This window comes from Acanthochromis polyacanthus, chromosome 14 (assembly GCF_021347895.1).
Source record: "Acanthochromis polyacanthus isolate Apoly-LR-REF ecotype Palm Island chromosome 14, KAUST_Apoly_ChrSc, whole genome shotgun sequence".
In the NCBI taxonomy this organism is placed as follows: domain Eukaryota; kingdom Metazoa; phylum Chordata; class Actinopteri; family Pomacentridae; genus Acanthochromis; species Acanthochromis polyacanthus.
Window position 1 is genome coordinate 11188738 of NC_067126.1, and position 72089 is coordinate 11260826.

Here is a 72089-nt window from a genome sequence, read left to right on the forward strand (position 1 = left end):
TGTGAAATTGTGTTAAGAGCCATGAAATGCTGAATTTAGTACAACAGATAAGGAGCAGTTTTTACTGTACAGTTAACACCAGTTCCATTTTATTGGTATTTCTTTGTAAATAATACTTTGTCAGTAAGATACAGAGATAAATGTCAGAGAAACTCTTAATATGTTCGTTTATAGAGAACATAGTGAAATGTAAAGGGCCTCTTGTGCAATCTCACAGCAGCCTGCATGCTGCCACTGCAAACTTATTGCCTATTAAACTCTTCTTTCTTCTCACCATGAGACCAGGTTTCCTTAACAATCTCAGTTTTTCCCTCAGGAAACATCACAGGTGTTGAGGGTCACTGCAGTCGTGTCCCAAAGCAAACAAGCTGAACAGACACCTCTGACTTCTCATCACAAGCGGTCATGAGACACTCAGACACCTCGGCTGCACTCCCATGACTCTTGTATAACAATTAATTAACATCAATTTTGTAACAGCTCACCTTTGCCTCATAGCTGTGATCAAGCAGGGAAGTCTGGAGGAGGGGAAGCTGGAAAAAGCTACTGAGGCTCCATAAAACCAAATTATATGCGCATGAAGATTTACACACGTGGACAAAATTGTTGGTACCCCTCAGTTAAAGAAGGAAAAACCCACAATTCTCATTGAAATCACTTGAAACTCACAAAAGTAACAATAAATAAAAATTTATTGAAAATTAAATAATCAAAAACAGCCATTACTTTTGAATTGTTGATTAACATAATTATTTAAAAAAACAAACTAATGAAACAGGCCTGGACAAAAATGATGGTACCTCTATAAAAGATTGAAAACTATTTGACCAGAGTGACATGATTAACTCAGGTGTGTCATTTAATTGACATCACAGGTGTTTCCAAACTCATAATCAGTCAGTCTGCCTATTTAAAGGGAGACAAGTAGTCACCCTGCTGTTTGGTGAAAAGGTGTGTACCACACTGAACATGGACAACAGAAAGCGAAGGAGAGAATTGTCCCAGGACATCCGAAAAAAAATTATAGACAAACATCTTAAAGGTAAAGGCTATAAGACCATCTCTAAACAGCTTGAAGTTCCTGTGACAACAGTGGCTCATATTATTCAGAAGTTCAAGACCCACGGGACAGTAGCCAATCTCCCTGGATGTGGCCGCAAGAGGAAAATTGATGACAAATTGAAGAGACGGATCGTTGGAATTGTATCCAAAGAGCCCAGAGCAACCTCCAAAGAAATTAAAGGTGAACTCCAAGGCCAAGGTACATCAGTGTCAGATCGCACCATTCGTCGTTGTTTGAGCCAAAGTGGACTTCATGGGAGACGACCAAGGAGGACACCACTGCTGAAAAAAACTCATAAAAAAGCCAGACTGGAATTTGCAAAAATGCATGTTGACAAGCCACAAAGCTTCTGGGAGAATGTCCTTTGGACAGATGAGACCAAACTGGAGCTTTTTGGTAAGGCACATCAACTCTATGTTCATAGACTCAAAAACCAAGCATACGAAGAAAAGAACACTGTCCCTACGGTGAAACATGGAGGAGGCTCAGTAATGTTTTGGGGCTGCTTTGCTGCATCTGGCACAGGGTGTCTTGAAAGTGTGCAAGGTACGATGAAATCTGAAGACTATCAAGGCATTCTGGAGAGAAATGTGCTGCCTAGTGTCAGAAAGCTTGGTCTCAGTCGCAGGTCATGGGTCTTCCAACAGGACAACGATCCAAAACACACAGCCAAAAACACCCAAGAATGGCTGAGAGAAAAGCGTTGGACTATTCTAAAGTGGCCTTCTATGAGCCCAGATCTGAATCCCATTGAACATATGTGGAAGGAGCTGAAACATGCCATTTGGAGAAGACACCCATCAAACCTGAGACAACTGGAGCGGTTTGCTCATGAGGAGTGGGCCAAAATACCTGTTGACAGCTGCAGAACGCTCATTGACAAATACAGAAATCGTTTAATGGCAGTGATTGCCTCAAAAGGTTGTGCAACAAAATATTAAGTTATGGGTACCATCATTTTTGTCCAGCCCTATTTCATTAGTTTGTTTTTTTAAATAATTATGTTAATCAACAATCCAAAAGTGATGGCTGATTTTGATTATTTAATTTTCAATAAATTTTTATTTATTGTTACTTTTGTGAGTTTCAAGTGATTTCAGTGAGAATTGTGGGTTTTTCCTTCTTTAACTGAGGGGTACCAACAATTTTGTCCACGTGTGTACATGCCTCCCTTTCCGCTCATTTGCACTCTCATCTTGCTAAAGGTCTTTTAAACAATTCTAAGTGCTTATTTTAGGAGTGAAAAACATTTTGCAGCAGTACATACTGCCTCTTTATCCCTCTCTCTTTCTTTTTTGCTTCCTTTCTCTCTTTGTCTGTTCAGCTTGTTAAAAATGTCAGTTCACAGTAACCAACGTCGACATGACTCGATACTTTTCCCCTCGAGCCAGAGTCTCCGCTGCTTGTTTTTTGTCTTCACAGGCGCGCCCAGCTTCATGGGCACATTCGAGTTCATATGGAAGCCGCTGGATGTCAGATGTAATCAAGTCAAAGTTTTTACTGTCAGACATCCACATATAGAACGGAGAAAAGGTGCAACAGTAAAAACAAGAACCAAAACAACACAAAGGATTGCAGAAGGTGCACAATCTGCAGCAACACAAAAGAAATGTGGAGCAACCTAATACAATCAGCATAGTACTGCAAAAATAAATCTAATTATGTGGCATGCTGTTGAAATAACTGTCATTTTATGGTGTGACTCTTTTCTTATTGTTATACTTTTTTCATTTTTGGGACACACAAAAAAAATCAATAAAATGATGAAAATAGGCATTGAATTTATGATGTAAAATTAATAAACACTTGGAACAGAATAAGCATAAATTTTCCATTAAAACAATTAGATGAATACGTTTGCACATTTCACAATTTTAAAATAAAATCAGTTTCAATTAGTGACAATTAACAGAAAAAATGTATTTGTTTTGAATTTTTTTACACAATTTCATTTGTTAAATGAGAGATGATGTAATAATTATAACAATAATAATAATAGTAATAATAATAATTATTATATAATTATTATATAATATATAATATGTTTACACACATTAAGTTCACTCATCTCCCAGTTGGAGATAAAATCATCACAAAGTCTTCACATGACAAAACATTAAGTCACAGAATTGAATTTTGGTTCGACTTAAGGTGAGATTAGTCCTCCAGGGAATCATTGTAAGTATGTGTACGTGGGTTACTGTGTGATGAAACGCGTGTTGACAACATTTAAACTCAGTAACCCTGCAGTGTGTGTTTGCTCTAACGTGTGTTATCAGCACACACGTGGAGGCACAGACACACAGACAGAAGCTGCTGCAGGGGAAGTGTGGCTGCATACAGTAACATTTCTTTATTAAACCCATATCACAAAGCGTCAGCGAGCATCAGTTCAGTTTTATCTGCATTTATTGTTTTGTGATCTTACTACTCCCCTGTAAAAGGAGTGAACTGACATTAGAAATTGAGATTATGTCCAGTGGAAGCTGTATTGATGCTGTGACTATGTGCTGTAGCTGACTAGAAGGAAATATTTGATTGACCTATATTAGACTTTGTTCTTATTGCAAAAGTTGAATTGGATTTGAATTCTTTGATTTTATATCTGTCTGATTTTTCACTAGAAGACGAGTGGGAAATGCTCAAGTCAACTGGAAGAAGGTTTTTTGCCCTGATGAGACCAAAATTGAACTATTTTGGCCATCAGATTAGACACTGTATTTGGCGAACACTAAACACATCACAAACAAACCCACTGTAAAGCATGGCGGTGGCAACATCATGATGTAGGGATGCTATCTGGAGGGTCCAGTCACTAGTAAATCAGAACTCCTGGATATAACTACATCATGAACACAAACAAAGACTTCAAACAACTCTGTCTCTGAAAGGTGTCTAAACATCCCATGAAGTCCAGTTAAATTCATCACTAGGAAGTGGCAGAAATATGGCACCTGTGTAAATCTGCCTAGAACAAATTTTTGTCCTTTAAATGAGTGACCGAACAAGACAAAAACTAGTGAGGAAGGCCACCAAGACACTTATGACTCCTCTGGAGGAGTTACAATACTTTTAATAGACACTGTAACTGTAGTCTTTGGAGTTTCATGACAGTCCCCAGTTTGAAAGATGCTCATACTATAGGAAATTTAGCTGCAGTGAGCACAGATATGGTTTGAATGCACACAGACATGAACACACAACCTATTTCTTGGTTGTGCATCCACTCCTCTTCTTTCGTCACTGCTTTACCTGCAAACCCGTCCACCCTAATTCCTCTGTTGTCCTAGATCTTCATTACTTCCTCCTCCTACTGCTTTCCTGTGACTTACTTTTTGTCTCTTTATCTTTCTGGTACACGTCTTTTCACACCTTTACAAAGTGTCTAGCAGCATAATAACAGACTAGACGAGTGATTACGCATATCTGTCTTCAAAAAGCCTCATGTGCTTCTCCTTACTGTAACACACACCTCCTAAAAGCTTGATTCGGTCAGATTTGACACGAAGACTGGCGGGTAGCAAATAAAGTTTTTTTCTCTTGGTTTAACTGACACATTTGAAGTTAATTACAAGGATACACTTCACATAAAGTACACCGTGGGGCTACATTTCATGTTTTAACCCAAATGTTGTGGGTAATTACAAGTGTACATTTCACAGTTTAACCTAAATACTTCAGTTAATTACAGGGATACATTTCATAATTTGCTTTAACAAGCAAAACTTACTGTCAGTGGTCCTCAGACGACCTAATGTTACAGCTGTTAGAGAAGAGGGAAAAGGCCGCAACTGTTTCACTGGAAATCCCTGGAGGCGAGAAATAGATAGAACTTTTCAAAGACTTAGAAAGTGAGAAAAATGCCAAGGGGAAAAGCTATATTACAATCCCAGCTTAGGTGACAGCTTAGAACTGTAGTTTGCACTGACATCTCACAACAAGCAGGACATTTTTGGTATGTTTTTGTTGGTTTTCTGTGACTGATAAATCCTCGTACCACAGTTCAAAGACATGCAAGATGCCCTAATTTGTAAATGTGAGGTGTTTTCTGTCTGTGTCTCTAAGGGAAAAGCAGGTGAATGAGTAAATAAAAGACTGTCAGTTCCTTGTGGTTGAGGTTCTGGTTCAGTGACCTCCCTTCATAAGATTATCCGATTTAGTCTGATGTATTTTTATGTTGTATTTCTGTATTGAAAACAGTTCTTCTAATTAATTTGACCAAAAATCATAAAACTTGCTGTTTTTGTTTTGCCTTGTTTTAAAGCTCCTTGAAACCTGGTTTAAAATGTCAAGTATTTCCTTAAAACATTAAATATTTACAACTAACCAGAAGCAAAGGCAACAACATTTGTAAAAATCTAAGTTAAAGAATCATTCAATTAGAGTTAAACGATGATTAGAAATGTCCCTTTTAACTAGCATGCGTACATAACCCTGTAACCATTACAAGATTCTAATGCAGCTAAAACATTTTTCTGTCACCAGTTTCAAAACATGTGAGAGAAACTCAGACAAAAAAAAAGAAATAGAAATATTTTAAAGATTAGACTACCAAAAGAACCAAAAACCAAGTGAACATCTGATTGAGAACCTATATTTCAACACGGTCTCACGGGGATTCGTGAAACTGTTACGTAAATTTTTTGTTTCTTTTTCGTGCGCACCAACACGATTTCGTCATGTTTTTCGTGCCGCTCACCACGAAATGTTTTTCGTGTTGCTCACAACGAAACCTGCTGTGGTAATCACATCTGAAAGTGGATTATACCGGCGGATTCATGACGATCTAAGCTGTCCATCGGCGTATACTGCTTGTGTGATCGCGTTTGCGGCCGCCGGCCGCCGGACATTCTTTAAATTCCTATGCAAATTGGTAAGTGTACCACCGGGTTATGGTTAGGTTATGGTTAGGGTTATGGTTAGGGTTATGGTTAGGGACGATGTCATGCAAAATATAGCGTTGGATTCGCCATGGTTTTACATTAAAAATATAATACACACATTCGTTTGAAATACGTTCTGGGTGGCACGAAAAGTCCGCCGTTTAAAATACATTGGTGTGCATTTCGTGGTGAGCGGCACGAAAAACATGACGAAATCGTGATGGTGCGCACGAAACCGAAACAAAAATTTACGTAACAGTTTCACGAATCCTCGTGAGATCGGGCTGTATATTTACAGGGTCTTTAGGTTTGATCGAGTCTTGAAATTGGACGTGACAACCAAGAAATACGCTTTTTTGACAAGTTTCTTTCCATCTTGAGCTTTACTGAGTTGAAATATCTACTAAAAGACTTTTTAACATGCTGAACAAGATAATGCAACTGCAATAAATTCACATTTTGAAAAATTCTTTATCGTTTTCTGAGCATGTTTTTGCTGTTTTTTTCAGCTATTACTGTGCTGTCCCCATTTTTCTTTCTGTGCATAGATTTTTCCCAGCCAGTCTGAGGACTCCAGGGGCTGCTGCTGAAACCTCTTGGACCACTGTTTCCAAATTGGGCATGAGGGTTCCCAGGGGTTGTTCATGGTAGAGAATCATATCAGTTTACTGTAAAACACTAAAAATAAAACAAAATAATAACACAAGGCAATGTAAAACAACATCTAAAAAAGTCTAATTTCCTGAATTAGTGCAGCTTTATGCATAAAAGAAACGGACACAATTTCATACCTAAATTTACTGTACACTCTTTGACCAACATTTTGAAAATGTTTGGGAATCTGTGCTGTATGAGCCCCGCATTATCACTGAATGGATACATGCATGAAGTTGGCAGCTCAGTGGCCTAGTGGCTTAGTGCTCCAGTAACAGATGGACTTTAGTGTGTTGGCTGCTCAGCCAGAAGAGCTTTTTGGCTGTCATCTCCAATACACTCCTCTCATGTGTTGGCACCTAGAAGTAGCTCCGGCTTTGCCAAAACAAATTTCAAGCCACGGCAAAGGAGCTTGGTAATATTTCTACAACCACAACTGAATCAGGGACAACCTCAGCTCTTCACAACGATGGACTGTGACTTTTGAAATAGAGTTTGATGAAATTATTCTGTGACATATTTAAGAAGCAGTGACTGTTAGAAGAAAATGACATTTTGTAGGAGATAGAATTTCTTTGGGTAACCATGAATCCATTGCAACTCATAAGTCCAAGCTGTTGCCTGTTGCTCTGAAAGGACAATTCAGAGATTCTGATGCTATGTAAGTGTCTCTGTGCAGTCACATTGGCCCTCATATTGAGCACAGAAAACTACATAGGACTCTTGTAAGTGTGTTGAGTAGAGTTGGCAGAGATAGCAAAAGATTTCCAAAGAATTTGAAACTTGCTACAGTGTTTGGGCACCATTGATGGAAAACGTGTACAAATCCAAGCACCTCCAAAGTCCAGCACTGACAGTTTCAATTACTATTTTTTCAATGATGAAATACATGGGTGGGGATGATGGAGAATCTCTTTAAATTCCTTTAAACAAACACATTCTTTTGGATACAGATCAGGAGTGTCAAGCTTATTTTAGTTCGGGGGCCACATGCAGCCGAATTTGATCTCAAGTGGGCCGGACCAGTAAAATCACCGCATAATAACCTGTAAAATTACCACAACTCACAAAGTCTCTCTTTGTTTTAGTGCAAAAAAGTACATTCTGAAGATCTACACATTTAGAAAACATCACAAACCTCAATCTTCTTTAGAGAAACACATGCAATTCTAACACTATCAGGCCTCAGTTTATCATTTACACATGTGCATTACAACTTACAGATTTTAGTGCATCTAGGCACAAATCATTGTATGTAGAACTGAGCAATATAATATTACAGCTGAGGCTAGAATATCTGGTAGCAGATTTACTGAGTGTCAGTCTGTGGTAATTTGAACTTTACTTATCAATACAGAACAAGCAATGCAATGACATTTGAATTTAAATAGCATAAAGATCCTAAAACTAAACTCTATAGGACTGTGCTACAAAATTAGCTAATAATGCTAGGGCCTTCTTAGTTGCAGCTGCACTTCATCCATCCATTCATTCTCTATACACCGCTTTATCCTCACTAGGGTCACGGGGGGTGCTGGAGCCTATCTCAGCTGACTCGGGCGAAGGCAGGGGACACCCTGGACAGGTCACCAGTCTGTCACAGGGCTACATATACAGACAAACAATCACACTCATTCACACCCACGGGCAATTTAGAGTATTCAATTAACCTCAGCATATTTTTGGACTGTGGGACGAAGCCGGAGTGCCCGGAGAAAACCCACGCATGCACAGGGAGAACATGCAAACTCCATGCAGAAAGATCCCAGGCCCAGGCCGGGATTTGAACCGGTGATCTTCTTGCTGCAAGGAAAAAGTGCTAACCACTACCTCACTGAGCTGCACTTCAGTGGTCCTAATTTCTAGATACAGAGACTGGATACGGTATCAAACTCTACGGACATGTGGTGAAGCTATGATATGTGAAGTTCTTGAATTTCTGAGTCACAGTTTTTGTCTGGTTGGTTCCTCAACTTGGCAGCTTCTTAAAGATACTTCTCAAGCCTATGTGGAATAAGTGTTTAATCATTACAAGACAGACCTTCCTTTCATTATGGCCACCCTCTGTAGCAACTTGGGGGAGGATGAAGGTGTCCATGGGATAACATAATAGAAGCAGCAGTTGTATTGTACTTTAATTCTACTTGCTCATTGTAATATTTCTGTTCTTTTGCAACAAATGTAATAAGTTTGTTTGGACTTAAAACTTCAAAAACTGAACCAGAATGGTGCTGCATGGACATCCAACCTGTTTTGTTCAAAAACATCTGAGTCCTTTGTCCAAATGTGTGTGTCTGCAGGAAGATGAAAGACGATGTGGAGCTGTGGAGCATCCTTTTCCAATGAGCTCATCCAAACACAGACTAAACTCATTCAGTAACCATAGAGGGGCTGAGAGGGTGGAGAGAGGAGGAGGGTGAAGGTTGTTTTTGGATAACAGTGCTGGAGTATCCACAAAAGGGAGGAAGGGGCTAGAAAATGGCAGCAGGTCCTGGACATGCAGCACCTGTGTGGTTTTCTTGGCTGTGCTGGTGTCCAGTGGTGGGAAGGGATTCAGGTCAGCAGCCAACCGCAGCTCAATCGGTCAAGGAGAGAAATTACAACCCGACACTTTATAACACATTTTAAAGTGATGTCTTATTTATCACCCGCTGTGAAATTCTTGTTTGCTCGACTTTCACCAGCATATGGACGTCAGATGTGAGAGCAACCTTTCCATTGATAACAACATTTGTCCTGAGTGTCAAAAAGGGAATGTCATTACTAATTTCTCACTGCTTTGATAAAACTGCAATATGGTATCGCTTAATAAGGACACTCCATGTGGCCCCTTTGCTTCACTTCCATATCATTTTAAGAATTTGTATCACATTTTCTATCATATTTCTTTCACTACAAAATCTCTTTATTGCGTTAGGACTCTCGTGTATTTATTCAAGTTCTTTCTTACCACACAAAACATGTTTTCTTAGGAAAGAACCAGCTTTTACTACTGGAGTTCAGTCCTGACAAGATCCACAAACATACTTTGACAGTGGGAGCAACAAATGACAAAGACACATTCATTTTGCTTGACAAAACATTGATGGAGGTTTCAGTTCAACATGTTAAGGCATAAATATATTAAAGAAATGAAACAGTAATGTATTGCACTCCTGTGTTTCTGACAATTTAGAGGTTCCATTCAAGTCACATAAAGCTACATAGACACAAAAGCACAGGTGACAGGCTCCGATTTCAAAATACTGTGAATTTACTAACAGATGCAACAATGCATTTCAAACACGGACATGTATGTTGTGTCCTGAATGTGCAGAAAATTTTTAATTTGAGCACAAATCCTGCTAAAGCACAGCAGCATTACTACAGTCCTGAGTTTTCCAAAATCATTTTAATCCAGTCATTCATTCACATTAATAATGTTACTTTCCCCAAATATGGGACAAAAGAGGACAGAATAGTAAACTATGTCTCTATCTGTGTGTTAAATCAACAGGGATAATGACAAATGAGTAAAGCTGGTCCACAGGAGTTAAATATTTGAAAATAATACATAAAGTTTGATGGCTACAATGGATTATATTGAATTATATTTGAATTGTCACTTGGTGCCAGAATGTTGTCCGATGATTTACACAAATAAAGACATTTCCATGATACATTGATACAGAAAATGAGCAAATGAATGCATAAAAATTCATCAGAATGCAGGAATGTAAGTGTCTGATGCTTGAGGGAGGACATTCTTTTTTGTTTTGCACCAGTTTTCAAGCAAAGTACTCATCCATGGAGAGCACTAATCACTGAAGTCTGGCCACCAGTGAAGGATGATGCAGGTTGCTTTGCTTTTTAATCAATTGCTATGATGAGAAAACAATCCACAGAAATCCATCTTCTCTACAGTGAAATCAAGGCCAACGGGACCTGCCAAGGAAAACACATTTTCAAGAAAAACTGCCTCAGCTACCAGGTGGCCACATAAGACAGCAGTCAAAAACAGATTGTCTGTTTCAAATATGTTTCTAAGTAATTAGCAAACAAATATGATAAAGAGTCAAAAATTAGCTGATCTTCCTGTTCCGTTCTTTAAGTGTTAGATAAGACTGATGCAACTTTGTGTGATGGGCGGTTAGATAAGCATTTCTATCCTGACTGTGAGTGTGTTGACAGCACACACAAGCCGTCACTGTGTTGATAAAACATGTGACTCCGTCTAAAAAGGATGTCTATAATTCGGGGAATTACCCAGCAGCAGGTGGTTTTAACCCTTTCCTAGAAAGTCAGCGCTTGACCCTTCAGGCTCAATTCCTATAAATTAACCAAATGATGTCTTCTATTCCAGAATATCCAGCTGTGTTTATATTCATTTGTAAAATTATTTCCATCGTTCATGTATTCCTACTTCAAGAGATGACACATTCTTCGTTCCCTTTTATTGAGGATGTTGATTTTTATACAAAAGTGTCTCAGAAGTATAAGTTTAAAGACATTTGAACCTTTGGTCTGTGGTATAAAGTGATCTGAACTAAGAGACCTGCACCAATTCTGTGGATATCTCACTTGATGTCTCACATGCTTCCTGTTTACGTTGCCATAGTAACAGGATTATACTGTCACAGGTGAGTGATCCAATGTTCGCCTTATTGTTATCACAATACAAAAAGACGGTTCAGTCGGTTCAACCTTGCATAGGATGAATCGTGAGCTCGTCTTCTGCACGTACTGTATTTATAGATTCAAGGCTAAAATGTTCAAAAATATAATTCTTTGTGCTTTGTGTTTGGTGAACTGTTGTACAACCTTGAGAGGAACTCAGAGTTTATATTCAATCTTTTAGTCTGACTGTCACCTAAAAGGTTCAGTAATTTGTTGTTTTCCTTTGAGACAAAATATAAAAACATAAATGTCTCCAAGTAAAAGCAGAAAAATACAGCTACACTCCAAAAAAAACCCAGCAGATAATATTCGGGTGTGATGTTAAATTTGTTTAAAATGCTTTAATAAAAAGGTTATATATCTCTAGAAGTAGTATTTACAGCCCCCTCCATAATTATTAGCACCTCTGGTTAAGATGTGTTCAAAGCCTTAAAATAAATTTAATTTTTATTGCAGAAGCATAAGCTCACACTGAAAATTGTTGAAAAACGTATTATAGGAGAAGATTAGGTACTGTTTTGTTGGCAAAAGGGGGTTGTACAAAGTATTAACGTCAGGGTTGCTGATAATTGTGGCACACATGATTTTATGTAAAAGAATTATTTCTTAATGTGTAATTTTTTTCCCCACCGAATAAATGCACTTGAATTAAAGGTTGGATTTTCCTCTTTTTTTCATTTATTTAGAAGAAAAACTGAATTTATTAGCTGCTAAAGAACACATCTTAACCAGGGGTATCAATAATTATGGAGGACGGTGCATATGCATTTGCCATAACAACTCACACGGCAAACCGCCAAGTTGCTGTGGTTTTACTGCTGTGGGAAATTATTACAAGTCATTGGAAAAACTGCTTCCGGCTGTTAGTTTTTCAGCATCCGTGGTTATGAGGCTTGTTTCTACAACAAAAGAAGTTGTTGTAAGCAAACACTGTCAGTCATCACTCTGCACATCTCTCATCAGTATTGTAAGGAAAAGGTGCTATCATAATTTTTTTCTTGCACTCTAAGTAGGTCAAATCAATGACATTTTACACCTCGAGGTACCTTCCTATCATCCTGTTTTCCCTCATAACCATGATTTCCCCGAGCCACCATCTCCCATCAGGAACATGACAGCAACAGGTATGAAACATCATTCATCATCATGGTCATTCACTCTTGACTCATTATTTAAACCTGAGGGGAAGTTTACTTTCTTTGCTCTCCTCTTCCCATGCAGCATTGCTCCTCTTCAACAGCCAGCTTCAACCAGCTGAGGACAAACGCACGTAGTTCTAAAGAGGTACAATAAAATGATCTCAAGTGCATCAATCAAAAGAAACTAAAAGGGTGAACCGTCTACAACCATGACACCATTTTCAAGATATAATCATTGATAAAGAGGAACAATGGCTTGAATCAACCATACAATTGCGTTTCGGCCATTTTAGTGTCTTTAGGCTGGTTAATTTTTTTACATTTAGCTCCTAAACCTATGTGCAGTGGTCCATACAGCTAAACGAAATGTAGCTACAGAGTGTAAGGTTTTTACTCATTTATTGTTTGTCTTGATGTCATACAAAGCATTCAGTTTGAATTAAAATAATGAATAGAACTTACAAGTGCCATGTCTGGCTCATGGATAGAAAAAGACACGAGGGGATTATATGGGGTATGTGAAATTGGAGGCAGGAAGGGGGGGAAAGAGGAAGAACAGGGTAAAGAAGAGAGACTTTGAGGGAAAAGGTGGGTTTTATTTTGGACGAGACCTGATTTGATCTCAAGTCCGTTCCAGCCAGCACCAGTCATCCCCAGTTAATCATCCTCCGTCTGGACCTTGGCACTCAGATAGGCCCGGAAGCAATCTTTGCTGGTCCGCTGATCCTTCCACCCACTTTCAGCCCCCCGAAGTCTGGGCAGCGGTACCAACCAATCCTCCGGGTTGAGTCATCCATGGCAGATTACTTTCACCTCATCCTGAGCTCCACATCGACTCACCTTAACATCAGAAAGCTCCGCTGCAGCTCTGGCACAGTGCCGTGAGTCAGCAGAATCCCCTTTCAAACTGATCTATATCTGCAGAGTTAAGCATTAATCGCAGAACCAGGTTCAGTTCAGGAATGCCCATTGTGTTCCCGTTCATCAGGTATGTCGTAAACCCCACGCTATCAACAGTCAGGCCCAGCTCTTGATGCTTCTTGTCAACAGAGCTTCAAGCCAAAGTCAACTTCTTTTGTCTGTTAAATTCCACAATGTACAGCATGTACGATTGCATCATTGCTGTACACAAGCTGGAGGAAGAAGAAGTCACGTATCATTAATTTCACTATATTTAAAGGCATGTAGAGTATGCTGGATATGCACTGGGTGAAATGTAGTTTGAGGTTTCATTGTCATCTTATTTATACTCTATCTGATGGTGGAGACGAGCCATAAGTGAAAGTCACTGGTGTAATCAAAAGAGGAGGGAAATAGAGACAATGTACGGAAATAAAAACACAAGCAACACATAAGGGAAGGTGATTTCCACAAAAAAACATGAAGTACCTGTGTTGTTTTTTTTAAACATTTTTTAAATAGTTTTTTATTGTTTGTTTATTGTGAACGCTTGTGTATCTTTTGCATAACAAGTTGCCATTCAAAGGACAAATAATAAAGTTGAAGTTGAAGTTAAAGTTAAAGAAGACAGTGAAAAAAATAAGATTGCTTACACACTTAGAACTGATTGGGGAGACAAGTGATGGTGAAAATCCTCATAAATCAACAGACAAGGGAAACAGGCAACGGAAGGAAATAAAAACACAAGCAACACACACGGGAAGGGGATTTCTAAATGTAACAGGAAGTAAACAAGAAACACCCCAAAGACCATGACAATTTGTCAACGTAGCTAATGTTAAATTTGGCCCGCAAAGAAAAAATACACATGGCTACTTGGGTCATTACATCACTGCCTCTTGACATCTTGTAAATAAAGTGCTGGTGGGTGACAAATTAAAGGTAAAACCGAAATAAAGTCTTTTAGTTGTTGTTGAGTCACCACTTCCTACCAAAACAGCTTTAGTGTGCCTTAGCATTCATTATCTACATATCTGGCCCACTGTTCGATTAATAAAAACTGTTCTTCCAAAAAATATTCCTTCATTGGGTGTTTTGACAGTGTTGGTAAAAAAAAAAAAAAAAAGGAGGCTCAAAATCTTTTATAAATGTTCACTTGGGTTAAAATCTGATGTCTGCAAATGCCATGGTATGTGATTGGTAGAGCCTGTCCTCATACAAAAAACGACCACATAGATTGTCTGTACACGCCCGTATTACGACCGAGTGTTACGTGTTGACATTAAGCGACCTCTAGCGGTTGAGTAAATATTGACACTCCGGCGTCTCAGCTGAAACATCACCATGAACAAACTTTGACCTCACACTAACCCTAACCCTAACCATAACCATAACCCTAAACCCGTGTTGCGAAAGTGAGGAAAAAGCCGTTTCACAAATTAAATCCTGTAACGCGTTCCTGTCTCCCGTAGGGGCGCTAACGCAAATACACTATCATGGGTCGTATTCAGGGGCACGTTACATACGACCTGTGTGGTCGAATGAGTTTGAGGACTTGTTGGATTGGTACTGATTTGCAGTGAAACATACCTAAACCTAATTCAAAGGCATGTAAAATGTGCTGGCTATGCACTGGGTGAAACACAGTTTGAGGTTTTATTGTCATCCTGTGGCTGAAATGCAGATTTGCTTGATTCTCCGGCTTTGAAGAATGTGGTCACACCGGCATCGAACGGGGCAAAGTGTTTGTATTACGGTCTGTTCATTCTCCCTGACCTAGATTTAACAAGGCTTTAACAAAAATGTGACATTACGTTCCACGTGCGGGATTCTCATATGGCCCCTCATTCCACACGGTAAAGCAAAGTAAAGACATACCAGGAAAAACACACACTTTGCTCAAATATTTACAGTCTGATTCAATCAGTGGCAGCCTTTACAGAGTGTTGGGAGATTTTATGATAGCAGCCACGCAGTGTTTTTCCAGAGCTATTCTTTTTTCCCCATGTAGTTGTTACTGGGTAAATATACTAATCCAGTCAAGTGATTTTGCAATGTTAGTTTGACAGGAATGAGCCTATAGAGCTTTAATATGCATTAATACCTGCGGCTCATTAAATCTTTGTCTAAACAGTTTTCCTGGCATGTACAAGGTGGTATCTGAAGCGTATCACGTTCCGACACCAGATTTTAACAGAAGACCAAGAATAGCTATCAAAGGTAGGCCGGCCAAGACAAACACAATGACTTTATTTCTAGATAATGTGCACGTGCAGAGACTGATGTCATCCAAAGCTCTGCTTGGCCCACGACTGCTTATAATCAAGTCCTGCTCCTGGTTAAATTGCGGATGTCTCCAACACCACCTGTTGCCTTAGAAACAGATTGTTTTACAGGATGATGTGGAGCGATCGGCGGGCGGTCGTGGTGTTGTGCACAGATAGAATTAGTTCCATGTGTGGATGGCTGCAGTGAGGGACAAGTCATTAGCGTCAGTGTATACAGGGAGGGTGTGGACTCCATCAGACTGGCTCATGTTTGTCCTCAGACTAATAGAAAGTGAAGGCTCTGGAACAAAATGAAGGAGAATTCATAATAATGCACGAATTCCAGCTGATTCTGCACCCCGGATTCCATTAATCCAAAAATAACACAATGCTGCTATCAAGGCTCCCTATTGTGTGCAAATTCAGCAGCTGTATTCATCAAGAATCAAGTGGGTACAAACAGAGTATGAATGAACTTTATGGCAAACGCTGTAACGTAAAAATGAAGCACAATGTCATATTTGCAAATGGTTTCTTGATTTGGTTTAAGTACACCATTAGACTTGTGTAGCATGAAAGGAGTCAGAGGTTTATACAGGAGGTGATGGAGCGCCTCATCATCAGATTATCACAAGCAATGGAAACAGCTTTGATCACCTTTAAATGATGTAGAATATGTAAAAAAAAAAAAAAAAACAGAAATCACTTCTCTGTTTCTATTGCATATCTGTTCATGCCGTTATTTATGCTGCCCTTCATTTCCATTGTTTTATTATTGCATTTTTTGCTTGTACAACCCAGCATGCAACTGTGGCCCTGTGATCAATTAAAAGTCTGATTTATACAGGGCTTTTCTTTCTTTTATTTATTTGTAAGCAAAAGATTAAGTCCATGTAATGTCTGCATCAGGGGTAAATCAGGAGAGGACCCAAATGGAGATACATGAGGCAGACAGGTGAAAGCAAGAAAGAAAACTTCAAAAAACTAACTCAAAGGAGTAAAGATTCCTGGCAGGGAAATAACAAAAGACAGCTGATAATACAGAAAAAACACAAACTAAAAGTTCAAGTAAGTAGAAGAAAGCGGTCTCAACGAAAACCTCGAAACCACAAGAATCCATAAAACACAAACCTGGTGGGCACATGGAGAACAAGGAGTAAATCAGACTGGTAACGGGTGAGATAAAGGAAACAAATATCACTGGTGGGCAGGAAACAAAGCAGATTTTCCAGACAGGAGGAGAACCTGATGCAAAACGGACAAGCTGACTAAGGTTAAGGGAAAATAATGCTATTTATACACTTAGGAGTGATTGGGGAGACAAGACAAAATTGAAAACCACTGAGCCAATCAAAAGAGGAGGAAAACAGAGACAATGGAAGGAAATAAAAACACAAGCAACACACAAAGGAAGGTGATTTCCAAATATAACAGGAAATACACAAAAAAACAAAACCCAAAGACCACAACAATCTGTCAAACTAACCAATGTTAAATTGGGCCAGTAAGTATCTCCTTTTTGCCGTCTTCAAAATAATGTACAGACAGGCGAGAAATTCAAGGTAAAACCAAAATAAAATATCTTGGTTGATGGTGGGCCACCATTTGCCACTAAAACAGCCTTAGTGCGCCTTGGCATTAATTTTCTACCTTTCTGGACCACTGTTAGGGGAATAAACACTATTCTTCCAAAAAATATTATGTCATTTGATGTTTTGATGACGTCTGTAAAAGAAGCTAATCCAAAGCTTCTCACAGGTGTTCAGCTGGTTTGAAATCTGACGGCTGCAAAGTCCAAAGTATATGATTTTTGTATTGATTTGCAGTGACCCTTCCCTCTGAAGGAGCCAGTGGACCCAAACTATGTCAGCAAAAGGCCCCCAACACCATAAAAGAGATTCCCTTACTGACCAATTCATTCAGGTTTACCTTTTAATTTGTCACCCATATGTACTTGCTTAAAGAACTGTAGAAAAGTAGATAAACTCTGAATAATAAAGTCCTCACCAATTACCTGTGTTTTGAGTATCTAATAATCATCCATTGTAGGTTATGAAACATCTTCATGGGGGACAGCAGCTACTCTCATCTGGACTGACAACAAAGTAGTAGCATAGGTGCAAATGAGAAAGAAACTCAATAACTGTGGCAAATTTCAGCTTCTTTAGCATTATTTGGTGAATATATGAGCATATTTTAAACATGCAGACAGTGTGGAAGCTGATAATGCAGGAGGACTCGTTTTATGGACATTTTGATGCATGCGTTTGGTGTTGGAAGAGTAGAATTTCAGTGTAGTATTTATTTTACAAATTGCATATTTTTCTTTTTTATATATCCCGTGAAGCAACACAGTCTCTGTATGATGTCAGTGAGCAGCTACTGGAACCTGACTACATTTCAACAGATATCAGTGTATGCTCACCCTGTCACGTATCCCAGTGTTGATCTTTTCATTAAACTAACATCCAGCTCTCTGACTCATATATACAAGTATGCCTATGCTCTGTACACGCCTGTGTGCATCAGTGTTTGCATCGGTGCAATGCAGGCAGAGCAACGCGCCTCCTCGCCTCTGAGCTTCAGCAATAATGCAGCTGATGTTAATATAAGAAACAAATGTGGAGCCCGAAGCTGGCAGTCGAAGAACACAACACTGAAATTAACAAGAGGGGACGTCTGGTGGAGTCACATTAGCCATGTTGGCGGTTCTGCCAATGCCAGTGGGTGATGCAGGGCCTTTTATGGGAGCATATGAAACGTGGCTGGCAGAGAGCCGCCCTGGGATGAAGAGACAAACAGAAGAGCAAGAAGGTCAACTGAGGGCCTGGAGATTCAAAGGCAAAGTTAAAGAATGGAGGAGGAAAGGAAAATGAACAGATGATAAGATATTTAGCCTCCTTATTTCCACCATGCAGGTTAACTTAAATAATTTTTTGCACTAGTTCTGAACACTTATTTCTGGTAGTAAGCATCCACTGGAATAACCACGTGGAAGTTTGAAATCTGATCTATGGGATTATTATTTAAATAAATGTTCCTCTGTGAGAATAGTTTTAGATTTTGAACTTGCCAAACTTGGATCTTTTGTTGTTGCGTGTCATTGCTTCTCACGTGCAGAATAAAGTAATTTGTTTAAATATAGCTTTGGTTTTAGCCTCACTTCCATCAGTCGTGATTAAATTATACTGATGAAAATAATTACAGAAATATGGGAACATAGCAGCACTGCTAAAAATAGAGGGAGAAACAGGAGGAATGAAAGAACGAGGCAGCTTTTAAACCTATGAGTTAGTTAAACTTATTTTTGGAAGAGAAAAAGCAAACAGTAAGACAGTTTCTTAACTTCCACCACAGTTTACTTTAACCAACTGTATTTCCAATATATTTTATTCTCACTGTTTTATTGTGTAGTTTGAGATAATTACAACAAAAATTAATCCATGATTTTTGTAAACGAAAAGGGGGAAAGGAAAGGTACACCTGTATTATCCAACAAGTCCTCTGACTTGAACAATTGTATTGAAAATGTATTACTGCATTGTGATAAGAACAGCAAGTCTGAACAATAATATTAATGTCTTTTGCAGTATTTACTTTTTGTCTGTAATATAATATTTCAGTTAATTGTACAATATTTATCATTTACATTCAATATATCAATGTAATGTGCAGTACTATATTTTTTAGTGCCATATTTCAATTTCCTATGCAATATTTTAACTTTGTGTGCCATATTTCATTATTATGTGCAATGTTTAGACTTCATGTGCAGTATTTTTTTATGTGTAACATTTCATTCCATGTGCACTATTTCTTGTGTGTTATTAATTTACAACCTCTGAATTATTGCCAGTAACAATTCTTGCTTGTTAATCCTGATACTGAAAAACAAGTACAAAACAAACATAGTGTCCATATCAAAGACCTGTACTTTTTAACTTTAACAACTATTTTATGCTATATTTAAATCTGCAAAAAAATATAATTTACATATATTTTCAGTTATTTTCAACTTCTTTACAGTGTTTGAATGCAACAGATTTTTTAAAAAGTATTTCCTTCTTTCAGTCTTGCTAACAGATTTTGTGATATTTTTTCAGTGTAAGATCTGCATTCAGCTGCCTGCACAAACAAACTATGTGTTAATTTTTTATTAGTCTCATGCTATGCTACTAATTGACGCTTTACATGCTACACATTCCATTGTGACTCCCGGGAGTGGATCCTCTGTTCATGCATTGAAAAGACAATAAACAACCATGCAGCTTACATTGTATTAGTCACAGTCATCGCCAGGGTTTAAAAACCTCTTTGAATGCTTGTAGCTGCTGTCTGTTACAGCTCAGCCCTGCAGGAGTTTTGAGCTGACATGGCTCCAAGCATGATTTTGCAACCACAAATCTGACGTTTCAGGAAGTCTTCGTGCCACCCATTTCCTTCAGCCTCCCTCAGATTACAGGGCAATGATTGCGCTGGTGTTGTGGCGCCACACTTCCCCACCGCATTAGCCTTTCGTCACCTCTGAGACATTTGCCCAGGTGTTGAACTGCAGTCACTGTCATGGTTTATTGTAGCTCTGACTGACAGGAGGGCGGCGCTGCTCTCCGTTAGGGGTGTAATTAAGGGTTAGCAGCTTGTGACTTGTTGTCATTGTCTGCCTACAGTGACACACGGAGAGAAGGAGGCTGCCAGAGTGAAGAGGGGAGAAGAGGACAAGCCAGTAACAAAAGGATGTTTGAGATGACAGCAGCGAGCAAAGGAATTCCAGCTGTGTGTGCAGATGTTTATTCATGTGTCTGCAAATGTGTTACAGTCGCATTGTGGCGGCTTGTCTCACTTTCTGAGGACAAAAAGTCAATGAAGATTGTAAAATTTTAGGGTGAAAACCTAGATAAAGATTAGAATTATGTTCTTTAACTTCAGGCAAGTCAGAGTCCTGGCTCAGCTTATGCAAAAGGAAGTAATTGTAAGTCAATGTAACATCCTCAGGGCTCTATTTCAGACTCTTTTTTTTTTCTTAAAACACTACATGCCTGCACTGATCTCACCTCATCTTTATTCATTGTCACTGAAACCTAGAGTAAATAAAGCCAAGACACTTCACATGAGCACTGTGCCAAAACGTTCACTCTGTTTATACCCACAATGAAACAGAAACACTTTATCTGACTGAAAGGGTGGCGTGGCTCAGTGGGTAGAGTGGCCGTCTTATAACTGGAAGATTGCCAGTTCGATCCTCTGCCTGTTGAGCTCATGTCAAGGTGTCCCTGAGCAAGACACCAAACCCCTAATTGCTCCTGGTGGGTTGTGGTTAGTGCCTTGCATGGCAGCTTCTGCCATCAGTGTGTGAATGTGATGTATCATGTAAAGCGCTATATAAATACAACCATTATTATTATCTGATGACATGGAAGTTTTCTTTTTGGTGGGAATGTTTTATACCCTTCCTGCAACAAAGAGTTTCTTTCCTGATGTTTAACAAGCCTGTTTTATTCTCAGTTGGCCTTGTAAAACCAGGGGTCACTAGTCAGACTTTGATTGTGTGTCTCTGAAATCTAAATTTATCTGGTGCACAAAGCTGTTTAGCTCCTGTAAGACTAATTTGCTATGACTTAAATGAAGACTTCTTTCAGTCAAAAAATGTGTCTGACAAACACTTCAGCAGAAAAACTTATGACTCCAATTGACAGTAAACCACAAATCATGACCCATAATTCCCGCCAAGTTCACAGCAGGCGTTACCGTGGAAGCGTGCAGTATGGCTCAGTTACAAGTCAGCCTGGAGGGGGTCGCTCAGCTACCCTTTTAGGTTTAAGTCAAACTTTATTTTTGTGTGTGCTATTTTTACAGTAGACTAATCTCTGAGCAACGTCTTTGTGAAACTCAGTAGTTGCCCAATAAGGATGGTTAACTTCCTCATTCACAGTTTCACAGACAGTGCATTCATTTGCACAAACTGTCCTCCAGGCTTCAAGTTATTTTAAGGGGCATTTTGTGTCTTTATTTAGTAGCTAACCGTGAACAGATGACAGAAAAGGAGGCAATAAAGTAATCAAGAATCAAAAATAAATGCTTATTTGTTTATGACGGTCCATTCTTGAGACACGATGCAGAAACAATTTAGATATAGTGAACGCTGACTGCTTTAATATACACAAAATTATGTCTCATATAAAAGAAATGTAAAACTGTAATTAATAGAATTCGTAAATACATTTCAGTCACATATGATTTATGCATTTATGTGTACAAAAAAATTATAATAAGAGGTGACTACATTTTTACTTGGTTTGTCTTATAAAATGACAGGAAAGCCAGCAGTGAAGTAAAAATAATGGTGACGGAATTGATGAGACTCAGAAACACCCCCACAATTCAATTGCTCCTTGTATCATTTCCACCAGAAAAGTCCCGATAAGTCCTCAGCGGTGGATTAGTAGTAGAATCGCAATCATGTGATTCTCAGCAGGTAACTGATGTAGTGTTCACTGGTCGTCATAGTGGCCGTGCCGCTATCTCGTAAGAACACAGAAACCTGTCAAAAATGTACGGATCCAGACAATAAGCCACATCACTGTCAAAATGTAATCATTTGGTCCTTGTGTCATTTCTGATCTATCCTGAAAACCTCCTCCAAATCCTTTTGTCCTTTATTGAGCAATGCTGCTATCAAACAGACAAACAGACAGACAAACCAGTGCTGATCGTCACATAACTCCGCCGAGGCTCCGCCTCTTTGGCGGAGAAATAATATTAAGCATCCACATCTCCTGCATTCCAATTAATACAGATGATGCAAAAATGACAGTCACTGTAAAGTCTGTTGTTGTGCTCATGCAGGTTATTGCAGGAAACATTTGATCAAAATAGTCTCAATTTTGCCATTTTGAATTCCTGGTACAACTGAACAATGTGGTTACATCAGTTGAAAACAAGTGTAGCAGCTTTATTTTGTACAATTTGTAATGTTGTGAGGTTTGTTTTAGATGCAGGTGTTCATACTGTTAAATATCTCAACCTTCTTTTCATGTCTGCAGAAAATTACCAGAGTAAAAAAGCTGCACATTTCACAGGCAGACTTAAATCACAAAAATGAGGACATGGAACTTACGCCTAATTTGCCCAAAGCAGTCTCGCATATTCATTGCACGCTTGAGCCACAGTAGTTTGTACAATTAACACCTCATGAATCATATATGCAAAAATATATTCGAGACATCAACTCACATGATCATCTCATGTACATCACTATTATACATAAGCTTTGTAAACTGTAATAGAAGAATTTTAAATGGCATTTTTTTCATTAAGAAGTGGTTCTCATACTGACACATTGATCAGACCAGCAGTCACACTGTGATACTATGGTCCAAAACGTCTGACAGTGTTAGAAATCCAATGTGTCAGCTTGATGATAACATGCACTGTCAAAACAAAATCCTATAAATAAAACAATCTAACAAAAAAATCTAACACAGAGAAGAAAAACTGTAAAATAACTGTGAAAATAGCACCAAATATCTGCAAAATAAAGATATTTTAGGTAATTTAATTACAGTTATTTTGTTATTTTAAGGTTCCACCTAAAATAATTAATCATTAACTTTTCACTATTGTGTAAAGTTTTGGCTTGTTTTTTCCCCATTCAACATGTAGCTTCATATTTTTCTTCATATTATCTATCTTTACAAAAAATGAAAAATCTTTAATTAGTTACCGTTTTTCAGAATGAAATAAACTTAATTTTTCTTTGAAAAATAAGAAAATGTCTATAAAAATTATATACTTTTGCTGATTACAATTCTGTATATATGGTGTAATTTTATGGTTAGCCACTGTCAAAGAAGATAGAACCGTATGTGCAAAGACAGACTTTCAGATTTTGTCTGATTTATTTATTTTTTTTATCGATTATGTGTAAATTAATAGTTATCTTTCTGTGATTTCACAGGTTTTCGGGAGGAAATTCTTAAAAATACCTGTAAATTGTTCATAAGAAATAAAAATGTGTTTTTTTCTGTGTATATTTGAAGGAGAAACGTTGAAATGTGCAGTATTCAGACATACACACGTGGACAAAATTGTTGGTACCCCTCAGTTAAAGAAGGAAAAACCCACAATTCTCACTGAAATCACTTGAAACTCACAAAAGTAACAATAAATAAAAATTTATTGAAAATTAAATAATCAAAATCAGCCATCACTTTTGAATTGTTGATTAACATAATTATTTAAAAAAACAAACTAATGAAATAGGGCTGGACAAAAATGATGGTACCCATAACTTAATATTTTGTTGCACAACCTTTTGAGGCAATCACTGCAATTAAACGATTTCCGTATTTGTCAATTTGCGTTCTGCAGCTGTCAACAGGTATTTTGGCCCACTCCTCATGAGCAAACAGCTCCAGTTGTCTCAGGTTTGATGGGTGTCTTCTCCAAATGGCATGTTTCAGCTCCTTCCACATATGTTCAATGGGATTCAGATCTGGGCTCATAGAAGGCCACTTTAGAATAGTCCAACGCTTTTCTCTCAGCCATTCTTGGGTGTTTTTGGCTGTGTGTTTTGGATCGTTGTCCTGTTGGAAGACCCATGACCTGCGACTGAAACCAAGCTTTCTGACACCAGGCAGCACATTTCTCTCCAGAATGCCTTGATAGTCTTCAGATTTCATTGTACCTTGCACACTTTCAAGACACCCTGTGCCAGATGCAGCAAAGCAGCCCCAAAACATTACTGAGCCTCCTCCATGTTTCACCGTAGGGACAGTGTTCTTTTCTTCGTATGCTTGGTTTTTGAGTCTATGAACATAGAGTTGATGTGCCTTACCAAAAAGCTCCAGTTTGGTCTCATCTGTCCAAAGGACATTCTCCCAGAAGCTTTGTGGCTTGTCAACATGCATTTTTGCAAATTCCAGTCTGGCTTTTTTATGAGTTTTTTTCAGCAGTGGTGTCCTCCTTGGTCGTCTCCCATGAAGTCCACTTTGGCTCAAACAACGACGAATGGTGCCATCTGACACTGATGTACCTTGGCCTTGGAGTTCACCTTTAATTTCTTTGGAGGTTGCTCTGGGCTCTTTGGATACAATTCCAACGATCCGTCTCTTCAATTTGTCATCAATTTTCCTCTTGCGGCCACGTCCAGGGAGGTTGGCTACTGTCCCGTGGGTCTTGAACTTCTGAATAATATGAGCCACTGTTGTCACAGGAACTTCAAGCTGTTTAGAGATGGTCTTATAGCCTTTACCTTTAAGATGTTTGTCTATCATTTTTTTTCGGATGTCCTGGGACAATTCTCTCCTTCGCTTTCTGTTGTCCATGTTCAGTGTGGTACACACCTTTTCACCAGACAGCAGGGTGACTACTTGTCTCCCTTTAAATAGGCAGACTGACTGATTATGAGTTTGGAAACACCTGTGATGTCAATTAAATGACACACCTGAGTTAATCATGTCACTCTGGTCAAATAGTTTTCAATCTTTTATAGAGGTACCATCATTTTTGTCCAGGCCTGTTTCATTAGTTTGTTTTTTAAAATAATTATGTTAATCAACAATTCAAAAGTAATGGCTGTTTTTGATTATTTAATTTTCAATAAATTTTTATTTATTGTTACTTTTGTGAGTTTTAAGTGATTTCAGTGAGAATTGTGGGTTTTTCCTTCTTTAACTGAGGGGTACCAACAATTTTGTCCACGAGTGTATAAACCTCCATCTTGACTTTAACTTTTCCTTAAAAGAGTTTATTTCCCAAAAAAAGACTTGAAACTGGACAATCCCACGTGACTTACATTTAATTGTGATTAAACTTGTGTTCATTTGGTTAAGGAGGATCAGCAAAGTAAGAATTTCATTGCACCTGTCTGTTTTTCTGTGCACATGACAATAATTTACTGTACTGTACTGTACTGGACAAGAATAAAACACGTGAGACCTAATCCAGCCAGGATAATTGTTTTCAAGCTGCTGTTAAACGTGTCAAAAACAAGTCATCGCCAAGCAGCAGCAGCAGTAGGGAGTCATGATAGAAAACTCTGCAAGGCCATTAGGAAAAAGTATACTTATTAATCTATTAACATGAAGGATGGATTCAGAGAAGGCCTTTTTCTCCATTCCCTGTGCACACAATATGTTTTACGTTGCCATGGGAACCATAAAAGACACAGCATTAATTTCCCTCTTTTCGTCTTGTTGCTCATATACAAAGCCAATTTTCCTTCCATTTGTCTCCTTGGTGCTGCCTGAAAGCATGACAGTCCTGCCTCTGGTCCAGGTGCGTGTCAGCATACAGTAAGTGTGAGTCTTTACTGTAAATCTGAGGCTATTTATAGCAACGGTTTGATGCCTCACGTGTGTTCGGTTTACAGCATATAGTGACAAATAGTGGTTAAAGCAGCCACCTTCAGCCTGAACCTGTTAAGCTTTTGATATTTGCTTTGAAGGAGCTCAGCGCAGGGAAAGAAACAGCAACGGCAGCTTACTGCCAACAAACCCAGGTGTGTGGCTTCTGCCCCAGTTCTCAGGAAAAGGCAGATGCAGTTGATTCAGGAAAATGATTATTTTGACGGGATCATTCATAACTCATTTTTCTGCGGCCTCCATTTTCCACAGCTGATGGTAAATAGTAGTTTCTTGTTGGTTTCAGCAGGCAGAGGCCAAACTTTCCTGCACAAAAAGAATTTGAGGAGCTTCTTTATTTGAGATCTGACATTCTTGTCACTTTTCACCTGTTTAAAATAAATATCTGGAAGAATATTTGGGCAGTTCAAGACTAAACTTAAAATCTGTCAATTTTAAGTTCAAGTACACGCAAGAACAATATCATTTTAACATATCAATTTCCCTTCGGGGATGAATAAAGTGATTCTGATTCTGATTCTGATTTATTAAACTGAAACGCGTGTATAGGAATGAAAACATATTTCTTTGGCTTTAGGATGTTAAAAAAAATTATGATTAGTATGTTCTCATCATAACAACTAATTAAAATAACCTTAAATTAAGTTGCATTTAAGGAGAAGACATATAAGAATGTAAATAATATGATTTGCCACTAAAAACTACTGAAGAAAGCCTAATTTTAGAAAACTGAGTTTGTCAACTTAAATTTTTTTTGTTAAAAATTAAAGTAATCACACACAAAACATGGGCTGCTCAGCGGCGTAGTGGTTAGCACTTTTGCCTTGCAGCAAGAAGATCCCTGGTTCAAATCCCGGGGTGGGCCTGGGATCTTTCTGCACGGAGTTTGCATGTTCTCCCTGTGCATGCGTGGGTTTTCTCCGGGTACTCTGGCTTCCTCCCACAGTCCAAAAATATGCTGAGGTTAATTGGTTACTCTAAATTGCCCGTAGGTGTGAGTATGAGTGTTTGTCTGTATATGTAGCCCTGTGACAGACTGGTGACCTGTCCAGGGTGTCCCCTGCCTTCGCCCGAGTCAGCTGGGATAGACTCCAGCACCCCCTGCAACCCTAGTGAGGATAAAGCGGTGTATAGAGGATGGATGGACACACAAAACATGTGAAAATTCCATTTAAATGATGTGGAGAAATTTTTATTAGTAATCAACTTTAAAACTTTTGTGTATATTGCCAATACTTATATATTTAAAAGTTCCTTTAATTGAAGAGGAAATATTAAATCTTCTGACTCATTGTGGTGTGTTGGTTGAGCATACTTTCATTAGAAATTGTTGTAAGTCCAAAATTGATTCTGATACTGACTTGTAGAGTATTTGAACTTGATTTCCATCTTATTTGAGCAAATCGAGGTTGTTAACTTCAAAATTTGTGTTCAAAATTATAGCAATCTCATACAAAACCTTAAAAAAATCCCTTTAAATAATGAGGGGAAACTAGTTAGAGCAACTTAATTTTCATGAGTAGTCAAATATGACGCTGACACTTTCAATGATTTCAGTTACGTATGTAAAACAAACTCACATTTCAACAACACAGCAAATCTTTATGTGGAAGACATATACGAACACAAAGAACATGATTTGTTTTCAAAAATTACCGTTGAAATTCTAAATGGAGCAAGTCAAGCTTAACTTAAAAACTTGTATTCAAAATTATAGTAATTAAGTATGAAACATGCAAAAAAAAACTTGAAGTAACGTGGAGAAACTGTCATGAGGGAGCAACCTAAATTAAATACTCAAAACTTCCTTTGAATGAAGAGGAAATCTTAAATTTTCTGACTCATTGTGGTTTGTTAGGTGAAAATAATTTCACTAGAAGTTGTCTTAAGTCCAAAAGATTGTTGCTGATACTGACTTGCAGAGTCTTTAGACATGATTTCAGTCACGTACATAAAACAAACCCGCATTTCAACAACACAGTGAATCTCACTGACTCTTTAGCCAAAAATATTTCTACTGTGGATTCTCGTTGAGTCACCAGAGCAGCTGTTCCTGTGTCTGATTCATGCAGGAGTAATGAAGGTGGAAGAGCGGCTCCACTGTGTTGGCCAAAGACCCGATGCTGGAATGTTTCCCAGCTGAATCACGTCTTCTGACAGATGTCACCTCTTGACGAACAGCAATCTGTCAGCGGCACATTTTATCAACAGCCAGAAGGCAAAGCCTGGGTGAAGATGGATGTTCTGCTGTACACAGTGAATAGTTTATTTCTTTTGTGTGTCATAGTGGATATAATAGTTCCTGCTGTGCCCATGAGGAGCTTTTTTGGTGCTGATGACATGCATTCTTGTTGTGTTCTGGGGCTGCACAGTGACGTAGTGGTTAGCACTTTTGCCTTGCAGCAAGAAGATCCCCGGTTCAAATCCCAGGGTGGGCCTGGGATTTTTCTGCATGGAGTTTGCATGTTCTCCCTGTGCATGCATGGGTTTTCTCTGGATACCCCGGCTTCCTTCCACAGTCCAAAAATATGCTGAGGTGAATTGGTTACTCTAAATTGCCCGTAGGTGTGAATGTGATTGTTTGTATATGTAGCCCTGTGACAGACTGGCGACCTGTCCAGGGTGTCCCCTGCCTTCGCTCCTTCACTCCAGCACCCCCCGCGACCCTAGTGAGGATAAAGCGGTGTATAGAGAATGGATAGATGGATGTTGTGTTCTGGTGAAGCTACGTTACAAACATGTGGTTCAGACATGACGTCTGGATTTCTAGCAGGAATCGTGCAGGCAGTCTTTACTGTGCATAGAGGACAAATGAAGAGCATTAAATGGCTGATTTTTTATAGCATTCTGATGAAGGGTCAACTTCCAGGTGAAAAATGAAAGTGCCAAAAAAAGTATCTGAAATGGTCACTGGAGGCCAGGCCCGGACTAGCAATCGGGAGAGGCGGGACTTTTCCCGGTGGCCTGCCTCCTTATTGTCCTGCCTGGACAGGCCAGCCACGGACTGGCAGGCCAATGACAAAAAGTTGATCGGCTTTTTGGCAGACAGGCCAGAGACAGCAGCACTCGAAGCCTTACAGAGTACACGCCCACCCTCCCGTCACTCACACAAAGCAAGTGCTCTGTGCTCTAAATCAGAAGGATAGGGATTAGTCAAAGTGACATTTTTTAGAAGAAACGTGCCATGATTGGTTAGTTGCTTTATGGCCCGCCCCTTCATAGTGAGAACGGGGAAGCATGCACTGCAAAGCAGTGATATGAGAGTGAGGCCAGAGAGTGGAAGGAGCGAAGATTATGGAGCACCCTTAAGTTTACAAACGGTCGGTTCTTCCCACAAATGCATCATCAGACTTCAAAGGGCAAAATATAATAAAAAATGTCTGGCCCAAATAAGCTCCACAGGTGTCAGGTGGGTTGCAGGAAGCCTGAAAACATTTGAGACCCCCCTCTTCAGGTAGGATAGGCAGTTGACTTACAATTTTCAGTTATAAAATGAACATTGGTGTTTGCATATACTATTAGCTATGACCAGCTGACATCTAAATGATTTGCTGACAAAATATATATATATTTTTTTAATTCCACATGTTATATAAATAATAGGAAAAGGAAAACATTGGAAAAATTGGTGAGGGTAGTGAAGAGATTACAGAAAAGAAAAGTACTGGACTGTATGGAGCTGTCGTTATGGTTGTGTTTAATAGACTTACTGTCTGTTTAGTAGTGTTGTAATTGCTATAACATAACTGTAAAAGGCATATTTTTGGAAGGAAAAAAAACAAAACTTTGGTGCATTATCCCACGTGACACAATCCTTGCGGTGGCGGAAGTGGCCTGACTGATTGGAAATCTCCCGGCCTGAATTTCTTTCCCACTCCGGCCCTGCTGGAGGCTGGTTCTAAAAGTAGCTCAGTCCCCATAGACCCTGGTGTTAAAATGCTCAACTGTAAAGCTAATATGTAGTTTTTACATGACCAATGCAGACTTAGAAAGCAGACAGCAGACATGGTTCTATTTGTACTTCAGGAGGTACATATTGGTCTGCAACACAGACAGACGCATTGCCCCCCATATCAGACATGATGGACTACTGTGGATGTTTGTGAAAGGCTGTGAAGTCGCACTTTTTACAGAATGTAGCCGTTACTAACAGACAGGACTGTAAAACAGGTTAAAGTGATTATTCCTGAGGTGTCCTGACCTCAGTGGATGGACAAAGCACAGGATATCTGGAGATTTTGGAACTTTCTATTGTGTCTTTGCAGCATTGATGGAAAGCATATACAAATCCAAGCACCTCCAAATTCCAGCAATGACTACTTCAAATATGACTCTTTAAATGATGAACTATAAAGGTGTGGATGATTGAGAATCTTCTTCCACAGTTTTTCCTCTTAACAAGCATTTTCTTTAGTGTCTGCATGCTTACAGTGCAGACACTCCGTGCACTCACAAATTTTGGGCTAAACACTGATGTCTTCAGAGGGGTTTCCACTTGGGTGAACAAAGAAATTTACCTCACATGCAACCTTGTGGACAGGTGAAAAGCTTAAACTGGCCTTTACAGCAGAAATAAACATGTTTACATCCTGGTACAAAGATCTGTTTTTGTCTTTTCGACTAGTTTCTCTGTTCATGACAACAGTAGGAAGGGAGAACTTATATATAGTTACATTATGCTATTACATATATTATCATTTTCACTCATTTAATTTGTATTGAAGCTAAAAATGATCCATAATTAATGGTATGGCTGCTTTGAGAGAAAAGTGGCCTACCTCAGCTTCTCTGCTCATTTTTGAAGTGGACATGAGTTACAAGGAGTCAAGTGCAAAGATGAGGACGGCTGGAGTCACCACAATAAACTTCAGAACCTCTTGGAAACCTGTGGGTGACATCAAGAAGGGTTCTTCCATCTTATGTACAGTCTATGGTGCCAGTGAGCAAGCATCCACAGTACCAGAACCCTGGAACGAATCCAACTGAAAGTGATCTTTAATGCTACTAGCTGTATCTGTGCTTTCCCTGCTGTGACAAACCACTGCAAAAGTTTTCTTCATTCATTGATTCAATCTCAATTTACATCAATGATATTGATAGTGCATGCATCAGAATGAAAGGCAACTGCCAACGAGACAACGAAGAAAAGAACATAGTTGGAAGTAGTCACATTTAGAGTCAGTGTAGTTTGTTATTATGGATTTAAATTGATTGACTGATACAGCTGGAATAAGCCTCATTGTTTCTGTAAAATCTTCCAGCTGTGTGCAGCAGTAAACCTAAAAGCATTTTCACCGATTTCACTGTAAGCATGTGGGACTCTGAGCTTCAGCCAGTTGCTTGAACGAGTTGATTTTGGGACCAGTTTAACAAGGAAGTTTTGCATTTTGGCATTTTGCCATTCAGAACTTTATAAACAAACAGAAGCCAATTCTGTTTGGAATGACAGCTCAAGATGGCCAGCTAACTTTTTCATGCAGTAAGCAGTTCGGAGTGAAATAGTTGTCACAGGTGAAGGTGACAGGTAAACAGAATGATGGCTTTGATTATTTTCTTTTTGCAAAACACTTATTCTGACTAAAGCAAAAGCCATGGAAGGCAGCTCCTACAAGCAAATCTCCCTAATGATCAATACTAGTCTGGTGGGTTTGGAGGCAAAACATAATTGAGCATTTTGTCCTGCTTCTGAAAGAATTGGGTGCTTTGTTTTGGGGGTTTTTTTGTATTTGAATCTTGTGATGAGGTGAATCAGCCAACACTTTGCCTTTCTTTCAACCTCTTCACCTCTGCCATCGCCCACCCAGGAAGACCAAAGCTCTCACGGCCTTCGTCCTACCAGGGCAGCTGGCAGGTACAAAAAAACACACACACACCTGCACATTATCACACTTTACATGTTCTTTCTCACACACACACAGTCAGAAGTGTCTCCCTTTCACACGCACACTCCCACATAGATCAGAACCCTCTGTGCTGACTGCCGCCTCGCCCTGAGAAATGTGCCATATCAATGCTGAGAAGCAGGTCAAGCATTCTGCAAGTGCAGCAAAGTGAGATAATTGCAACATAGAGTGCTCTCGGCTTACTATTAAAACACCCTTCCCCCCCGTCGAGTCTCCTCCCCCCTTCGGACCCAACCCTTCTCGGCACATTCAAAAACAACCTGTTTCTCCGAGGGGCGGCAGCCTCTGGTGTAGAAGGCCGGGTGGCGGCAGTGGTGAGCTGATTGTTTTTAGGATGGACAGGTCACGAAATGCTCAGCGATGGACCGATTAGTGAGTCGGCCTAACGAGCTGATCTCTCGCTCTCTCCCACCCTCGCTCAATCCCTCTCCTTGATGTAGATCCATGTGATTTTCGACGGGTATTAGGTTAGGGAAGCTGTAAGGCCGCTTTTAAAAACACACCAAGTCCTTTCCAACAACTGGTACCTAGTCACGTACTGCCCACACCTCCTAAATATGCCTTTGAACTGAAGGGATGAAGGGTTGAGGGTGCAAGGAAGCATGACCAAGTGTACATGTGAATGTATGTGGAGGCCTGGCTGGATGTAAACAAGGAGTGGAGGGTGACTGAGGGTACAAAGGGTTCACTGTCAGTATCCTTGACTTTGTTTTTAATGAGGGTTTGTTGGAGCCACAGTGGCCCAGTGCACTCCTTAAGGTGGATTGCTGGCACTGCTGTGTTGTAGGATTAACAGCAAAGTGTTTGATGTTACCAGAAAAACAGAAACAATCCTGAAATAAATACTACCTCTGTCACATTTGGTTTTAAATATATCTGACAAATTGAAGAACAGTTCTTAGGTGTCTTTAAATGAACCAAGATTCTCCCAGTCCACCAGCACGCTAAAAAGTAATTCATGGGATCCGTTGCACCACTTAATTAAATGCATGTTGCAAGATAAAACTGACATTTATTGATTTCAATAAATCTTGTAAGTTACAAGTATTATTTAGACAGGCTGTGATGACAACAATGGTGCATCAACTTAACATTTTGTGTATTGCATTTAAAGTCTTATCCTTCCAACTAAACACACTTATTGTTTAAAATGTGCAAACTTTAACAAAATGTTTTAAACTTTTGTTCATGATTATGTTAGTAGAAGAACAAAACACCTAAAAGAAATATTTCAAATAACACAAACTGCTAGAGCTGCCCAGTGGTTAGCACTTTCAGCTTGCAGCTAGAAGATCTCTGGTTCACATCCCGGCCTTCCTGGGATCTTTCTGCATGAAGTTTGCATGTTCTCCTGCATATGCATGGGTTTTCTCCGGGTACGACTTCCTCCCAAAGTCCAAAAATATACCACTCAGGTCAATTGGTAACTCCGAATTGTCCGTAGGTGTGAATGTGAGTGTGATTGTTTGTCTGTGTAGCCCTGTGATAGACTGGCGACCTATCCAGAGTGTCCTCTGCCTTTGTGCTAAGTCAGCTGGGCTCCAGCTCCAGTTGGGTTAGGATAGTCTGAACTACTACATTTCTTATGCATATACCATGGGTTTGACATTTCAAAAACTACTGACGAAAATCTAATTTGAGTGAGGTCAGTTTATCAAATAAATAATTTCTAAATATAGCAACAGAGTTTGTAACACGACATTTCCTTTTAAATAACATGAAGAAACTAGTTGGAACAACCTAATTTTTCATGAGTAATAAATTTAAAGACTTCTGTCACCTACAGTGGTATGCAAAAGTTTGGGCACACCTGATAATTTTCAAGATTTTCCTTTATAAATCACTGATTGTTCGGATCAACAATTTCAGTTAAATGTATCCTATAGCAGACGAACACAGTGATATTTTAGAAGTGAAATGAAGTTCATAGGATTTACAGAAAGTGTTCAGTAATTATTTAAACAAAAGTAGGCATGTGCATAAATTTGGGCACTCTTGTTGTTTTATTGATTTGAATACCTTTAACACTATGGGAACACAAAATTTGTTTGGTAAGCTCATTGACTCTTGATCTACAGACACAGGTGAAGCCAATCATGAGAAAGGGTATTTAAGGTGGCCAATTCCAAGTTGTTCTCCTCTTTGCATCTTCTCTGAAGAGTTGCAACATGGGAGCCTCAAAACAGCTGTCAAATGACCTGAAAGCAAAGATTGTTCAACATCATGGTTTAGGGGAAGATACAAAAAGCTAGCTCAGAGATGTCAGCTGTCAGTTTCCACTGTGAGGAACATAGTGAGGAAATGGACCTACAACATGATCTTGCTACAGATGGTGTCACTGTGCATCGTTCAACTATTCAGCACACTTTGCACAAGGGGATGCTGTATGGGAGAGTGATGCGGAAGAAGCCTTTTCTGCCACAAACAGAGTCGCTTGAGGTGTGCTAAAGCACATTTGGACAAGCCAGCTTCATTTTGGAATAAGGTGCTGTGGACTGATGAAACTAAAATTGAGTTATTTGGACATAACAAGGGGTGGTATGCATGGCGGATGAAGAACACAGCATTCCAAGACAAACACTTGCCACCCACAGTAAAATTTGGTGGTGGTTCCATCATGCTGTGGGGCTCTGTGGCCAGTGCAGGTACTGGCTATCTTGTTAAAGTTGAAGGTCGCAAGGATTCCAGTCAGTTTCAGCAGATTCTTGCCAACAATGTTCAAGAATCAGTGACTAAGTTGAAGTTGCGCCGGGGCTGGATACTTCAACAAGACAACGACCCTAAACACTGCTCAAATTCTACTAAGACATTCATGCAGAGGAACAAGTACAACGTTCTGGAATGGCCATCTCAGTCCCCAGACCTGAATATTATTGAAAATCTGTGGTGAGATTTAAAGCAGGCTGTCCATGCTCGGAAACCATCTATCCTGACTGAACTGGAGATGTTTTGTAGAGAAGAATGGTCAAAAATACCTTCAAACAGAATCCAGACCCTCATTGGAAGCTATAAGAAGTGTTTAGAGGGTGTTGTTTCTGCAAAAGGAGGATCTACTAAATATTGATGTAATTTTTCTGTTGGGGTGCCCAGATTTATGCACCTGCCTACTTTTGTTTAAATAATTTTTGCACACTTTCTGTAAATCCTATAAACTTCATTTCACTTCTCAAATATCACTGTGTTTGTCTGCTATATGATATATTTAACTGAAACTGCTGATCCGAACAACCAGTAATTTATAAAGGAAAATCTTGAAAATTATCAGGGGTGCCCAAACTTTTGCATATCACTATATTAAGTAATTTTTAAAAATTTTGATAGTAAGAAAAGCTCATTCTTGTAACTCACCGTGGTTTGTTGGTGAATGATAATTTTATTAGAAGTTGTTTTAACTCAAAAAAATTCATGATTTTTTTTTCTATTTTCTCTTCGAACGCCAAAGATAATGTTTTTAGACTGCAGTTCCATAACAGAATCCTTCATTTGGTGTCTTGAAGATAGTGATAGACAGTAGCACTGAATTACTTCACTGTAATCAGATATTTCTTTTTCCCATCACCCTGTGTATATCTATGTTCCCCGAGTCTAAATACTTAAGAAAATTTAACAAAAATTCACAAGTCAAATAGAAAAACAGGGAAGCACAATTGTGTTGGCACAGGTTTCAACCCTGCTACAGTAGGTTAGACAGACCATTAAAAGGCTGCCAATAAAAAGCCCTGAAGGCTAAAAGCCTCTCGAGGCTGTCAATTGGAAATTTGTAACGTCTGGATAAAATGGCTCCATTTTGAGCATATTGTGAACAAATATGAAACATCCCCAACCCCCAATATCATCATCATTGTGTATCATGTTTATTGGTACGGTCACTTCACTTAAAAAAGAGCAGTCCTGTGTCTGTGTAGATCAGCTGACCTGGATCTAATGATAACCACCACTTCATATGTGTTAATCAAAAACAAAAACAAGTTGAATTCGGAGACATAAAGCTGGAAGAAAATAACATATATGTGTGAAATGAAACAGATTGATTGCTGTTAGCTGTTACACTGTTTTCTATTGTAGTAAAAGCTTTCTTCTTTGTTGGATGGCAGGTCTTTCCAAGAGCAGACAAAGAGGTTACAGAAGGTACAAAGCGACTGTCATTTGTGATCGCTGCTGCTCTTTTCACGCTGTGACCGACGGGCTTGTGGGGGTCAGCCACTAAAAGCCAAACTATAGCTCTCCAGTGCATTGCATGTCTGCTGGCCTTTCTTGTTGTTGGTTTTTGTTTTTTTTACTCAGACGAGGCCTAAAAACCTGAAAAGAGGAAAGAAGTTGCCAAACTTGGCTCGTAAATATAGTGACTTAGTGGGTCTTCCTCAAAGATTCAATGAATTTCTCATTCAAAAAAAATCCTTCGAGGAAAATCTAGACATTAGAGGTTTGCATGAAGGTTAGGGCACTTGTTAATGTAGCTTAAAAGGTTCGTCTGACTGCACTCTGAAGGTTTCCAGAGGACATTTGACTTCAAGAGTGCATGCTGTCAATCCAATAAATCCAATCCTCCCATCCTACACTCCTACTTAGTGACCCGCAGGAGGCAAAGAGGGGGTTGTTTTTTTAATAAGACCTTTGAGGTACACACAAATAGACGGGTACCTATAGACATCATCTCCTGTCATATGAAATGACCCACAAGAAGTGATCCAGGAAGTAGCTAGATAATAATGATGAGACATCAGGAGCGAGCTAACGAGACAATTAATTAAGAGCATCATTAATGAGTAAGTGATTTGATATGGGGGGTTAAGGGAGTGCGAGGGGGTTATTGTTTTTGCAGAAACGCGAGGGAAATCCCCTGAGGATGGGAAGTGACCCACATTTGGGAAGAGGAAACATGGGGCGCAACCCCTCATTCCCCGAGATGACACCCCCATTTCCCCCCCTGTGCTGATTGGTTCATTGCCCATCGTAAACACAGATATAACCCCCACACTGGTGTGCACACTAACAGACCCATCCCTGCCCCCTTTCAGTCTGTGTACAATCATCCTGCCCCAGTCGACCAGAGTCCAGATTCCTTCAGAGTCTCACATAGCTTTACACTTTCTCCATCTGCTGGAATTCAGAGTGCAGTAAGGAGGTTTTTCTCTTGTTTGACAGACAAGGAAGATATGGATCGATGTAAAACAAGTTTAAAGATTGATTTTCATTGATTAGATGTTTCAAGACATCAATAGGTGACATTCTCCATATGAAATAAAAATAAAATTGTGCAAAAATATATAGCTGATTCTCCTGTAAACTGAGGAGCTGCAGAGCTTCTTCTAGAACAACAGCCGATGCAACAAGAGAAGCACAAGAAAAAAGCAAAGATGGCCGCTGTTCTCCATCAAACAAATGATGAAATATAATAATAAACACATTAAAACACATTAATACACTATATACACATTAGCACACACTATAAGCACATTAAAACACACAAAAAACACATTAACACACTAAAGATAGGTTAAAGTCATCAAGTAATGAAACAATTTTATAATTAACATTTAAAATACATTGAGAACGTGGTTATGTTTTCCTATGCTCTCAGATCAACTCTGTGTGTGTGTGTGTGTGTGTGTGTGTGTGTGTGTGTGTGTGTGTGTGTGTGTGTGTGTGTGTGTGTGTGTGTGTGTGTGTGTGCGTGTGTGTGTTCATCATCATCAAAACCCATCACAGGAGAGCTATTGCATCCATGGATTTGTTGGCACTGCGTAAACATCGCAGATATGAACTGCTTGCCAGCCACTGAAAAATCACAGGCTCACTGGACGAGGAAGACAATGTTTCCAAGGCAAAACCTACCATTGGAACAAGTCAGAGCAGCAACCCAGGTAGCTGCAGGTACCTCAGTTTTTATTATTTATTTGATCTTCCACTTTTCTCTGTATAACCCAGACAAGGCTTCGAAATTATTTTTTTACCACATCCGCCACGTCGGTCCGCTTTTCATCTCCCTAAAAATATTCATATACAACCCGGTCTCACAAGGATTCGTGAAACTGTCACGTAAATTAATCTATGGTTTCGTGCGCACCAACACCATTTTCTCATGTTTTTCGTGGTGCACACAACGAAATTCAAACTGATGTATTTCAAGCGGAGGATATTTCGTGCCACTCAGAATGTATTAAAAACTACTGCAACTACGGGTTTGATTTTATTTTCATATCTGAATCTTAATCACACCTGAATAGAACGTTTAATTAATGAAATATTCCTCGTGTGTCATATTTCTCCTGGGTCAGATTTAAGCGAGTTAGGGCATTTTGAATGGGTATATTATATTTTTAATGTAAAAGCGTTGCGAATCCAACGCTATATTTTGCATTACATCGTCCCATATTTATAATGTAACGCAGGGGTCGGCAATTAGATGTGGCTTCGGGCCAAAATTTGTGTAAACAATCCAGGGGCGGATTGAACATTATGTCATTCGGTCGTTTGACCGAAGGGCCGGTCTACATGTGAGCCGGTGCGCTGGTATTTATGAAATAATTTTGTTCACTGGGTACCCGATGCCCGTATAGCTCAGCGGGTTAAGCAGGTGACTCATGTACAGGAGCTGGTCTCCGACGCAGCGGCTTGTGTTCCATTCTGGTCCGTGGCCCTTTGCTGCATGTCTTCCCCCTATTTTTCTCACCTTTTCCTGTCACTCTTCACTGCGACTATCACAATAAAAAGGCAAAAAATTTTGAAAAATTTTGTTTATTTATCCATATGTGGCCCAATGGGATAAGCGTCCAACCATTCATCAGCCCTGTACAGGGACGCAGGCACGCAGGCCCACGTGCGTGCCTGCGTTTCAAGATGCATTTCAAATGCAGGGGAGGGGGCGATACCGCGAGCAGCGGAGCTTCTACAGCTGATCGCCGCTGCTTGGGACACACGTCTCAATTCTGATCACAGATGTATTAAAAATGACTCCCGAGACACACACATGTTTTGCACACACTGTTGCTCAGTGAAATCTGACTTCTACAACCGTGTCTGACCAGTAGCGTTTTTTAAAAGATATAAAAACAATGCAGGAACTGACTGGAATATTTTTTCATATGCAGGGCAATGCAATTTCCTCATATAATAGCGGCTAACACATTCTTCTGAACAGCAACATAACAACGTGCAGCACTTCCATAAGCTCCCAATCAAAATTTCTTCATTTCATCAGCAGACTCTATTATACAGGAGATTAATTTACAAGCATAATTTCAGTCCCCATATGAGATTTTTCTACTTTGACCCTGGGGCTGATCTTTTAGTATGTTATACTAGGCTATATTTGGAGCTGAACTGTGGTGGTTTGATGTCTCTATGACCTTCCTGTGACCCCTGGCGCAGGGTCAATATGTCACATTTTTGGACATTGAAGCACCATAAATTGGTCATTTTTGCATCAAATGAGCTGAAACTTTTAGAGGTGATTCGGGTGACCTTGGTGAACAATTGACCTGAAGCACAAGTCTCTCGGTGGTTACTGGAGCTACTTCCGGTTTGGGAGGGGCTAGCAAAGCAGTTACAGTGGATTTAGATTTTAGATGTTTCAGAGGTACCAGATCCCAGCTTTCAGCTCTCTGAGTGTTACAGAAGTGAAATGAGAGCAAAAGAGGGACATTTATGAAAAAACGTGTTTTTGTTGGCCCTCATTCCTTCTTCAGGGCCCCTGGATGTCTGAAACGTGCATGAGCGTTCACATTAGCCTCTATATATAGAACCTGTGCAGTTTGGTTCAAATTGGTTAAGGAATGTGTGAGATTTGGACCTTTTTAGCCCATTTTGAAGCATTTGGACATTAAAGGGTTAATTGTGGAGTGAAAAACCGGGCCGTGCTCGGGCCCCTTTTGAGCTAACTCTCTGAAAAAAAATATGCAAGGTCAGGGGGTGGTTTAGTAGGAGTGTGTCCAATTTGGTGTCACTGGACCCAAAAATGACCGAGCAGGAATTTTTTTTACATGTTTGAAGGCCTCAGGTTTCATCACTACTAGTAGGCCTCACTGCTGAAAAAAGCGGGTTCCCATGGGGCTAGACCCTTGAAAACAGATACAGTGCTTCATGTGACTGCTCTGAATAGTCCCACACAATATCAGACTTGAATTCCACTGGGAATGACTTTTATGATACTTGATATGTTGCACAAAATGTCTCCTTCATTTGAAGTCTTCTTCCCCGAAGCTGTCAGGCTACTGAACAGGTCTCTGTAGACTCTGTTTTCATATCATCACCACCTCTCCCCCGCAAATACACATGCATGCACACATCCCCACATACACACACAAGCATACACACGTGCATACACACGCACACACACATGCTCAGACGCAAACAGGCACGCACATTCATACACACACTGCACTACTGCACTAGGCTCTTTATTCATTTACCTACTAAATATTGCACAAACTGTTGGTTCACTGCACATATATCTATGTTGCAGATTTGTATATATTAGTGTGTCTCTTTATACTTATATTGTCTTTATGAGAGTGTTTTTATATTTTTTTGATGGCTGAAGCCGGGACCAAAGTCAAATTTCGTATTGTTTCATGTGCAAATGTGGAATGATATGACAATAAAGTGAACCTTTGAACCTTTGAACCTTGATTTAGTGACCCCTGACCCCTTCAAAGGTGTTTTCACTGCAGACTTGCTCCCAGAGCACCCCATTGATTTACACCTGCATTTTGTGCTTCATGGTGCCAGGTGTGCTGTTTGCATGTTGGACATTGTTTTACACAGACACCACCGAAGAAGAAAGGTGCCGGAAGTGCTGCAGGTTTTTTTTTGTTTTTGTTTTCTTTTGGTTTTTTTTCAATTGAAACAGGAGTCCTTCGCATGAATGTCCAATGGGTTAGGGGTTGTCCATGAGTTTGATATCTTCAATCATGTTAAAAAGTTTTACAGCAGTCTGTTTTTTCATATGTTTCAGTGATGAGAAGAATAGAGACATTTCTTTATGAAACATATTAAAAATAGGTTTACATTTTAGAAATCTGCATTTGTGTATGAAAAATTTCACTAATATTACAATGACATTCCCTACCATGTCTAACAAAAAGTTATTAATTACAAATCCATAGAAAATATTTTCACATTTAAATGCAGGAATTGGTACATAGTTAGATAACCAGTGATGTAAATCATCCCAAAAGGCTTCAGAATACATACATTCATAGAATAAGTGATCTGTAGTTTCAGTGTGTTCATTACAAAAGGAGCAGTTATTATTCTCAAAACCAAATCGTTTGCTTAAAAAATCAGCTGAGGGATAAATTCTATTCATAATTTTGAAATGATTTTCTTTCATTTTGGGGGCAATAGGAAATTTGAAGACTTTAGATCTTAAAATTTGAGCATCTTTTTTGGAGAAAAAATTTAGAATTGAGTTTCTCGATGATGGATTTGGGAAAATTACTTTACTGAATATATTTCTAAGAACAAAGTTGGTAAGTTTGGAATCATTTAGCCTGTAACCATTCAGCATGAGCGATGGGAGATTTGCCTGAATTTTGTTTTTATGCAAGTCTGATGCCATTAACAAGACTGCCTGAGGTATTGCTTTAATTACGTGGTTATATTGGCGTTTGTCAGTAATATTAAATTTGGTACTGAAATGTTCAAAAGTTATCATTTTTCCAGAGCAGTCCAGTAAATGCATCACAGACCAGATTCCTTTATCAAGCCAGTTTTGTTGAAATATAGATTTGTGTTTATGTAGAACATATCTACAGTTCCAAAGTGGGGTCCAAAGATGTAAATAAAACTGAATTGAATTGAAAAGTTCTGATCCTAACAACTAAATGTTCATTTAATCTTAGGATTTCTATTAGTTAGACGTTGATGCCACTGTTGTTTTTAAACACATAAATGTGAGCATTCTCCATATGAAATAAAAATAAAATTGTGCAAAAATATAGCCGATTCTCCTGTAAACTGAGGACCTGCAGAGCTTCTTCTAGAACAGGGGTCGGCAACCTTTAACACTCAAAGAGCCATTTCGACCCGTTTCCCACAGAAAAGAAAACACCGGGAGCCGCAAAATCCTTTTGGCATTTAAAATGAAGACAACACTGCATATATCGCTTTTTTACCTCTATGCCCTTGTTAATCGGTCGTGATTAATTAATTACAAAGTCTCTAATTAGATAGATTCTTTTTTTAATTGCGTCTTTCCACTAATATTTATCTTACTTGGTTAATGTCATTTTTGCTCCTGGACCTCATATGTTACCTAATGTTAGCTGGAAATCAATACTTTGCGAATGTCTATTTAACTTGTAAAATCTATTTATCTTAAGCTAATAACTTTTCTCCGGTAAGTCGCTGCCCTATTTTCCAAGACGACACTCCTCTGACTCTCTGGCTCTACGTGACATCGAGCCGTGCTCTTGCTAGTAATGTGTATTAACTTGACATATCAAATAATAGATACTGAGCAAGACAACTGTCCGTAGTTTACCTTAGTACTCATGAGTACTTTTGACTCAAAGACAAGATGCGTCTTTCTTGGAGTGGAGCTTTAATATACAGGCTTGCCGTTTTGAGTACAAAACGATGTGAAACTACAGACGTTGCTTCTCCATCTTCTCTGCATCAACTTTGAGCTCTCACGTCCCAGGGGAAAACCGCAGCACATCCGGTGGAGTGACACGTCAAAATAAGAGCGGCAATTTCATAATAAAACTCTCTATATTAAAATGCATTGAAACGCGCCTGAAAGGCAGAACAATTTATTTTCCAAAGTTACAGGGAGCCACAACAGAGGGATGAAAGAGCCACATGCGGCTCCGGAGCCGCGGGTTGCCGACCACTGTTCTAGAAAAACAGCCGATGCAACAAGAGAAACACAAGAAGAAAGCAAAGATGACCGCTGTTCTCCGTCAAACAAATGATGAATTATAATAATAAACACATTGAAACACATTAACACAAAATGCACATTCAATGTGCATTGATGCACATTGAATGTGCATTGATGCACATTGAATGTGCACATTCAAAAAATGCACATTGAATGTGCATTTTTTGAATGTCTTTGATCTTTGTGATGTCATCACAACTGACTTCTGTTGTGAGTCCACAAGTATAACTCAATAACTCAGTAACAGAGTCAGTTCAACCCACGATTTCTCGTGACTACCTGCGATTTTTAACACTCACCGGACTTTTGCACAGAAGAACCGGAGTTTGTGTGCACTACACAAAATGCACCGCTACAACAACCTGTGCCTTGGAAATAAAAAGATTTCCAAGGCACAAAGAGATGCCACCACAACCAAGGAACCAAAGAGGAATTACTCTGATTTGTGGGTCCTGCGCAAGCAACAGAGATACCAGCTGTTGGCTCGCTACCGCAGAATCTCAGAGTCAGTGATCGATGAGGGTGTTAAACCTACGGCACATGGGTCACACAGGAGAGCTATTGCATCCATGGATTTGTTGGCACTGCGTAAACATCGCAGATATGAACTGCTTGCCAGCCACCGAAAAATCACAGGCTCACTGGACGAGGAAGACCATGTTTCCAAGGCAAAACCCACCATTGGAACAAGTCAGAGCAGCAACCCAGGTAGCTGCACCTCCAGAGACCAAGACATGAGAGGAACCAAGAGAAGAGCCATCGCCTCCATGGATTTGCAGGCACTGCGTAAATATCGCAGACATGAACTGCTTGCCAGCCTCCGAAAAATCACAGGCTCACCGGATGAGGAAGACCATGTTTCCAAGGCAAAACCTGCCACTGGAACAACTCAGAGCAGCAACCCAGGTAGCTGCACCTCCGGAGACCAAGACATGAGAGGAACCAAGAGAAGAGCCATCGCCTCCATGGATTTGCAGGCACTGCGTAAATATCGCAGACATGAACTGCTTGCCAGCCTCCGAAAAATCACAGGCTCACCGGATGAGGAAGACCGTGTTTCCAAGGCAAAACCTGCCACTGGAACAACTCAGAGCAGCAACCCAGTTAGCTGCACCTCCGGAGACCAAGACATGAGCGAAACCAACGGAAGAGCCATCGACAATGGTTCGACTGAAAGTAAAAAGCAATACCGCGCCGTTCCGTTTAACAGAAGAACGGCTGACCAAGTGTCACATCTCAGCCATGGTAGAAACTCTGACTCGGCACCCAACAGAAATTCCTCTGATAGGAAGAAGGCAAATCACAGACATGAACAGCGTGCCCAGTTTCAAAGAAGGCAGCGCCCTCCTGCTGCTGTGCAAGGATGTGGGCCTCAAGGGGTGAGCATTGCAAGACAACAACCCCATGCCAGCCGCAACACTAGGAATCGAGTTGCACGCAGGCAATGGAACAGTGGTCGTGCATGGGCTTGGCAGAGGTATCCCAGCTACCAAAGGTTGACCAATCCAAGGCCCACTTGGTACAACAGACCAGCGTACCAAGCTCATTATCATCACAGACCCTTTTACAGAAACACTTCTCGTGCAGGCTTTGCACAGAGACAGCACAGTGGCAAATGCTCTCACTGCAAAGGCCAAGTAAAAAGGGACAACCAGCAACAGCTCACACCACAGCAGAACCGCAGGGGCAAGTTCAACAATGTACACCGGAGACGCCCACCGAAGCATTGAAGTTCCAGTGGAAATTTGCTCCAGCCAAGAGACAACAGAGTCAGCAGCAACCCAAGTAGTAGTAGTGGCCCCCAGACTGGCCACCAGCTGACCACAAATGTCCAGCTATCAAGTCCTAAGGTTCCTGATGCAATGAGCACACTGACGTCGGCATTCTCCAACATGACCCTTTAATTTGGTGAAATATTTTTAGTGTCAACACCACCACCGAAACAAATAATTCAAATAACCCAGAAGATGGACAAAATGTCGAAGGCCATGTTCAAGGACCTTAAAAATATGTTTGGCTCTGCAGAAAAGCTGCTGGAGGCAGCGATGAATGTACAATATCCATCTTTTGATCAAGCTGTGGTGTTGGCTTTGAACATCCTTTCCTTTCCCTACTACTCTTTCTTTCTATTCTTTCTATTCCTCCTTTCCTTTCCTTTCCTCTCCTGTCTTGTGTCATGTCTTGTGTCCTGTCTTGTGTTCTGTCGTGTGTCCTGTCCTGCGTCTTGTCCTGCGTCCTGTGTGTTCTGTGTTCCCCTCTAAAGAATCGCCACCTTATCGCGGTGGAGGGGTTTGAGTGTCCCTGTGATCCTGGGAGCTATGTTGTCCGGGGCAAATTGGTTCTAGGTGAGGGACCAGACAAAGAGCGATTCTGAAAACCCTGATGACATTTAACAGTTTTTTTTAATTACATTTTAATCCAATACAATGTTTTCGGTATTTTTTTTAAATAGCTGTAAGAATTAGCTAATAATTTTTTTATCATGGAGCAATATATAGTGTCACCACAAGGCTTCAGCTCCCAACCTGTTGCAATTCCAGAAATATTAACCTCTCAATTTTAAGATATCAAAGAATAAAAATTAAGAATAAATCTTCAGAAAAATCAAAAATACAAATGGTCTGAATACACCTTCTTTTTAACATGTTTTACATTTTTTTCTACTTCAAAAATAAAACACTTTATATTTGTATTGTCCAAAAAACAGAAATTATAGAAGATAAGTCATGTTAATATTCTAACATATTCAAACAACCATACAAATAAAACAGCACAAGTGAAATACTGATGTGAAACCTCAGTTTTTGTTATTTATTTGATCTTCCACTTTTCTTTGTATAACCCAGACAAGGCTTCGAAATTATTTTTTTACCACATCCGCGACGTCGGTCCGCTTTTCATCTCCCTAAAATATTCATATACAACCCGGTCTCACAAGGATTCGTGAAACTGTCACGTAAATTAATCTATGGTTTCGTGCGCACCAACACCATTTTCTCATGTTTTTCGTGGTGCACACAACGAAATTCAAACCGATGTATTTCAAGCGGAGGATATTTCGTGCCACTCAGAACGTATTAAAAACTACTGCAACTACGGGTTTGATTTTATTTTCATATCTGAATCTTAATCACACCTGAATAGAACGTTTAATTAATGAAATATTCCTCGTGTGTCATATTTCTCCTGGGTCAGATTTAAGCGAGTTAGGGCATTTTGAATGGGTATACTATATTTTTAATGTGAAAGCGTTGCGAATCCAACGTTATATTTTGCATTACATCGTCCCATATTTATAATGTAATGCAGGGGTCGGCAATTAGATGTGGCTTCGGACCAAAATTTGTGTAAACAATCCAGTGGCGGATTGAACATTATGTCATTCGGTCGTTTGACCGAAGGGCCGGTCTCCATGTGGGCCGGTGCGCTGGTATTTATGAAATAATTTTGTTCACTGGGTACCTGATGCCCGTATAGCTCAGCGGGTTAAGCAGGTGACTCATGTACAGGAGCTGGTCTCCGACGCAGCGGCTTGTGTTCCATTCTGGTCCGTGGCCCTTTGCTGCATGTCTTCCCCCTATTTTTCTCACCTTTTCCTGTCACTCTTCACTGCGACTATCACAATAAAAAGGCAAAAAAATTTAAAAATTTTGTTTATTTATCCATATGTGGCCCAATGGGATAAGCGTCCAACCATTCATCAGCCCTGTACAGGGACGCAGGCACGCAGGCCCACGTGCGTGCCTGCGTTTCAAGATGCATTTCAAATGCAGTGGAGGGGGCGATACCGCGAGCAGCGGAGCTTCTACAGCTGATCGCTGCTGCTTGGGACACACGTCTCAATTCTGATCACAGATGTATTAAAAATGACTCCCGAGACGCACACATGTTTTGCACACACTGTTGCTCAGTGAAATCTGACTTCTACAACCGTGTCTGACCAGTAGTGTTTTTTAAAAGATATAAAAACAATGCAGGAACTGACTGGAATATTTTTTCATATGCAGGGCAATGCAATTTCCTCATATAATAGCGGCTAACACATTCTTCTGAACAGCAACATAACAACGTGCAGCACTTCCATAAGCTCCCAATCAAAATTTCTTCATTTCATCAGCAGACTCTATTATACTGGAGATTAATTTACAAGCATAATTTCAGTCCCCATATGACCCCACTTTGGAACTGTAGATATGTTCTACATAAACACAAATCTATATTTCAACAAAATTGGCTTGATAAAGGAATCTGGTCTGTGATGCATTTACTGGACTGCTCTGGAAAAATGATAACTTTTGAACATTTCAGTACCAAATTTAATATTACTGACAAACGCCAATATAACCACGTAATTAAAGCAATACCTCAGGCAGTCTTGTTAATGGCATCAGACTTGCATAAAAACAAAATTCAGGCAAATCTCCCATCGCTCATGCTGAATGGTTACAGGCTAAATGATTCCAAACTTACCAACTTTGTTCTTAGAAATATATTCAATAAAGTAATTTTCCCAAATCCATCATCGAGAAACTCAATTCTAAATTTTTTCTCCAAAAAAGATGCTCAAATTTTAAGATCTAAATTCTTCAAATTTCCTATTGCCCCCAAAATGAAAGAAAATCATTTCAAAATTATGAATAGAATTTATCCCTCAGCTGATTTTTTAAGCAAACGATTTGGTTTTGAGAATAATAACTGCTCCTTTTGTAATGAACACACTGAAACTACAGATCACTTATTCTATGAATGTATGTATTCTGAAGCCTTTTGGGATGATTTACATCACTGGTTATCTAACTATGTACCAATTCCTGCTTTTAAATGTGAAAATATTTTCTATGGATTTGTAATTAATAACTTTTTGTTAGACATGGTAGGGAATGTCATTGTAATATTAGCGAAATTTTTCATACACAAATGCAGATTTCTAAAATGTAAACCTATTTTTAATATGTTTCATAAAGAAATGTCTCTATTCTTCTCATCACTGAAACATATGAAAAAACAGACTGCTGTAAAACTTTTTAACATGATTGAAGATATCAAACTCATGGACAACCCCTAACCCATTGGACATTCATGCGACAGACTCCTGTTTCAATTGAAAAAAACAACAACAAAAAAACAAAAACAAAAAAAAACCTGCAGCACTTCCGGCACCTTTCTTCTTCGGTGGTGTCTGTGTAAAACAATGTCCAACATGCAAACAGCACACCTGGCACCATGAAGCACAAAATGCAGGTGTAAATCAATGGGGTGCTCTGGGAGCAAGTCTGCAGTGAAAACACCTTTGAAGGGGTCAGGGGTCACTAAATCAAGGTTCAAAGGTTCAAAGGTTCACTTTATTGTCATATCATTCCACATTTGCACATGAAACAATACGAAATTTGACTTTGGTCCCGGCTTCAGCCATCAAAAAATATAAAAACACTCTCATAAAGACAATATAAGTATAAAGAGACACACTAATATATACAAATCTGCAACATAGATATATGTGCAGTGAACCAACAGTTTGTGCAATATTTAGTAGGTAAATGAATAAAGAGCCTAGTGCAGTAGTGCAGTGTGTGTATGAATGTGCGTGCCTGTTTGCGTCTGAGCATGTGTGTGTGCGTGTGTATGCTTGTGTGTGTATGTGGGGATGTGTGCATGCATGTGTATTTGCGGGGGAGAGGTGGTGATGATATGAAAACAGAGTCTACAGAGACCTGTTCAGTAGCCTGACAGCTTCGGGGAAGAAGACTTCAAATGAAGGAGACATTTTGTGCAACATATCAAGTATCATAAAAGTCATTCCCAGTGGAATTCAAGTCTGATATTGTGTGGGACTATTCAGAGCAGTCACATGAAGCACTGTATCTGTTTTCAAGGGTCTAGCCCCATGGGAACCCGCTTTTTTCAGCAGTGAGGCCTACTAGTAGTGATGAAACCTGAGGCCTTCAAACATGTAAAAAAAAATTCCTGCTCGGTCATTTTTGGGTCCAGTGACACCAAATTGGACACACTCCTACTAAACCACCCCCTGACCTTGCATATTTTTTTTCAGAGAGTTAGCTCAAAAGGGGCCCGAGCACGGCCCGGTTTTTCACTCCACAATTAACCCTTTAATGTCCAAATGCTTCAAAATGGGCTAAAAAGGTCCAAATCTCACACATTCCTTAACCAATTTGAACCAAACTGCACAGGTTCTATATATAGAGGCTAATGTGAACGCTCATGCACGTTTCAGACATCCAGGGGCCCTGAAGAAGGAATGAGGGCCAACAAAAACACGTTTTTTCATAAATGTCCCTCTTTTGCTCTCATTTCACTTCTGTAACACTCAGAGAGCTGAAAGCTGGGATCTGGTACCTCTGAAACATCTAAAATCTAAATCCACTGTAACTGTTTTGCTAGCCCCTCCCAAACCGGAAGTAGCTCCAGTAACCACCGAGAGACTTGTGCTTCAGATCAATTGTTCACCAAGGTCACCCGAATCATCCCTAAAAGTTTCAGCTCATTTGATGCAAAAATGACCAATTTATGGTGCTTCAATGTCCAAAAATGTGACATATTGACCCTGCGCCAGGGGTCACAGGAAGGTCATAGAGACATCAAACCACCACAGTTCAGCTCCAAATATAGCCTAGTATACCATACTAAAAGATCAGCCCCAGGGTCAAAGTAGAAAAATCTCATGTGGGGACTGAAATTGTGCTTGTAAATTAATCTCCTCTATAATAGAGTCTGCTGATGAAATGAAGAAATTTTGATTGGAAGCTTATGGAAGTGCTGCACGTTGTTATGTTGCTGTTCAGAAGAATGTGTTAGCCGCTATTATATGAGGAAATTGCATTGCCCTGCATATGAAAAAATATTCCAGTCAGTTCCTGCATTGTTTTTATATCTTTTAAAAACACTACTGGTCAGACACGGTTGTAGAAGTCAGATTTCACTGAGCAACAGTGTGTGCAAAACATGTGTGTGTCTCGGGAGTCATTTTTAATACATCTGTGATCGGAATTGAGACGTGTGTCCCAAGCAGCGGCGATCAGCTGTAGAAGCTCCGCTGCTCGCGGTATCGCCCCCTCCCCTGCATTTGAAATGCATCTTGAAACGCAGGCACGCACGTGGGCCTGCGTGCCTGCGTCCCTGTACAGGGCTGATGAATGGTTGGACGCTTATCCCATTGGGCCACATATGGATAAATAAACAAAATTTTTCAAAATTTTTTGCCTTTTTATTGTGATAGTCGCAGTGAAGAGTGACAGGAAAAGGTGAGAAAAATAGGGGGAAGACATGCAGCAAAGGGCCACGGACCAGAATGGAACACAAGCCGCTGCGTCGGAGACCAGCTCCTGTACATGAGTCACCTGCTTAACCCGCTGAGCTATACGGGCATCGGGTACCCAGTGAACAAAATTATTTCATAAATACCAGCGCACCGGCTCACATGTAGACCGGCCCTTCGGTCAAACGACCGAATGACATAATGTTCAATCCGCCACTGGATTGTTTACACAAATTTTGGTCCGAAGCCACATCTAATTGCCGACCCCTGCGTTACATTATAAATATGGGACGATGTAATGCAAAATATAGCGTTGGATTCGCAACGCTTTTACATTAAAAATATAATATACCCATTCAAAATGCCCTAACTCGCTTAAATCTGACCCAGGAGAAATATGACACACGAGGAATATTTCATTAATTAAACGTTCTATTCAGGTGTGATTAAGATTCAGATATGAAAATAAAATCAAACCCGTAGTTGCAGTAGTTTTTAATACGTTCTGAGTGGCACGAAATATCCTCCGCTTGAAATACATCGGTCTGAATTTCGTTGTGTGCACCACGAAAAACATGAGAAAATGGTGTTGGTGCGCACGAAACCATAGATTAATTTACGTGACAGTTTCACGAATCCTTGTGAGACCGGGTTGTATATGAATATTTTAGGGAGATGAAAAGCGGACCGACGTGGCGGATGTGGTAAAAAAACAATTTCGAAGCCTTGTCTGGGTTATACAGAGAAAAGTGGAAGATCAAATAAATAATAAAAACTGAGGTTTCACATCAGTATTTCACTTGTGCTGTTTTATTTGTATGGTTGTTTGAATATGTTTGAATATTAACATGACTTATCTTCTATAATTTCTGTTTTTTGGACAATACAAATATAAAGTGTTTTATTTTTGAAGTAGAAAAAAATGTAAAACATGTTAAAAAGAAGGTGTATTCAGACCATTTGTATTTTTGATTTTTCTGAAGATTTATTCTTAATTTTTATTCTTTGATATCTTAAAATTGAGAGGTTAATATTTCTAGAATTGCAACAGGTTGGGAGCTGAAGCCTTGTGGTGACACCATATATTGCTCCATGATAAAAAATTATTAGCTAATTCTTACAGCTATTTAAAAAAATACCGAAAACATTGTATTGGATTAAAATGTAATTAAAAAAAAACTGTTAAATGTCATCAGGGTTTTCAGAATCGCTCTTTGTCTGGTCCCTCACCTAGAACCAATTTGCCCCGGACAACATAGCTCCCAGGATCACAGGGACACTCAAACCCCTCCACCGCGATAAGGTGGCGATTCTTTAGAGGGGAACACAGAACACACAGGACGCAGGACAAGACGCAGGACAGGACACACGACAGAACACAAGACAGGACACAAGACATGACACAAGACAGGAGAGGAAAGGAAAGGAAAGGAGGAATAGAAAGAATAGAAAGAAAGAGTAGTAGGGAAAGGAAAGGATGTTCAAAGCCAACACCACAGCTTGATCAAAAGATGGATATTGTACATTCATCGCTGCCTCCAGCAGCTTTTCTGCAGAGCCAAACATATTTTTAAGGTCCTTGAACATGGCCTTCGACATTTTGTCCATCTTCTGGGTTATTTGAATTATTTGTTTCGGTGGTGGTGTTGACACTAAAATATTTCACCAAATTAAAGGGTCATGTTGGAGAATGCCGACGTCAGTGTGCTCATTGCATCAGGAAACCTTAGGACTTGATAGCTGGACATTTGTGGTCAGCTGGTGGCCAGTCTGGGGGCCACTACTACTACTTGGGTTGCTGCTGACTCTGCTGTCTCTTGGCTGGAGCAAATTTCCACTGGAACTTCAATGCTTCGGTGGGCGTCTCCGGTGTACATTGTTGAACTTGCCCCTGCGGTTCTGCTGTGGTGTGAGCCGTTGCTGGTTGTCCCTTTTTACTTGGCCTTTGCAGTGACAGCATTTGCCACTGTGCTGTCTCTGTGCAAAGCCTGCACGAGAAGTGTTTCTGTAAAAGGGTCTGTGATGATAATGAGCTTGGTACGCTGGTCTGTTGTACCAAGTGGGCCTTGGATTGGTCAACCTTTGGTAGCTGGGATACCTCTGCCAAGCCCATGCACGACCACTGTTCCATTGCCTGCGTGCAACTCGATTCCTAGTGTTGCGGCTGGCATGGGGTTGTTGTCTTGCAATGCTCACCCCTTGAGGCCCACATCCTTGCACAGCAGCAGGAGGGCGCTGCCTTCTTTGAAACTGGGCGCGCTGTTCATGTCTGTGATTTGCCTTCTTCCTATCAGAGGGATTTCTGTTGGGTGCGAGTCAGAGTTTCTACCATGGCTGAGATGTGACACTTGGTCAGCCGTTCTTCTGTTAAACGGAACGGCGCGGTATTTGCTTTTTACTTTCAGTCGAACCATTGTCGATGGCTCTTCCGTTGGTTTCGCTCATGTCTTGGTCTCCGGAGGTGCAGCTAACTGGGTTGCTGCTCTGAGTTGTTCCAGTGGCAGGTTTTGCCTTGGAAACACGGTCTTCCTCATCCGGTGAGCCTGTGATTTTTCGGAGGCTGGCAAGCAGTTCATGTCTGCGATATTTACGCAGTGCCTGCAATCCATGGAGGCGATGGCTCTTCTCTTGGTTCCTCTCATGTCTTGGTCTCCGGAGGTGCAGCTACCTGGGTTGCTGCTCTGAGTTGTTCCAGTGGCAGGTTTTGCCTTGGAAACATGGTCTTCCTCATCCGGTGAGCCTGTGATTTTTCGGTGGCTGGCAAGCAGTTCATGTCTGCGATATTTACGCAGTGCCTGCAAATCCATGGAGGCGATGGCTCTTCTCTTGGTTCCTCTCATGTCTTGGTCTCTGGAGGTGCAGCTACCTGGGTTGCTGCTCTGACTTGTTCCAATGGTGGGTTTTGCCTTGGAAACATGGTCTTCCTCGTCCAGTGAGCCTGTGATTTTTCGGTGGCTGGCAAGCAGTTCATATCTGCGATGTTTACGCAGTGCCAACAAATCCATGGATGCAATAGCTCTCCTGTGTGACCCATGTGCCGTAGGTTTAACACCCTCATCGATCACTGACTCTGAGATTCTGCGGTAGCGAGCCAACAGCTGGTATCTCTGTTGCTTGCGCAGGACCCACAAATCAGAGTAATTCCTCTTTGGTTCCTTGGTTGTGGTGGCATCTCTTGTGCCTTGGAAATCTTTTTATTTCCAAGGCACAGGTTGTTGTAGCGGTGCATTTTGTGTAGTGCACACAAACTCCGGTTCTTCTGTGCAAAAGTCCGGTGAGTGTTAAAAATCGCAGGTAGTCACGAGAAATCGTGGGTTGAACTGACTCTGTTACTGAGTTATTGAGTTATACTTGTGGACTCACAACAGAAGTCAGTTGTGATGACATCACAAAGATCAAAGACATTCAATGTGCATCAATGCACATTCAATATGCATTTTGTGTTAATGTGTTTCAATGTGTTTATTATTATAATTCATCATTTGTTTGACGGAGAACAGCGGTCATCTTTGCTTTCTTCTTGTGTTTCTCTTGTTGCATCGGCTGTTGTTCTAGAACAGTGGTCGGCAACCCGCGGCTCCGGAGCCGCATGTGGCTCTTTCATCCCTCTGTTGTGGCTCCCTGTAACTTTGGAAAATAAATTGTTCTGCCTTTCAGGCGCGTTTCAATGCATTTTAATATAGAGAGTTTTATTATGAAATTGCCGCTCTTATTTTGACGTGTCACTCCACCGGATGTGCTGCGGTTTTCCCCTGGGACGTGAGAGCTCAAAGTTGATGCAGAGAAGATGGAGAAGCAACGTCTGTAGTTTCACATCGTTTTGTACTCAAAACGGCAAGCCTGTATATTAAAGCTCCACTCCAAGAAAGACGCATCTTGTCTTTGAGTCAAAAGTACTCATGAGTACTAAGGTAAACTACGGACAGTTGTCTTGCTCAGTATCTATTATTTGATATGTCAAGTTAATACACATTACTAGCAAGAGCACGGCTCGATGTCACGTAGAGCCAGAGAGTCAGAGGAGTGTCGTCTTGGAAAATAGGGCAGCGACTTACCGGAGAAAAGTTATTAGCTTAAGATAAATAGATTTTACAAGTTAAATAGACATTCGCAAAGTATTGATTTCCAGCTAACATTAGGTAACATATGAGGTCCAGGAGCAAAAATGACATTAACCAAGTAAGATAAATATTAGTGGAAAGACGCAATTAAAAAAAAAGAATCTATCTAATTAGAGACTTTGTAATTAATTAATCACGACCGATTAACAAGGGCATAGAGGTAAAAAAGCGATATATGCAGTGTTGTCTTCATTTTAAATGCCAAAAGGATTTTGCGGCTCCCGGTGTTTTCTTTTCTGTGGGAAACGGGTCGAAATGGCTCTTTGAGTGTTAAAGGTTGCCGACCCCTGTTCTAGAAGAAGCTCTGCAGGTCCTCAGTTTACAGGAGAATCGGCTATATTTTTGCACAATTTTATTTTTATTTCATATGGAGAATGCTCACATTTATGTGTTTAAAAACAACAGTGGCATCAACGTCTAACTAATAGAAATCCTAAGATTAAATGAACATTTAGTTGTTAGGATCAGAACTTTTCAATTCAATTCAGTTTTATTTACATCTTTGGACCCCACTTTGGAACTGTAGATATGTTCTACATAAACACAAATCTATATTTCAACAAAACTGGCTTGATAAAGGAATCTGGTCTGTGATGCATTTACTGGACTGCTCTGGAAAAATGATAACTTTTGAACATTTCAGTACCAAATTTAATATTACTGACAAACGCCAATATAACCATGTAATTAAAGCAATACCTCAGGCAGTCTTGTTAATGGCATCAGACTTGCATAAAAACAAAATTCAGGCAAATCTCCCATCGCTCATGCTGAATGGTTACAGGCTAAATGATTCCAAACTTACCAACTTTGTTCTTAGAAATATATTCAGTAAAGTAATTTCCCAAATCCATCATCGAGAAACTCAATTCTAAATTTTTTCTCCAAAAAAGATGCTCAAATTTTAAGATCTAAAGTCTTCAAATTTCCTATTGCCCCCAAAATGAAAGAAAATCATTTCAAAATTATGAATAGAATTTATCCCTCAGCTGATTTTTTAAGCAAACGATTTGGTTTTGAGAATAATAACTGCTCCTTTTGTAATGAACACACTGAAACTACAGATCACTTATTCTATGAATGTATGTATTCTGAAGCCTTTTGGGATGATTTACATCACTGGTTATCTAACTATGTACCAATTCCTGCTTTTAAATGTGAAAATATTTTCTATGGATTTGTAATTAATAACTTTTTGTTAGACATGGTAGGGAATGTCATTGTAATATTAGCGAAATTTTTCATACACAAATGCAGATTTCTAAAATGTAAACCTATTTTTAATATGTTTCATAAAGAAATGTCTCTATTCTTCTCATCACTGAAACATATGAAAAAACAGACTGCTGTAAAACTTTTTAACATGATTGAAGATATCAAACTCATGGACAACCCCTAACCCATTGGACATTCATGCGACAGACTCCTGTTTCAATTGAAAAAAACAACAACAAAAAACAAAAACAAAAAAAAAACCTGCAGCACTTCCGGCACCTTTCTTCTTCGGTGGTGTCTGTGTAAAACAATGTCCAACATGCAAACAGCACACCTGGCACCATGAAGCACAAAATGCAGGTGTAAATCAATGGGGTGCTCTGGGAGCAAGTCTGCAGTGAAAACACCTTTGAAGGGGTCAGGGGTCACTAAATCAAGGTTCAAAGGTTCAAAGGTTCACTTTATTGTCATATCATTCCACATTTGCACATGAAACAATACGAAATTTGACTTTGGTCCCGGCTTCAGCCATCAAAAAATATAAAAACACTCTCATAAAGACAATATAAGTATAAAGAGACACACTAATATATACAAATCTGCAACATAGATATATGTGCAGTGAACCAACAGTTTGTGCAATATTTAGTAGGTAAATGAATAAAGAGCCTAGTGCAGTAGTGCAGTGTGTGTATGAATGTGCGTGCCTGTTTGCGTCTGAGCATGTGTGTGTGCGTGTGTATGCTTGTGTGTGTATGTGGGGATGTGTGCATGCATGTGTATTTGCGGGGGAGAGGTGGTGATGATATGAAAACAGAGTCTACAGAGACCTGTTCAGTAGCCTGACAGCTTCGGGGAAGAAGACTTCAAATGAAGGAGACATTTTGTGCAACATATCAAGTATCATAAAAGTCATTCCCAGTGGAATTCAAGTCTGATATTGTGTGGGACTATTCAGAGCAGTCACATGAAGCACTGTATCTGTTTTCAAGGGTCTAGCCCCATGGGAACCCGCTTTTTTCAGCAGTGAGGCCTACTAGTAGTGATGAAACCTGAGGCCTTCAAACATGTAAAAAAAATTCCTGCTCGGTCATTTTTGGGTCCAGTGACACCAAATTGGACACACTCCTACTAAACCACCCCCTGACCTTGCATATTTTTTTTCAGAGAGTTAGCTCAAAAGGGGCCCGAGCACGGCCCGGTTTTTCACTCCACAATTAACCCTTTAATGTCCAAATGCTTCAAAATGGGCTAAAAAGGTCCAAATCTCACACATTCCTTAACCAATTTGAACCAAACTGCACAGGTTCTATATATAGAGGCTAATGTGAACGCTCATGCACGTTTCAGACATCCAGGGGCCCTGAAGAAGGAATGAGGGCCAACAAAAACACGTTTTTTCATAAATGTCCCTCTTTTGCTCTCATTTCACTTCTGTAACACTCAGAGAGCTGAAAGCTGGGATCTGGTACCTCTGAAACATCTAAAATCTAAATCCACTGTAACTGTTTTGCTAGCCCCTCCCAAACCGGAAGTAGCTCCAGTAACCACCGAGAGACTTGTGCTTCAGATCAATTGTTCACCAAGGTCACCCGAATCATCCCTAAAAGTTTCAGCTCATTTGATGCAAAAATGACCAATTTATGGTGCTTCAATGTCCAAAAATGTGACATATTGACCCTGCGCCAGGGGTCACAGGAAGGTCATAGAGACATCAAACCACCACAGTTCAGCTCCAAATATAGCCTAGTATACCATACTAAAAGATCAGCCCCAGGGTCAAAGTAGAAAAATCTCATGTGGGGACTGAAATTGTGCTTGTAAATTAATCTCCTCTATAATAGAGTCTGCTGATGAAATGAAGAAATTTTGATTGGAAGCTTATGGAAGTGCTGCACGTTGTTATGTTGCTGTTCAGAAGAATGTGTTAGCCGCTATTATATGAGGAAATTGCATTGCCCTGCATATGAAAAATATTCCAGTCAGTTCCTGCATTGTTTTTATATCTTTTAAAAAACACTACTGGTCAGACACGGTTGTAGAAGTCAGATTTCACTGAGCAACAGTGTGTGCAAACATGTGTGTGTCTCGGGAGTCATTTTTAATACATCTGTGATCGGAATTGAGACGTGTGTCCCAAGCAGCGGCGATCAGCTGTAGAAGCTCCGCTGCTCGCGGTATCGCCCCCTCCCCTGCATTTGAAATGCATCTTGAAACGCAGGCACGCACGTGGGCCTGCGTGCCTGCGTCCCTGTACAGGGCTGATGAATGGTTGGACGCTTATCCCATTGGGCCACATATGGATAAATAAACAAAATTTTTCAAAATTTTTTGCCTTTTTATTGTGATAGTCGCAGTGAAGAGTGACAGGAAAAGGTGAGAAAAATAGGGGGAAGACATGCAGCAAAGGGCCACGGACCAGAATGGAACACAAGCCGCTGCGTCGGAGACCAGCTCCTGTACATGAGTCACCTGCTTAACCCGCTGAGCTATACGGGCATCGGGTACCCAGTGAACAAAATTATTTCATAAATACCAGCGCACCGGCTCACATGTAGACCGGCCCTTCGGTCAAACGACCGAATGACATAATGTTCAATCCGCCACTGGATTGTTTACACAAATTTTGGTCCGAAGCCACATCTAATTGCCGACCCCTGCGTTACATTATAAATATGGGACGATGTAATGCAAAATATAGCGTTGGATTCGCAACGCTTTTACATTAAAAATATAATATACCCATTCAAAATGCCCTAACTCGCTTAAATCTGACCCAGGAGAAATATGACACACGAGGAATATTTCATTAATTAAACGTTCTATTCAGGTGTGATTAAGATTCAGATATGAAAATAAAATCAAACCCGTAGTTGCAGTAGTTTTTAATACGTTCTGAGTGGCACGAAATATCCTCCGCTTGAAATACATCGGTCTGAATTTCGTTGTGTGCACCACGAAAAACATGAGAAAATGGTGTTGGTGCGCACGAAACCATAGATTAATTTACGTGACAGTTTCACGAATCCTTGTGAGACCGGGTTGTATATGAATATTTTAGGGAGATGAAAAGCGGACCGACGTGGCGGATGTGGTAAAAAAATAATTTCGAAGCCTTGTCTGGGTTATACAGAGAAAAGTGGAAGATCAAATAAATAATAAAAACTGAGGTTTCACATCAGTATTTCACTTGTGCTGTTTTATTTGTATGGTTGTTTGAATATGTTTGAATATTAACATGACTTATCTTCTATAATTTCTGTTTTTTGGACAATACAAATATAAAGTGTTTTATTTTTGAAGTAGAAAAAAATGTAAAACATGTTAAAAAGAAGGTGTATTCAGACCATTTGTATTTTTGATTTTTCTGAAGATTTATTCTTAATTTTTATTCTTTGATATCTTAAAATTGAGAGGTTAATATTTCTAGAATTGCAACAGGTTGGGAGCTGAAGCCTTGTGGTGACACCATATATTGCTCCATGATAAAAAATTATTAGCTAATTCTTACAGCTATTTAAAAAAAATACCGAAAACATTGTATTGGATTAAAATGTAATTAAAAAAAAACTGTTAAATGTCATCAGGGTTTTCAGAATCGCTCTTTGTCTGGTCCCTCACCTAGAACCAATTTGCCCCGGACAACATAGCTCCCAGGATCACAGGGACACTCAAACCCCTCCACCGCGATAAGGTGGCGATTCTTTAGAGGGGAACACAGAACACACAGGACGCAGGACAAGACGCAGGACAGGACACACGACAGAACACAAGACAGGACACAAGACATGACACAAGACAGGAGAGGAAAGGAAAGGAAAGGAGGAATAGAAAGAATAGAAAGAAAGAGTAGTAGGGAAAGGAAAGGATGTTCAAAGCCAACACCACAGCTTGATCAAAAGATGGATATTGTACATTCATCGCTGCCTCCAGCAGCTTTTCTGCAGAGCCAAACATATTTTTAAGGTCCTTGAACATGGCCTTCGACATTTTGTCCATCTTCTGGGTTATTTGAATTATTTGTTTCGGTGGTGGTGTTGACACTAAAAATATTTCACCAAATTAAAGGGTCATGTTGGAGAATGCCGACGTCAGTGTGCTCATTGCATCAGGAACCTTAGGACTTGATAGCTGGACATTTGTGGTCAGCTGGTGGCCAGTCTGGGGGCCACTACTACTACTTGGGTTGCTGCTGACTCTGCTGTCTCTTGGCTGGAGCAAATTTCCACTGGAACTTCAATGCTTCGGTGGGCGTCTCCGGTGTACATTGTTGAACTTGCCCCTGCGGTTCTGCTGTGGTGTGAGCCGTTGCTGGTTGTCCCTTTTTACTTGGCCTTTGCAGTGACAGCATTTGCCACTGTGCTGTCTCTGTGCAAAGCCTGCACGAGAAGTGTTTCTGTAAAAGGGTCTGTGATGATAATGAGCTTGGTACGCTGGTCTGTTGTACCAAGTGGGCCTTGGATTGGTCAACCTTTGGTAGCTGGGATACCTCTGCCAAGCCCATGCACGACCACTGTTCCATTGCCTGCGTGCAACTCGATTCCTAGTGTTGCGGCTGGCATGGGGTTGTTGTCTTGCAATGCTCACCCCTTGAGGCCCACATCCTTGCACAGCAGCAGGAGGGCGCTGCCTTCTTTGAAACTGGGCGCGCTGTTCATGTCTGTGATTTGCCTTCTTCCTATCAGAGGGATTTCTGTTGGGTGCCGAGTCAGAGTTTCTACCATGGCTGAGATGTGACACTTGGTCAGCCGTTCTTCTGTTAAACGGAACGGCGCGGTATTGCTTTTTACTTTCAGTCGAACCATTGTCGATGGCTCTTCCGTTGGTTTCGCTCATGTCTTGGTCTCCGGAGGTGCAGCTAACTGGGTTGCTGCTCTGAGTTGTTCCAGTGGCAGGTTTTGCCTTGGAAACACGGTCTTCCTCATCCGGTGAGCCTGTGATTTTTCGGAGGCTGGCAAGCAGTTCATGTCTGCGATATTTACGCAGTGCCTGCAAATCCATGGAGGCGATGGCTCTTCTCTTGGTTCCTCTCATGTCTTGGTCTCCGGAGGTGCAGCTACCTGGGTTGCTGCTCTGAGTTGTTCCAGTGGCAGGTTTTGCCTTGGAAACATGGTCTTCCTCATCCGGTGAGCCTGTGATTTTTCGGTGGCTGGCAAGCAGTTCATGTCTGCGATATTTACGCAGTGCCTGCAAATCCATGGAGGCGATGGCTCTTCTCTTGGTTCCTCTCATGTCTTGGTCTCTGGAGGTGCAGCTACCTGGGTTGCTGCTCTGACTTGTTCCAATGGTGGGTTTTGCCTTGGAAACATGGTCTTCCTCGTCCAGTGAGCCTGTGATTTTTCGGTGGCTGGCAAGCAGTTCATATCTGCGATGTTTACGCAGTGCCAACAAATCCATGGATGCAATAGCTCTCCTGTGTGACCCATGTGCCGTAGGTTTAACACCCTCATCGATCACTGACTCTGAGATTCTGCGGTAGCGAGCCAACAGCTGGTATCTCTGTTGCTTGCGCAGGACCCACAAATCAGAGTAATTCCTCTTTGGTTCCTTGGTTGTGGTGGCATCTCTTTGTGCCTTGGAAATCTTTTTATTTCCAAGGCACAGGTTGTTGTAGCGGTGCATTTTGTGTAGTGCACACAAACTCCGGTTCTTCTGTGCAAAAGTCCGGTGAGTGTTAAAAATCGCAGGTAGTCACGAGAAATCGTGGGTTGAACTGACTCTGTTACTGAGTTATTGAGTTATACTTGTGGACTCACAACAGAAGTCAGTTGTGATGACATCACAAAGATCAAAGACATTCAATGTGCATCAATGCACATTCAATATGCATTTTGTGTTAATGTGTTTCAATGTGTTTATTATTATAATTCATCATTTGTTTGACGGAGAACAGCGGTCATCTTTGCTTTCTTCTTGTGTTTCTCTTGTTGCATCGGCTGTTGTTCTAGAACAGTGGTCGGCAACCCGCGGCTCCGGAGCCGCATGTGGCTCTTTCATCCCTCTGTTGTGGCTCCCTGTAACTTTGGAAAATAAATTGTTCTGCCTTTCAGGCGCGTTTCAATGCATTTTAATATAGAGAGTTTTATTATGAAATTGCCGCTCTTATTTTGACGTGTCACTCCACCGGATGTGCTGCGGTTTTCCCCTGGGACGTGAGAGCTCAAAGTTGATGCAGAGAAGATGGAGAAGCAACGTCTGTAGTTTCACATCGTTTTGTACTCAAAACGGCAAGCCTGTATATTAAAGCTCCACTCCAAGAAAGACGCATCTTGTCTTTGAGTCAAAAGTACTCATGAGTACTAAGGTAAACTACGGACAGTTGTCTTGCTCAGTATCTATTATTTGATATGTCAAGTTAATACACATTACTAGCAAGAGCACGGCTCGATGTCACGTAGAGCCAGAGAGTCAGAGGAGTGTCGTCTTGGAAAATAGGGCAGCGACTTACCGGAGAAAAGTTATTAGCTTAAGATAAATAGATTTTACAAGTTAAATAGACATTCGCAAAGTATTGATTTCCAGCTAACATTAGGTAACATATGAGGTCCAGGAGCAAAAATGACATTAACCAAGTAAGATAAATATTAGTGGAAAGACGCAATTAAAAAAAAAGAATCTATCTAATTAGAGACTTTGTAATTAATTAATCACGACCGATTAACAAGGGCATAGAGGTAAAAAAGCGATATATGCAGTGTTGTCTTCATTTTAAATGCCAAAAGGATTTTGCGGCTCCCGGTGTTTTCTTTTCTGTGGGAAACGGGTCGAAATGGCTCTTTGAGTGTTAAAGGTTGCCGACCCCTGTTCTAGAAGAAGCTCTGCAGGTCCTCAGTTTACAGGAGAATCGGCTATATTTTTGCACAATTTTATTTTTATTTCATATGGAGAATGCTCACATTTATGTGTTTAAAAACAACAGTGGCATCAACGTCTAACTAATAGAAATCCTAAGATTAAATGAACATTTAGTTGTTAGGATCAGAACTTTTCAATTCAATTCAGTTTTATTTACATCTTTGGACCCCACTTTGGAACTGTAGATATGTTCTACATAAACACAAATCTATATTTCAACAAAACTGGCTTGATAAAGGAATCTGGTCTGTGATGCATTTACTGGACTGCTCTGGAAAAATGATAACTTTTGAACATTTCAGTACCAAATTTAATATTACTGACAAACGCCAATATAACCATGTAATTAAAGCAATACCTCAGGCAGTCTTGTTAATGGCATCAGACTTGCATAAAAACAAAATTCAGGCAAATCTCCCATCGCTCATGCTGAATGGTTACAGGCTAAATGATTCCAAACTTACCAACTTTGTTCTTAGAAATATATTCAGTAAAGTAATTTTCCCAAATCCATCATCGAGAAACTCAATTCTAAATTTTTTCTCCAAAAAAGATGCTCAAATTTTAAGATCTAAAGTCTTCAAATTTCCTATTGCCCCCAAAATGAAAGAAAATCATTTCAAAATTATGAATAGAATTTATCCCTCAGCTGATTTTTTAAGCAAACGATTTGGTTTTGAGAATAATAACTGCTCCTTTTGTAATGAACACACTGAAACTACAGATCACTTATTCTATGAATGTATGTATTCTGAAGCCTTTTGGGATGATTTACATCACTGGTTATCTAACTATGTACCAATTCCTGCTTTTAAATGTGAAAATATTTTCTATGGATTTGTAATTAATAACTTTTTGTTAGACATGGTAGGGAATGTCATTGTAATATTAGCGAAATTTTTCATACACAAATGCAGATTTCTAAAATGTAAACCTATTTTTAATATGTTTCATAAAGAAATGTCTCTATTCTTCTCATCACTGAAACATATGAAAAAACAGACTGCTGTAAAACTTTTTAACATGATTGAAGATATCAAACTCATGGACAACCCCTAACCCATTGGACATTCATGCGACAGACTCCTGTTTCAATTGAAAAAAACAACAACAAAAAAACAAAAACAAAAAAAAAACCTGCAGCACTTCCGGCACCTTTCTTCTTCGGTGGTGTCTGTGTAAAACAATGTCCAACATGCAAACAGCACACCTGGCACCATGAAGCACAAAATGCAGGTGTAAATCAATGGGGTGCTCTGGGAGCAAGTCTGCAGTGAAAACACCTTTGAAGGGGTCAGGGGTCACTAAATCAAGGTTCAAAGGTTCAAAGGTTCACTTTATTGTCATATCATTCCACATTTGCACATGAAACAATACGAAATTTGACTTTGGTCCCGGCTTCAGCCATCAAAAAAATATAAAAACACTCTCATAAAGACAATATAAGTATAAAGAGACACACTAATATATACAAATCTGCAACATAGATATATGTGCAGTGAACCAACAGTTTGTGCAATATTTAGTAGGTAAATGAATAAAGAGCCTAGTGCAGTAGTGCAGTGTGTGTATGAATGTGCGTGCCTGTTTGCGTCTGAGCATGTGTGTGTGCGTGTGTATGCTTGTGTGTGTATGTGGGGATGTGTGCATGCATGTGTATTTGCGGGGGAGAGGTGGTGATGATATGAAAACAGAGTCTACAGAGACCTGTTCAGTAGCCTGACAGCTTCGGGGAAGAAGACTTCAAATGAAGGAGACATTTTGTGCAACATATCAAGTATCATAAAAGTCATTCCCAGTGGAATTCAAGTCTGATATTGTGTGGGACTATTCAGAGCAGTCACATGAAGCACTGTATCTGTTTTCAAGGGTCTAGCCCCATGGGAACCCGCTTTTTTCAGCAGTGAGGCCTACTAGTAGTGATGAAACCTGAGGCCTTCAAACATGTAAAAAAAAATTCCTGCTCGGTCATTTTTGGGTCCAGTGACACCAAATTGGACACACTCCTACTAAACCACCCCCTGACCTTGCATATTTTTTTTCAGAGAGTTAGCTCAAAAGGGGCCCGAGCACGGCCCGGTTTTTCACTCCACAATTAACCCTTTAATGTCCAAATGCTTCAAAATGGGCTAAAAAGGTCCAAATCTCACACATTCCTTAACCAATTTGAACCAAACTGCACAGGTTCTATATATAGAGGCTAATGTGAACGCTCATGCACGTTTCAGACATCCAGGGGCCCTGAAGAAGGAATGAGGGCCAACAAAAACACGTTTTTTCATAAATGTCCCTCTTTTGCTCTCATTTCACTTCTGTAACACTCAGAGAGCTGAAAGCTGGGATCTGGTACCTCTGAAACATCTAAAATCTAAATCCACTGTAACTGTTTTGCTAGCCCCTCCCAAACCGGAAGTAGCTCCAGTAACCACCGAGAGACTTGTGCTTCAGATCAATTGTTCACCAAGGTCACCCGAATCATCCCTAAAAGTTTCAGCTCATTTGATGCAAAAATGACCAATTTATGGTGCTTCAATGTCCAAAAATGTGACATATTGACCCTGCGCCAGGGGTCACAGGAAGGTCATAGAGACATCAAACCACCACAGTTCAGCTCCAAATATAGCCTAGTATACCATACTAAAAGATCAGCCCCAGGGTCAAAGTAGAAAAATCTCATGTGGGGACTGAAATTGTGCTTGTAAATTAATCTCCTCTATAATAGAGTCTGCTGATGAAATGAAGAAATTTTGATTGGAAGCTTATGGAAGTGCTGCACGTTGTTATGTTGCTGTTCAGAAGAATGTGTTAGCCGCTATTATATGAGGAAATTGCATTGCCCTGCATATGAAAAAATATTCCAGTCAGTTCCTGCATTGTTTTTATATCTTTTAAAAAACACTACTGGTCAGACACGGTTGTAGAAGTCAGATTTCACTGAGCAACAGTGTGTGCAAAACATGTGTGTGTCTCGGGAGTCATTTTTAATACATCTGTGATCGGAATTGAGACGTGTGTCCCAAGCAGCGGCGATCAGCTGTAGAAGCTCCGCTGCTCGCGGTATCGCCCCCTCCCCTGCATTTGAAATGCATCTTGAAACGCAGGCACGCACGTGGGCCTGCGTGCCTGCGTCCCTGTACAGGGCTGATGAATGGTTGGACGCTTATCCCATTGGGCCACATATGGATAAATAAACAAAATTTTTCAAAATTTTTTGCCTTTTTATTGTGATAGTCGCAGTGAAGAGTGACAGGAAAAGGTGAGAAAAATAGGGGGAAGACATGCAGCAAAGGGCCACGGACCAGAATGGAACACAAGCCGCTGCGTCGGAGACCAGCTCCTGTACATGAGTCACCTGCTTAACCCGCTGAGCTATACGGGCATCGGGTACCCAGTGAACAAAATTATTTCATAAATACCAGCGCACCGGCTCACATGTAGACCGGCCCTTCGGTCAAACGACCGAATGACATAATGTTCAATCCGCCACTGGATTGTTTACACAAATTTTGGTCCGAAGCCACATCTAATTGCCGACCCCTGCGTTACATTATAAATATGGGACGATGTAATGCAAAATATAGCGTTGGATTCGCAACGCTTTTACATTAAAAATATAATATACCCATTCAAAATGCCCTAACTCGCTTAAATCTGACCCAGGAGAAATATGACACACGAGGAATATTTCATTAATTAAACGTTCTATTCAGGTGTGATTAAGATTCAGATATGAAAATAAAATCAAACCCGTAGTTGCAGTAGTTTTTAATACGTTCTGAGTGGCACGAAATATCCTCCGCTTGAAATACATCGGTCTGAATTTCGTTGTGTGCACCACGAAAAACATGAGAAAATGGTGTTGGTGCGCACGAAACCATAGATTAATTTACGTGACAGTTTCACGAATCCTTGTGAGACCGGGTTGTATATGAATATTTTAGGGAGATGAAAAGCGGACCGACGTGGCGGATGTGGTAAAAAAATAATTTCGAAGCCTTGTCTGGGTTATACAGAGAAAAGTGGAAGATCAAATAAATAATAAAAACTGAGGTTTCACATCAGTATTTCACTTGTGCTGTTTTATTTGTATGGTTGTTTGAATATGTTTGAATATTAACATGACTTATCTTCTATAATTTCTGTTTTTTGGACAATACAAATATAAAGTGTTTTATTTTTGAAGTAGAAAAAAATGTAAAACATGTTAAAAAGAAGGTGTATTCAGACCATTTGTATTTTTGATTTTTCTGAAGATTTATTCTTAATTTTTATTCTTTGATATCTTAAAATTGAGAGGTTAATATTTCTAGAATTGCAACAGGTTGGGAGCTGAAGCCTTGTGGTGACACCATATATTGCTCCATGATAAAAAATTATTAGCTAATTCTTACAGCTATTTAAAAAAAATACCGAAAACATTGTATTGGATTAAAATGTAATTAAAAAAAAACTGTTAAATGTCATCAGGGTTTTCAGAATCGCTCTTTGTCTGGTCCCTCACCTAGAACCAATTTGCCCCGGACAACATAGCTCCCAGGATCACAGGGACACTCAAACCCCTCCACCGCGATAAGGTGGCGATTCTTTAGAGGGGAACACAGAACACACAGGACGCAGGACAAGACGCAGGACAGGACACACGACAGAACACAAGACAGGACACAAGACATGACACAAGACAGGAGAGGAAAGGAAAGGAAAGGAGGAATAGAAAGAATAGAAAGAAAGAGTAGTAGGGAAAGGAAAGGATGTTCAAAGCCAACACCACAGCTTGATCAAAAGATGGATATTGTACATTCATCGCTGCCTCCAGCAGCTTTTCTGCAGAGCCAAACATATTTTTAAGGTCCTTGAACATGGCCTTCGACATTTTGTCCATCTTCTGGGTTATTTGAATTATTTGTTTCGGTGGTGGTGTTGACACTAAAAATATTTCACCAAATTAAAGGGTCATGTTGGAGAATGCCGACGTCAGTGTGCTCATTGCATCAGGAACCTTAGGACTTGATAGCTGGACATTTGTGGTCAGCTGGTGGCCAGTCTGGGGGCCACTACTACTACTTGGGTTGCTGCTGACTCTGCTGTCTCTTGGCTGGAGCAAATTTCCACTGGAACTTCAATGCTTCGGTGGGCGTCTCCGGTGTACATTGTTGAACTTGCCCCTGCGGTTCTGCTGTGGTGTGAGCCGTTGCTGGTTGTCCCTTTTTACTTGGCCTTTGCAGTGACAGCATTTGCCACTGTGCTGTCTCTGTGCAAAGCCTGCACGAGAAGTGTTTCTGTAAAAGGGTCTGTGATGATAATGAGCTTGGTACGCTGGTCTGTTGTACCAAGTGGGCCTTGGATTGGTCAACCTTTGGTAGCTGGGATACCTCTGCCAAGCCCATGCACGACCACTGTTCCATTGCCTGCGTGCAACTCGATTCCTAGTGTTGCGGCTGGCATGGGGTTGTTGTCTTGCAATGCTCACCCCTTGAGGCCCACATCCTTGCACAGCAGCAGGAGGGCGCTGCCTTCTTTGAAACTGGGCGCGCTGTTCATGTCTGTGATTTGCCTTCTTCCTATCAGAGGGATTTCTGTTGGGTGCCGAGTCAGAGTTTCTACCATGGCTGAGATGTGACACTTGGTCAGCCGTTCTTCTGTTAAACGGAACGGCGCGGTATTGCTTTTTACTTTCAGTCGAACCATTGTCGATGGCTCTTCCGTTGGTTTCGCTCATGTCTTGGTCTCCGGAGGTGCAGCTAACTGGGTTGCTGCTCTGAGTTGTTCCAGTGGCAGGTTTTGCCTTGGAAACACGGTCTTCCTCATCCGGTGAGCCTGTGATTTTTCGGAGGCTGGCAAGCAGTTCATGTCTGCGATATTTACGCAGTGCCTGCAAATCCATGGAGGCGATGGCTCTTCTCTTGGTTCCTCTCATGTCTTGGTCTCCGGAGGTGCAGCTACCTGGGTTGCTGCTCTGAGTTGTTCCAGTGGCAGGTTTTGCCTTGGAAACACGGTCTTCCTCATCCGGTGAGCCTGTGATTTTTCGGAGGCTGGCAAGCAGTTCATGTCTGCGATATTTACGCAGTGCCTGCAAATCCATGGAGGCGATGGCTCTTCTCTTGGTTCCTCTCATGTCTGGGTCTCCGGAGGTGCAGCTACCTGGGTTGCTGCTCTGACTTGTTCCAATGGTAGGTTTTGCCTTGGAAACATGGTCTTCCTCGTCCAGTGAGCCTGTGATTTTTCGGTGGCTGGCAAGCAGTTCATATCTGCGATGTTTACGCAGTGCCAACAAATCCATGGATGCAATAGCTCTCCTGTGTGACCCATGTGCCGTAGGTTTAACACCCTCATCGATCACTGACTCTGAGATTCTGCGGTAGCGAGCCAACAGCTGGTATCTCTGTTGCTTGCGCAGGACCCACAAATCAGAGTAATTCCTCTTTGGTTCCTTGGTTGTGGTGGCATCTCTTTGTGCCTTGGAAATCTTTTTATTTCCAAGGCACAGGTTGTTGTAGCGGTGCATTTTGTGTAGTGCACACAAACTCCGGTTCTTCTGTGGAAAAGTCCGGTGAGTGTTAAAAATCGCAGGTAGTCACGAGAAATCGTGGGTTGAACTGACTCTGTTACTGAGTTATTGAGTTATACTTGTGGACTCACAACAGAAGTCAGTTGTGATGACATCACAAAGATCAAAGACATTCAAAAAATGCACATTCAATGTGCATTTTTTGAATGTGCACATTCAATGTGCATCAATGCACATTCAATGTGCATTTTGTGTTAATGTGTTTTAATGTGTTTATTATTATAATTCATCATTTGACGAGAACAGCGGCCATCTTTGCTTTCTTCTTGTGTTTCTCTTGTTGCATCAGCTGTTGTTCTAGAAGAAGCTCTGCAGGTCCTCAGTTTACAGGAGAATCGGCTATATTTTTGCATAATTTTATTTTTATTTCATATGGAGAATGCTCACATTTATGTGTTAAAAACAACAGTGGCATCAACGTCTAACTAATAGAAATCCTAAGATTAAATGAACATTTACTTGTTAGGATCAGAACTTTTCAATTCAATTCAGTTTTATTTACATCTCATAGCTTCTCAAAGACAGAAAGGACAAAGAGTGAGAAAATATCACAAGTGGAGCAATAAAAGTACGGAAAAAGAAAGTAAAAGTAAAAGAAAGTAAAAGAAAAAAGAAAGTACAACCCAAGGGAGCTTTGAATCCTTTGGCACGAGGATTGCGTCCATTCATTATGTCAAACAGCCTGTCAATCATCTATAAAGAAATATCGGCATCTAAATCACTATCATTACAGAGTTTCATTAGGTATCAGATAGTTGAAATCAACACTGCATTTTTCTTTTGAATATCTTGTAAAATGAGATAAAAGCCACAGGTGAAGTAAAAATTATGGAAAAAACTTCACAAAGAACAACATAAACCATTATATGTAAAGGCATAAAATTTACATTATATGTACAGGCATTCAACAATTTTATGCTCCTGTTTTTATATCCGTCCATGTCGTCCCAGTAACTAATAACAAATATAGAATCACATTTTTTGCTTTTTGTTGCATACTTCAAATGGGGTCCTACATCTGCAGTTTGTGTAAATTAAAGACATAAAGAGCAAAACAATCATGAAATGTGCTCTTTTCTTCTTGTTATTCCAGCTTTCTTTTGTTCTGAAGAAAAAGTAGAAGTAAAAAATTCTGAAAAAGCTTCACAAAGAAAATGTAAAATAAAAAAATAAAATGAAATCGCAATAAATACAGCAACATACGCCATTATATGTAAAGGCATAAATGGGTATACATACATTATATCTGTCCATGTAGTCTTAGTAACTAATAATGAATGTGACAATTTCGAAGCTCATTTTTTGCTCCATGTCAACTGTAAATGACTAAATCCGCATTTTGAATTGAATCAAAAGTCTAGATTTTGTGCAAATCAAACAAACAGCAAAACAGTCGAGACATGTGCTCTTTTATTTCTCTTAATTCTCAGGATATTAATAGGTGACACAATTTTTAGTTGGTTTGTCCTGTAACATGACAGAAAAACCAGCAATGAAGTAAAAAATGAAGGTAAAACTTTACAGAGAACATGAAAAAGAAAAAAACAAATACTATCTATTAAGCACATTTTCCAGCATAAACTGTTATATGGAAATGCATAAATAGTGATTTGATATTCCTCCATATAGCTCTTGTAACTAATAATGAATATGACAAGTTAGAAGCACTTTTTTTGTGCTCACGTCATCTGGAAATGAATGAATCCAAATGTCAAATTGAGTCTGGATTCTGTGTAAATCAAACAAATAAACAGCAAAAACAAGAGAAAATAGGTACTTTATTTCTCTTATTTCAGTTGTCTTTGGTTCTGTTGTGTTAGTACTGTACAAGATAGATAGATAACCAGTGTACAGAAGAATGTGAAATTAACATGCAAATTGTGCTGGTTGAAGAAACAAGGTGCAAAAGTTACTAGTATTTGCAATAAAGGTGTAAAAATAACTATTGTTAACAATAAAAAAGAGTTTTAAGAAGTCTAAATACAGTGCAAAAATAGAAATAATAATAAGCATGTACATAATCTGCATATAAAGTACAAAAATACGACAGTCACTGGAAAATCTGGTGTTGTGGTTGTATTGATTTTTGCAGTAAACTATTGGTCAAATCTACATTGATAGAGATTTAGTCATGACTTTGTGGAAACTAAAGTATCCAGTAGCTCACACTATACAAAGAACAAGACATTAATATGTAAATCGTGCTGGTCAAAAAAATAAGATGCAAAAATTGCTGGTAGCTGCAATAAATGTGCAAAATTGTTGACAAAGAAAAGAAAAAAAATAGAGAGTTTTAAAAAGTCCAAGTACAGTGTAAACATAGACATAATAAGAAGTATCTACATCATCTGCATTCCAATAAAAGCCTCTTCATATTCTTCTTATATTTGGTACAAAAATCCAACAATCACTAGAGAGTCTACTGTTATGGTCATGTGGATTATTGTAGGAAAATTTAGTCAAATCCACATAGATATACTGTATACTTTATTCATGACTTAAGGTATCCAGTAGTTCACACACATTACATTCAAGAAAAATAAGGAAAATAATATGCAAAATAACCTGCATATTATGTTTGTGTTACTAAAAGCACAGCTCAGACAGTTTTCACTGTCTATGCCGTACTGTATATACTGATAAATTTACTAATTTAAAAAAAAAAAGAAACAAAGAAGGAACGTCAGATATGCTTGCATTGTTACTTGTCCTTGGGCCAACGTGTTGACTGATCTTGGATGTTTTCCTGACTCGTATTAGCAGACAGGTGCATTTGTTTACCTGCAGGCGTTTTGACACCTCACACCAAGGTGGTCCACCGTCACTTCGCATTAGAACCAGAGACTGTATTCATTTGGACACTTTTGCAGAGGTGGGAGTTGCACTATTAAACCACGTGTACTTCAAACTGTTCTTTGGGGCTTTGTCCTGGCAGCTTGAAATGGAAACCCCCCCTCCTTTGATGAGCTGCAATTTCATTCCAGCCCCCCTCTGGGGATTTGGATATATGCTCTCTGAAGGTTAAAGTTTTGGCTGCGTTACATACTAGATGATTTACCTTTACCATCTGAGGTCTGCGGCTCTCTGCTCTCCACGAGCTGTCACTCCAAGTTAATGCTGCTTCACTGGACGGCTGGCCATTGTCCTCAGGCGGCAGTGCTGCTGGCAGCTGCGCTCAGATGGAGGAGAGGGCTGACGTAGCATCGTTGGGGTCCCAGTGAAGCCCTGCAATTGGTTCAAAAGTAGACAAAAGAATATATCAAACAGCATAGCACACAATGTGAGAGAAAACATAAATAAGAAAGGCACATGCATGCATAGATAGAATGAATACCAAAATAGTTAC